The sequence below is a fragment of the Oryctolagus cuniculus genome, chromosome 14 (genome assembly GCF_051225735.1).
Source record: "Oryctolagus cuniculus isolate XC-2025 breed Fujian yellow rabbit chromosome 14, ASM5122573v1, whole genome shotgun sequence".
NCBI classification, from domain to species: Eukaryota; Metazoa; Chordata; class Mammalia; order Lagomorpha; family Leporidae; genus Oryctolagus; species Oryctolagus cuniculus.
Genome location: NC_142880.1, coordinates 55,056,096 through 55,128,184, shown reverse-complemented (window position 1 = coordinate 55,128,184; position 72,089 = coordinate 55,056,096). Strand labels below are relative to the sequence as shown.

General features: G+C 38.5%; 1 long non-coding RNA gene across 5 annotated transcripts; it reads left to right on the top strand.

Annotated features, from left to right (window-relative positions):
* Positions 1-40,435: 40,435 nt before the first annotated feature.
* On the top strand, positions 40,436-64,654 carry LOC149122329 (uncharacterized). Of its 5 annotated transcripts, none has more exons than XR_016220672.1 (5): positions 40,436-41,380; positions 42,574-42,637; positions 43,805-43,934; positions 60,866-60,922; positions 63,187-64,654. It is a non-coding gene; the product is annotated as an uncharacterized LOC149122329 (long non-coding RNA). The 5 variants fall into 5 exon arrangements; XR_016220675.1 differs by having other exon boundaries at positions 40,442-41,380; positions 42,593-42,637; positions 43,899-43,934; XR_016220671.1 differs by having other exon boundaries at positions 40,451-41,380; positions 43,899-43,934.
* The last annotated feature ends 7,435 nt before the right edge of the window (positions 64,655-72,089 follow it).

The following is a 72,089-nucleotide window of genomic DNA, read 5'->3' as shown; positions in this document are numbered from 1 at the left end:
ATGGCCCAGGTGCTTGGGCCCTGCACCCCATGGGAGACCAGGAAAAGCACCTGGATCCTGGCTCCTGCCATCGGATCAGCGCGGTGCGCCGGCTGCAGCGGCGGCCATTGGAGGGTGAACCAACGGCAAAGGAAGACCTTTCTCTCTCCGTCTCTCTCTCTCACTGTCCACTCTGCCTGTCAAAAAAAAAAAAAAAATGTGATTTTGGGCATCAGTGGCTAAGAGCAACATTGATAGTATTTAGAAAGTGTGAGTCTGGTCACTTGATTTTCACTCAGCAGCATGATATATTTCCCAAACCAACAAAGGAAAAACAATTCCTGCACCTCACACTGTCAGCAACTCTGGGGCAGAATGGACACATGGATCACAGCCCAAAGGCAGTGGCCATTTCTTGATCTGTGAAAAACAACCCTCTTCTTCCTTTTACACCTTTAGTCAAGCCATCATTCTTGCAACCAATTGTCAGCTATAAATTTCTCCATGCTTAAATATTTAACGGTTTCCCTTAGTGTTGAATCACACTAATGAAACCCGTGCTGAGCACCAAAGACAACTTTCTGACCTCTGCCTAGCTGGTGGAGGAAGAGCTCAGCAACCAAATCTTTGAATCCAAGCCTCAGAGAGCTCCGGTTACTAAGCTTTCAAAAACTTGATAAACATCGAAAATAATGCTAAGATGGATCATAATCATAAAGAAAATTATGTGACACATATGCATAAAATTTATTTCTCATAATTGGCAATAGGGAATATTTGAGGAAATAATAATTACAGAAATACAAAGGAAAATGAACAATATGTTTCCCTATTTTCTCACAGAATTTGTAGGTAAATTTTGTAAATAAAAACCGAATGGAACCAATTGACAAATAAGTACTCATTTAAGAGTTTACATAATGCGTAAAGAATATAAAAAAGGGTTGAAAACATTACAGCATGAAAGTCATTACAGGGAATAAATATCTTGCATTGGTGTAAAAAATAATGTACCCTTGTGCGTGTGAGAGTGATCAGAAGACAAGCGTGAGGCAGGACAAGAGAGAGAAACAGAATGTTATGATAGAAATATAATCTCTATCTAACATGCTTTACTGGTACTTTTAAGAGAAATTAAGTAAATGAAATGGTTAAAACATAGAGATTCAAAAGTATATTTTAAAAACCTTTCCAAAATAAAGAAACAGAGTGCATAGACTGAAGGAACTTATAGAATTCCAAGAAATAATGATACTAGCATTTATGCTGAACATTCCAAATCAAAGCATATTCTGGTAAAAATGCTAAAATTCAAGTGCAAAAAAGAATCCCAGGATCAAGCAGAGGAGAAATCATGTTTCCTGCTAGTGTGAAATATGAAGTTGAATTTGACTTTCTCACAGTAATACTCAATGCAAGAAGACAGTTTGATCTGTACGTAAAAATACACTGAGAGGAAAAAACCTGTGATGCAAGAATTTCATACTCAGCAAAGTTGTGCTTTGATATAAAGAAAACTTTTGAGCATAAAGGTATGGAATGCACAAGGTTAGGCCATTTATGAGTAACAAGGTCTGAATCTTCTGAGAGAATGGTAGATGGTGACAGAATAAGAAAAGGCAGAGAATGGAATGGAAATAAACTGATTAGATAATGAGAACCAAATGGTAATCTGTGGACTGATGGAAATATGCATACATTCCCACCACCTAACTTCTGCCTATTTTTTATTAGACAATTTTTTGTTTAATGACAGTAAAAGAAATGGAAGTGGGATGACCAACAAACGTCAAAAGCAAAAGCAGCATATATTGATCCAAACTTTTCTGTACATGGGTCTCTGCCGACCCTGTGAGATATCAGGATGGAATTGGCTCCTGGTTTCAGCCTGGACCACACCTGGAGCCTATTGGCTCCTATATACTGTATAGAAACTAACTCATATTGTTTATTTTGCACATTTATGAAGATAGCTGATATTTGTTTTTTAATCTGCATTGCATTTTTAAGATTCAAATGCAACATTAAATATATAGTACCTTTTAGCATAAATTTGTGGTGTTCCCTTTAATGAATATGTGATGAATAGTATATTCACATTTCTGTAGATAGATATTTAGACTCCTATGAACTTTCTTGTTTGTATATCATTATAGGATAATGTTTTTTAAAGATAAGTAGAAGCCTATTCGTGTGTGCACATGCATGTGAATGGAATTTCAGGGCCTTGGATTTCGTAATCCATATGTTAAACATTGAATATGGTAAAATGTGTAGTATAGTTAGAAATATAACAACTGTATACTTATGGTATTTTTATTATTTTATTGTGCTTGAAAGGCAGAGAGAGACAGAGAGCCAGGGAGATCTTCACTTCAGTTCACTCCTGAAGTGCCTACAAGGGCGGGGCCAGGGCAAAGCCAAGAGTCTGGAAATCCACCTTGGTCTCCCACTTTGGTGGCAGGGATTTAAATACTTGAGACATCATCTGTTGCCTCTCATGGTGTGCATTACCTAGAAGCTGGATTGGTAGCAGGCCTGGGAATCTAAGGAGGCGCTCTGAAACAGAAGCAGAGGTCCCAAACCTCAGATTTACTGCCTTGCACAACACCACTCCCTGTTGGACTATTTTCTACTTCATTTATGGCCTTGGCATTTATGTATACTGATGTATACTGACCTTTTCTTTTCTTTTTTTTTTTTTATTTGACAGATAGAGTGAGAGAGAGAGAGAGAGAGAAAGATCTTCTTTCCGTTGGTTCTCCTTTCAAATGGCCGCTACAGCCGGAGCTATGCTGATCTGAAGCCAGGAGCCAGGTGCTTCTTCCTGGTCTTTCATGTGGGTGCAGGGCCCAAGCACTTTGGCCATCCTCCACTGCCCTCCCAGGCCACAGCAGAGAGCTAGACTGGAAGAGGAGCAACCGGGACTATGATCCAGCAATCCCAATACTGAGTTAGTACGCAAAAGACTTGAACACAATGAAATAAAGAGATACCTGCACCACAATTATTATAGCACCACTGTTCACAACAGCCAAAATTTGGAATCAACCAAGGTGTGCATCATCGATGGATGGATAAAAAAGTAGTACATATACACAATAGAATAGTATTCAGTGATAAAACAATAATGAAATTCTACCACTTGAAACAAAATGGATGCAACTAGAGGACATCATGTTAGGTGAAATAAGCAAGACCCAGAAAGACAAAAATAATATGTTCTTCCTAAAATTAAAATTAAAAATGTAAATCTTAAAAAAGCTAAAATTTTTTAAAAAGTAAAGAAAGAAATATCTGTGTCTACCAGCACTACTGCAAATACAGTTTTGCACAACTTCATTTTAGGGGCCAGGCTGTGGCATAACAAGTTAAGCACCAACTGCAGCTCTGACATCTACTTGGGTACCACTTCAAGTCCCAGTTGCTCCATTTCTGGTCCAGCTCCCTGCTGCAAGTATTTGGGCCCCTGACACCCACAAGGGAGTCACAGATGAAGCTCCTGGCTCCATCTTGGCCCAACTTTGACTGACAATTGTGGCCATTTTGGGAATGAATCAGTGGATGGAAGACCTCTCTCTCTGTTTCTCCCTCTGTCTGTAACTCTGCCTCCCAATTAAACAAGCAAATCTTATTTAAATAATTACTGGGGATATGAATTATTTTTTTTCTTTTTTTTAACTTTTATTTAATGAATAAATTTCCAAAGTACAGCTTATGGATTACAATGACTTCACCCCCCATAACTTCCCTCCCACCCACAACACTCCCCTTTCCCACTCCCTCTGCCCTTCCATTCACATCAAGATTCATTTTGAATTCTCTTTATATACAGAAGATCAGTTTAGCGTATATTAAGTAAAGATTTCAATAGTTTGCACCCACATAGAAACACAAAATGAAAAATACTGTTGGAGTACTAGTTATAGCATTAAATCACAATGTACAGCACATTGAAAACAGAGATCCTACATGAAGAGTAAGTGCACAGTGACTCCTGTTGTTGACTTAACAAATTGACTCTCTTGTTTATGGCTTCAGTAATCACCCTAGGCTCTTGTCATGAGCTGCCAAGGCTATGGAAGCCTTTTGAGTTCACCAACTCTGATCATATTTAGACAAGGTCATAGTCAGAGTGGAAGTTCCCTCCTCCCTTCAGAGAAAGGTAGCTCCTTCTTTGATAACCTGTTCTTTCCACTGGGATCTCACTTGCAGAGATCTTTCATTTAGGTTATTTTTTTTTCCCCAGAGTATCTTGGCTTTCCATGCCTGAAATACTCTCATGGGCTCTTCAGCCAGATCCGAATGCCTTAAGGGCTGATTCTGAGGCCAGAGTGCTGTTTAGGACATCTGCCATTCTATGAGTCTGCTGTATATCTCGCTTCCCATGTTGGACTATTCTCTCCCTTTTTTATTCTATCAGCTAGTATTTGCAGACACTAGTCTTGTTTTTTTTGTTTTTTTGTTTGTTTGTTTGTTTTTTTGTTTTGTTTTGTTTTGACAGGCAGAGTGGACAGTGAGAGAGAGAGACAGAGAGAAAGGTCTTCCTTTGCCGTTGGTTCACCCTCCAATGGCTGCCGCGGAAGGCGCGCTGTGGCCGGCGCACCGCGCTTATCCGATGGCAGGAGCCAGGTACTTATCCTGGTCTCCCATGGGGTGCAGGGCCCAAGCACCTGGGCCATCCTCCACTGCACCGGGATACAGCAGAGAGCTGGCCTGGAAGAGGGGCAACTGGGACAGAATCCGGCGCCCCGACCGGGACTAGAACCCGGTGTGCCGGCGCCGCTAGGCGTACGATTAGCCTAGTGTGCCGCGGCGCCGGCCGACACTAGTCTTGTTTATGTGATCCCTTTGGCTCTTAGTCCTGTCAGAATTAAAATTTTTTATTGTACTTACTTGTAATTTTTTTAGACCACTTAATCTATGTTAATTGACCTAAACTCAAATTTGGTGTTCTAGGAAGTTTGGGTAAATATAATTTTCCCTATTCCTCCCACAAATAAAGCTAAAAACTCTAGGCATTATCAAAATGGACACAAGGAATGACACAAGGGTGCATTCCTTTGTTTTGAGTTTCATTTTTATATATCTCAGACTTAGACTGAAGAAGCAGACAACTTAGAAATGCCAAAAGTCTTGGACGGTGCCATGGCTCACGAGGATAATCCTCCACCTGTTGCTCTGACACCTCCGGTTCTAGTCCCTGTTGGGGCACTGGATTCTGTCCCGGTTGCTCCTCTTCCAGTCCAGCTCTCTGCTGTGGCCCAGGAAGGCAGTGGAGGATGGCCCAAGTGCTTGGGCCCTCACCCGCATGGGAGATCTGGAGGAAGCACCTCATTCCTGGCTTCGGATTGGCGCAGCACGCCGGGCATTGCAGCCATTTGGGGGGTGAACCAGCAGAAAGAAGACCTTTCTCTCTCTCTCTCTCTCTCTCTCTCTCTCACTGTCTAACTCTGTCAAAAAAAAAAAAAAAAAAGAAAGAAAGAAAACAAAAAAAGAAATGCCAAGAGGTCTAGAGAGCAAAAATCTCAACAATAACAAAGACAAAAAATGTATTCTCTTTAGCCAATAGAACAAGAAAGGCCCAGACTTATAACAACATGTAGACAAAAATTCCTCTCTCCAGAAAAACATCATAGAAAACATAAAGAATGGTGCCCCCCTACCTATGCTGCCAAATGAAAGGAGAAATAAGAGTTCCCTAAAAAATTTGTTTTGGGGCTGGCGCCATGGCTCACTAGGCTAATCCTCTGACTGTGGCGCCGGCACACCGAGTTCTAGTCCCGGTCGGGGGGATGGATTCTGTCCGGTTGCCCCTCTTCCAGGCCAGCTCTCTGCTGTGGCCCGGGAGTGCAGTGGAGGATGGCCCAAGTGCTTGGGCCCTGCACCCGCATGGGAGACCAGGAGAAGCACCTGGCTCCTGGCTTGGGATCAGCGCAGTGCACTGACCGTTGCGGCATTTGGGGGGTGAACCAACAGCAAAGGAAGACCTTTCTCTCTGTTCTCTCTCTCACTATCCACTCTGCCTGTCAAAAAAAAAATTGTTTGGACAAGTAATAGCTGACAGTACCTCTCAAGTTTGACAAACATATAGGTATATACGTTCAAGAAAAAGTAAATCCCATACAGGAGAAATAAAAAAAAATTCAAGATACATTATGGTCAAATATCTGAAAACTGCAGGCGAAAATGGTCTTAGATGTATTGAAAAATAAGTGATAACTTGCATGTACAGGAAGAACAGTAGTAATGACTGCAGATTTCTCATAAACACGGAATTGTGACAAAAAGAAAGTGGTACAACAATACCTTGTAAAGCTGAGAAGAGAGCAGTCAATCTACAATCTACTTAGTGCAAGAAAAAAAATTTTTTTTTCAATAGTGAAAAAAAAAATGTCAAGATAAAATAAATTAAAAGTTTTTTTTGCCATCTCTAGCCTCCCTAAAATGAAAAGCTAAAAACAGTAATTAGACAATTAGTGATGAAAGAAAGCTTTGAACATGAAAAGAAACAAAAAACATAGCCAAAATATGAGCCAAAACTGAAGTGAATACAAAAACTTCTTCTCTTGGTTATACTAAATTACGATTAATGCTGGGGACAATAATTATGATACTACTTCATGTGACTTAAAGGTGTGGGGGTAACCATATTATAAATTTTTGGAGTGTAAAGTGATTTAATTAGACAAAATGTATCTATACCTTATACAGATTGATAAAAGAATGACACTACTGTATTATACCAAATTATGTTAATATAATATAATCCACAGAAAAAAGAACATGTGAATCTTTTAAGAAGCCTCTAGTGAGTTTTATAACACAGGAAAGCCTTGCTTAAGGCCTGAGACCCACTCCTTTGAAATGTAATCAACGAGGGGGCTGGCACTGAGGCCTAGCAGGTAAAGCCACCTCCTGAGGCACTGGCATCCCCTGTGGGCTCCCATACTAGTCCTGGTTGCTCCTCTTCCAATCCAGCTCTCTGCTGTGGCCTGGGGAGGCAGTGGAGGATGGCACAAGTGCTTGGGCCCCTGCACCTGCATGGGAGACCGGGAAGAAGCACCTGGCCCCTGGCTTCAGATTGGCACAGATCTGGCCATGGCGGCCATTTGGGGAGTGAGCCAACGGAAGGAAGACCTTTCTCTCTGTCTCTCACTCTCAGTGTCTGTAACTGTACTTCTCAAATAAATAAATAAATAAAATCTTAAAAAAAAAAGAAATGTAATCAAGGAAGCCAACACTCTTAACCTCAAGTTTGATGAGGTAGCAGGAGCCTCACTTCCTTAGTGTCTTTCTCTAAGTCATAAAATTACATCCTGTCAAAAAGGTAAGACACAGTGGACTTTCCCTCTGTGTAGTTCTATCAATAAACACCAATGGCACAGAGTTCCCCTATCTCAGCCCCTAAACAACACCCACACCTTTCTCTTCAGTGTGGTTCAGCACAGACCAAACCCTGGCTTCTCTCTACCATTGTAATACTCTTCATTAAGGTCCTCCTTGGCTGTCTACCTTTGTCCAGTACAAAATCAGCTTAGACTTATGAACAATCAGTGGTAAACGAGGCATTTTGTGGTAATCATTAGCATGAGAAGAAAAAAAAAATGGATAAAAAAATAGTAAAAGTCAAAATATAATTGCTAAATAAAAAGTGCTAACAAAAATTGACAAAAGAGTTGATATTATCTTTTAATGGAGAGATTGTAGAGAAATTGAGAAAGAGTGTTTGAAAATGGATTAAAATAAACTAAAAATGAGATTACCACGTGTTGTACATATGGAGTCATAGCAAACAAAAATCTGGAACTCCTTTGTTACCATTCACAACATTCGTGATAAAGGAGTTTGGGGGAACTCATTTAGTTTGGTGGTTAAGGAACTGATTAAGATGCCCATTTCGCATAATGGAGAACCTTGGTTCAATATCTACACCTGTACCCAGCTCAGGACTCCAACTTCCTGGTAATGCAGACACTGGAAGGCCACCGCGATGGCTCAAGTAATCTGGTTCCTGCTGATGTGGGGAGACATTGATTGATTTCCAGCTTCCAGTTTGAGCTGGCCGAGTCCGGGTGTGGTGGACATTAAGGAAATAAATCAGCATAAGGAAATAAATGTTACATGTTAGTATCATAACTTAGGAAGATCCATCGACATGAGCTAAAGGAAAGAAAAAGAACTAATATGTCAATTAAAAAAGAAATGGAAATAATGTAATTAAAAAGTAGTAATCCCATAGAAAACTAATGAAATCCCATTGAATGAATTTGAAAAATGTAAACTGGAAGTATTTTCTCAAACTACAATTATATTATAAACATTTGCAGTTTTTACATGTAAGAATATTATTTTTCCTTGTTGATAGTACTGTTTGCGAATATCACACCCAAAACTATTTGTTTCTTCCTAGAACTGCTAGCAGCTGCCTCTATTAGCAAGCATAGAACATGTGAAATACAAGTAAATAAAATAATTGGCCTTCAATTAGACTAAATTTCTACCAAGTGGATTGCACAGTGGATTGTGCCCTGATTACGCTTTCATAAGCTAAATAGCCACACTCTCAAGTGGAATGTGATCTTAATTTAATTAATTATGTTTTTTACTGAGGAAAATTTTGTTTTGTACAAAAATATGATTTCATAAAATAGCTATAATAAAAATAAAAATTGTATTTCACTGGGAACATATAATTAAGAATAAGACAACTAATATTAATATGCAAAGGATAATAATATGCATCTGTTTTAAGAATATTAAATCTGCCTAGTGTTATCTTTTAAGAAAATCACCAATATTTAAACATGTATGCTTATGTTATAAATTATCTAAATACTCTATTTTTATGTTTAAATCCAATAGTTCTTCTGGTTATAGACTATATGTCACTCTGGCTTTTTTCCCTGTGGAGTGCGGCTGATACTTCCAATCCTTCTTGTTTTTTTAAGATTTATTTTATTTATTTGAAAGTCAGAGTTACAGAGAGAGGTAGAGACAGAGAGAGGTCTTCCATCTGTTGGTTCACTCCCCAGATGGTCACAACTACCGGATCTGCGCGAATCCAAAGCCAGGATTCAGGAGCTTCTCCCAGGTCTCCTACACGGGTACAGGGGCCCAAGGACGTGGGCCATCTTCCACTGCTTTCCCAGGCTATAGCAAAAAACTGGATCAGAAGAGAAGCAGCCAGGACTAGGACAAGCACCCATATGGGATGCCAGCGCTTCAGGCCAGGGCTTTAACACACTACACCACAGCAACAGCCCCTGATTCTTCCAATCCTATCCCAGAAGACCTCACTTTAGTTATATCTTCTGAAATAAATACCCAGATTTGGGTTTTTTTAGTTTACTTTCTTTTTTTCACATAGTTACTTGGGATTTCATGTATTTGCACAGCAAACCAACATGTTGTACACCTTAACAAATAAATGTATTGCAAGCTAAAGTGTATAATTTTCATTCTTGAGGTTGCTAGTTTGCTACAATTTATTCTTTTAATAAACAATATAATCAAAGCTGATTATTGAGTATTTATTTTAATTTGTCAATAGAAATCTCCATTCTAAGATAAAGAATACCTTAATTTATGCTGATTTTTATTCCATTAAGTGCAAAATAAAGTGATCAAGAAAACAAAGCTCTTGCAATATTTTCTGAATTCAGAAGTGTATGCTATGAGAGGTTATAACTGTTTTTTGAAAACAGACTAGTGTATAACTAACTTTTAATTAGTTAACTTTGATCACAGATTGGAAGGCAAAAACCTAGTTATTTAGGCCATCATCGCTGCCTTCCAGGGTCTGTCTGCATTTACAAGAAGTTGGAGCCAGGAACCAGGGCTAGGTATCAAACCCAGGTCCTCCAATGTGAGACACAGACACCTGGTAACTGTGCTAAATGCCTGTTCCAAACTGTAGTTCTATATTGCATTTTTCTCATTATGATGTTTAAATATAATGGGAAAATAATGCTTTTTAAATATTTACTTGAAAGAGTTACAGAGAGACAGAGAAAGAGGTCTTCCATCCACTGGTTCACTCCCTAAATGGCTGCAATAGCCAGAACTGACCAGATCCAAAGCCAGGAGCCAGAGGCTTCTTCTGGGTCTCCCACATGGGTACAGGGGCCCGTAGACTTGAGCCATCCTCTGCTGCTTTCCCAAGCACATTAGCAGGGAGCTGGATCATAAGTGCCACTTGAACCGGCACCCAAGTGGGATGCAGGCCCGGCAGGCCGAGGCTTTAACCCACTGTACACAGCACCAGCCCTGAAAAATAATATTTTACAACAACCACTAACCCATTTTTTACATGATATCTTATACTTTGGATCTGAGTGAGTCAAATGCATATTCTTTGTTAATGACATAAACAGCTATTTTAATCAATTTGGATGATCTAAATCACTCATCTGCTGAACACATTGTATTTTAAAGAGGTTGCTAGGAGAAAGGAAAAAAAAATAAAAATAAGAGGGACAGGAATTTGACCTATGGGATAAGCAACGAATGCAGCTTCCTAACCGCACTAATATCAGAATGCCTGCATTTGTTAGTGGGATCCTCCCATGTTCAAGCTTCCTGCTAATATGTACATTGGAGTAGCTGGTGATGGAAGTAGCTGGTCCTGATGATAGAAATAGTTGGGTCCCCGCCATCTAGATGGGACACTGAGTTCCCAGATCCTGGATTCAGCCTGTCCCAGTGTTGCCCTTCCCCAGCTGCTGTGGGCATTGGGGAGCGCATCAGTGGGTAGAGCACTCTACCTTCTGCACCCATTCCCTCCCACCCCAACCTCTAACCTCTTCCTCCATGTCCTAATCCTCTTCCTCCTGTTCTTCTTCTCTGACTCTCTGCCTCGAAACTGAAAGAAAATAAATGTACATGTTTTTCTCAAATTCACATTACTCATAGATGTTGCTTGGAAATGAAACATTTAAAAGTTCTGCCAGATTTCAGCAGTAACCTTTACACACAGAGTCTCTGAGTTAGCTGCGTATCTCTTGTCCATCTAATGCTGGGCAGGCTAAAGACTAATATTTTATCCACTAATTTTATGATTTATAACAAAGCACCAGAAGGGACATCATACACGAAAGCAGTAAGAAATGTTAGCTATCTGATCAAACATGTTTCATGCATACTGCCTAGGAACATCAAATAATACTGAAAACTGACATTCAATCTAACATTCATATTCAAAGACTTGGATTCAGGTAAATTCAGAGACCAAATATTGTATTTTGATTTGTTTTGAATTGGCCATCTTGCCATATTAAAAGTCTGGCATGCAACTTAAAGAATTAAATAATTACTTCTTGCAGGTCAGGTTCACTTGCATTCCACTGTTACTTGGAATACACAAAAAGTAATGTTCACAGCATGTGCTGCTTTACCAAGTTGCCATCCAAAAGAGACTATAATTTCTCAATTGTCAAAAGCTGTAGCTTTCCTAAGACAGCTTTAAGGAAACTTTTAAATTTCTATCAAAGTTGAAATATCAATAACCAACAAACTAAAAAACAGAATAAAAATCTAATGAAGTTTTGATGAACATCACATTTTATAATAAATCTGATGTGTGCAGAATTTATGTCCTGAGAAATTTTAGGCACTCACTTTTGATTATTTATAAAAGAGTTTCAAAAAGTTTTTATGTGCTGGTCAACTGAATTATTTTTACTTGTTTAAAACAAATGCAATGTTATACAGATATTAGATGCAGCTTTGGGGAGTTCAAGTGGACCACTTTTATCTTCACCAATTTCTTACTTCCTCCATCCTGAATCTCTACAAATATCTTCACCTCCCTCTCAGGTAGAGGGCTGGGACTTGTGAGACAATGCAATTCCTCTTCCTGGCAGTTGCCATTGAGCTTCCTCCAGATCTCCCACCTGGGTGTAGCGACCAAAGTATTTGGCCCATTCTCTGCTGCTTTCCCAGGAGCAGTAGCAGGGAGCAGGATCTGAAGTGGAGCAGCTGGAACTCGAACTGGTGCCCATATTTGTGTCACCTTATTATTGAATATCATTTTCTTGAGAACTCTGGAGAAAAAACAAACTTGTTAAATTATGTTGAACCTCTGTTTCTCCCGCTGTTTCTCATGAACCTTTTTTAGAGAGATTTATTTTATTTGAAAGGCAGAGTTGCAGAGAGAGAGGTAGAGAGAGAGAGAGAGAGAGAGAGAGAGAGATTGAGATCTTCAATCTTCAGAGGTGGGGCAGGCCAAAGGCAGGAACCAAGAGCTTCTTCTAGGTCTCCCACATGGTTCCAGGGACCCAAGCAGCTTGGCCATATTTCACTTCTTTCCTGGGCTCATTAATAGGGAACTGGATCAGAAGTGGAGTAGCCAGAGCTCAAACTAGCACCCGTATGGAAAGCCAGTGCTGCAGCAAGGAGATTGTTTTTTTTTCCAAAGTAGCAAGATTTAAAGTTTAAGCTATAGAAGGAAAAATTAAACTGGAGGTTGATTTTCGAACGAAAATCACACTGACTATATGAATTCCAGAAGCACTGTGGGTTTGCCGCCTTCTCTCTGTGTAACAGTGGGATAAAGGCAATCTTTCCTTTTTCCTTTTTTAATTGTAGAAAAACCTACATAACACAAAATTTGCCATGTTGACAGTTTTAGGTATATTGGTCAGTGGTGTTAAGTACACTCATATTGTAGTGCAGCCACTTCTGTCCATCTGCAGAACTTTTTTATATTCTCAAATTGAATCTTTGTACTCATTAAATAATAATTCCTACCTCCTGTCCAGCTTCTGGCAACCGTCATTGACTTTCTGTGTCTATGCATCTGACTACGCTGTCTCTGTGCATTTGACTTACTCATGTAGGTGGACTCGTAAAATATTTATCATCTACAACTAGTTTATTTCACCTGCATAATGTCTTCACTACAAATCTGTGTTGTACCATATATCGTAGCTTTTTAGCTACTGTGAATAGTGCTTCTATGAACATGGATGTGCAGATATCTGTTCAAGTCCCAGCTTTCAGGTGTTTTAGGTGTATGCCCAGGTATGGAATTGTTGGATCATAAGATAATTGTTTACGTAATTCTTTGAGGAACTGCCATATTGTTTACTACAGCATCTACAGCGTTTTACATTCCCATTGGCAGTGTACAAAGATTCTGATTTCTCCATATCCTCACCAAAACTTTGTTTTGCTTTCATATATTTTCTAACAACCATCATCATAATGGTCTGTGAAACCACATCACATTGTGGTCTTTATCTGGGCTCATTTCTTTTTTAGCCAGTTTTTGTATCAGGCTATGCAGGGTTTTTTTAAGAATTATTTTTTATTTATTTGAAAGACAGAGTTACCATGAGAGGTAGAGTCAGAGAGAGAGAGAGAGAGGTCTTCCATTCCACTGGTTCATTCCCAACTGCAATGGCCAGAGTTGAACCGATCCAAAGCCAGGAGCCAGGAACTTCTTCAGGTTTCTTACATGGGTGCAGGGGCCCAAGCACTTGGGCCATCTTCTGCTGCTATTCCAGGCCATAGCAGAGAGCTGGATTGGAAGAGGAGCAGCCTGGACTCAAACTGGTACCCATAGGGATGCTGGCACTGCAGGCTGGGGCTTCACCTGCTGCACCACAGCGCCGGCCGCAGGGTTTGTTTTCCTAGTGAACCCTTGTTCTTCTTTTATTTAAAAAAGATTTATTTTATTTATTTGAAAGACAGAGTTACAGAGAGAGGTAGAGACAGAGAGAGAGGTCTTCCATCCACTGGTTCACTCCCCAGATGGCCGCAACAGCTGAGGCTGAGCCGATCCAAAGCCAGGAGCTTAACCTGCTGCACCACAGTGCTGGACCCCTTGTTCTTCTTTTTAAAATGATTTATTTATTTATTTATTTATTTGAAATGCAGAGTGACAGAGAGGAGAGACAGAAAAGAGAGAGCTCTTGCATCCACTGGTTCACTCCCCAGATGACCTCAGCAGCCAGGTATGGCCCAGGCCAAAGCCAAGAGGAAGTCCATCCTGGTCTCCCACTTGTGAGGCAGGAGCACTAGTACTTGAGCCATCAAATGCTGCCTTCCCAGTTACATTAGCAGGAAGCTGGGACAGAAGAGAAATAATTGACCCCAGTAAACCCTACTTTTTAACCTATGTTGCATAATGTCAAGTTTCAAAGCTAGTATAATCAAAGTGGAATGTGACCCAGATTTTGGGCTCTGCCACCCATGTGGGTGACCAGGATTAAGTTCCTGGCTCCTGGCATTAGCCTGGCCCAGATCTGGCTGTTGTAGCCATTTCAGCAGTGAACCAGAGGATGGAAGCTCACTCTCTCTCTTTCTCTGTCTTAGTCTGTCTCCTTTTCAATCGCTCTGCTCTCTTTCAGTCACTCTGCCTTTCAAATAAATAAATAAATCTTTAAAACATGTATTAATTTATACTATTTAAAATATTTTGCAGTATGTATTAAAAGAGACAGATAATTTTTTTTTTTTTGGTTGGTTGACTATCCAATTGCCTGTAACAGGTAGAGCTGGACCAAGCCAATTCCAGGAGCCTGGAACTCAGTCCAGGTCCCCCACATTGATGGCAAGGATTTAGCTTGTTGAGCAATCACCTGCTGCCCCTTAAGGTGTGCATTAGCAGAAAGCTGGGATTGGAAACAGAGTTGGACTCCAACCCAGAGACTCTGACTTGGGGTGCAGGTGTTCCAGTGACCTGGTTGTGCCAAACATCCACTCCTAAAATCAATTTTTATACAACTAAACTGATAGATAAATTCATTATTACTGAATCATGTGTGTGTAAAGTCTATTTGGAAAGAGAAGGGATATCTAATATTTTATTATTAAGTAGTAGCTGAGCCTTATTTTGATCTTTATTTTTTTTAAACTTTTTTTAACTTATTTAATGAATATAAATTTCCAAAGTACAGCTTATGGATTACAATGGCTTCTCCCCCATAATGTCCCTCCCACCCGCAACCCTCCCCTTTCTCACTCCCTCTCCCCTTCCATTCACATCAAGATTCATTTTTGATTCTCTTTATAAACAGAAGATCAGTTTAGCATACATTAAGTAAAGATTTCAACAGTTTGCTCCCACACAGAAACATAAAGCGAAAAATACTGTTTGAGTGTATATTTTTTAAAAACTTTTATTTAGTAAATACAATTTTCCAAAGTACAGTTTATGGACTACAATGGCTTTTCCCCCCCATAACTTCTTTATCTTGATCAATTAAATTTCTCATTAGATGGGAATCATTTAGTTTAATTAATCATCTAGTGTTTCTTATCCTAATATTACCATTTTAATTAGTTCATAGTACAGAAGTTTTCAAAAGCTATAAGAGAGAAATACAATCATTACTTTTATAAACCAAGCAATATTTATTCTCTAAAAATACTAAATATAAAAATATAAATGACATATTTGCCTGTTTCTACTGTTATTAAATCATCTTTTTGTCTCTGCAGTTCTCCTTTAAAATGATTCAGAGTATTCAGGAAAACTGGTAAACAGGCGTCAACATAGAGCTATTGCACTATTAGAGTACAGGCTTGCTCACAGAGAGTGCAGATACAATCAGGAAGACATGATCTGTCTTGAGTTAAAGCACCTTGGTATTGAGAACCATCCAAGTGACAATTCTTTTTTTAATCTTTGAAACATGGGTATCATAACATAGACATCTTAACACTTTTGTTGAAAGCTTAATTGTATTTGAAAAGGATGTAAAGTTATGAGTATTCTTTTGTCTGTATCTGCAGTTAGTTCTAAAAGAAAATTGTTTGCTTAATGCTGCTCTACTTTAAAGCAATACATCTCAGCTATTACCAACTAATAAGTCAAATGTTTTATGTCAACAGTTTACTTCAGCATCTTTATGTGTCTTCTTTATTTTGACCTTGAAATAGATTTTACAATAATAAATCATATTATTCTACAGCACTTGAAATAAAGAATCATGTACTGTTAAAGTATATGTGAAAAATAATACATTATTTTTATTTCATTTATGTTTTGTTCCTAGAGAGCCCTAAAACAATGTTATAAAATATCTTAGTTCCCTGCACCCCATGGGAGACCAGGAGAAGCACCTGGCTCCTGCCTTCTGATCAGCGCAGTGCGCCGGCTGCAGCGAGCCAGCCGTGGCGGCCATTGGAGGGTGAACCAACGGCAAAAGGAAGACCTTTCTCTCTGTCTCTCTGTCTCTCTCACTATCCACTCTTCCTGTCAAAAAAAAAAGTCTTAGTACAAGTACATTCAAAATCACTGATTATTGCCAAAATATAAACTTACTTATTGTGAATATAAATTAAAAGATAACAGATTAGTCCTGCTCACAATTAAGTAATATTCCTTTTAGCAGAAATGTAACATTATACTTGTTCATATATGGCTCATTTGGGAAATTCTAAAAGTGATTACCAAACATTTAATGATATTAGGAAGACTTGTTTTGTCAAATACAGAATACATTGATAATGAGTTAAATGTGGATTTTTTAGGTTTGAAGTTGGATTATCTGAAGAAATACAAGTTTAATTTTCAAAATATATGAGTTCAAATTTTAAAGCAAGTTAGCCAAAACACTCAAAAATTAAAAGAATTTTCAAGAATGGCAGGTTCTCTAAGTTTTGCTAACATTCTTTTTCTTATTATTATTAAAAAAAGGATTTATGTGTTTGAAAGGTAGAGAGGCAGAGAAAGAGAGAGAGGGAGAGTATGTTCCTATTTGCTAATTCACTCCCTAAATGCTCTTAATGGCTCAGATGAGGCAGGATGGGAGCCAATACTGCTGCCTCCCAGTGTCTGTGTTAGCAGAAAACTGGACTCAGGTGCCAGAGCTGGAAAGTAAACTCAGTATGCTAATATAAGAAACAAACATCTTAACCACTAGACTAACTGTATGTTCCCTAGTGAAGAAATTTAAGGATAACAATCTTTTTATAGAACACTTTGAAAAGACATATCACATCCTGGGACTATTTAGGTGGCAACCCAAACCCATTCCTTTTTACAAATCAGAATCAATTAGTGAATAAATTCATAATATTTATTGCAAATATGGTAAATAAAGGGATATAAAATTCAGAACAAGTATATTTAAAGCACATGTTGAAATATTAGAAAACGTATTGGAACTAGGGAAAAAAGAATTAAATGTTGAATCAAAAAGTATACTGGATTCTAAAAACAAAATCCAAATGCATATACAGTAGTTAAGTTAAACAACTGTTTTACTGGAAACTTCACAAAATGTTCAAAACTTAGAATTCTGTGTGTAATCACTAACATATTTAATTGTATGATAAAAGACTGAATAGAGGTTTCCATGCAGAATTTGTACCTTATTGTCAATTTAGAATAATTAAAATGGCCATGCTCATCACTTACTAAAGAGCAAAATGAAAAAAGGTTGTAAATTCTTTAATATTTTTTCTTTTTTTTTATAACTTTTATTTAATGAATATAAATTTCCAAAGTACAGAATGTTGATTACAATGGCTTCCCCCACTGTCGCTCCCCGTCTTCGTGGAGGAACGACACAGGACCCTGCGTTGTTCTTTCGTCTGCTCGGCCCTTCCCGGGTTTGCTGCTGGTTCTTCCCGGGTTGGCTACCGACCCTTCCACCTCCGTGGAAGGGCGGTTCCCCCTGCCACTTTCCCCACTTCTGCAGGGGAGCGGCACACCGCCGGCCGGCTCTCTCGGGGGCTGCACAGGTGTTCCTTCAGATAGATGTTCCCCTTAGATGCTCCTGGTGCATGTTGTCTCTCTCCTCCTTTATAGTCCTCTTCCACCAATCCCAACTCTGCTACCCACACGCCAAGTATGCTGCTCTCCTCCAATCAGGAGCAGGTCCTGCAGCTTGTTGGTTGAACTGGAGGCAGCTGTGTAGAAGCTGTTTCCTCCTCTCCCAGCGCCATATTGTGGGAGAGCAGATGCATAGAATAAGTCTTAATTCCAGTAACTTAGTCTAGCCCGAGTTGCTCCCAGTTGCTCCCCACACCCCCCATAACGTCCCTCCAACCCGCAACCCTCCCCTTATCCACTCCCTCTCCCCTTCCATTCATATCAAGATTCATTTTCGATTCTCTTTATATACAGAAGATCAGTTTAGCATACATTAAGATTTCAACAGTTTGCTCCCACACAGAAACATAAAGTGAAAAATACTGTTTGAGTACTAGTTATAGCATTAAATCTCAATGTACAGCACACTAAGGACAAAGATCCTACATGAGGAGTAAGTGCACAGTGACTCCTGTTGTTGACTTAACAAATTGACACTCTTGTTTATGGCCTCAGTAATCACCCTAGGCTCTTATCATGAGTTGCCAAGGCTATGGAAGCCCCCTGAGTTCACTGACTCTGATCATTTTTAGACAAGGCCATGGTCAAAGTGGAAGTTCTCTCCTCCCTTCAGAGAAAGGTACCTCCTTCTTTGATGACCCATTCTTTCCACTGGGATCTCACTCGTGGAGATCTTTCATTTAGGTTTTTTTTTCCCCCACAGTGTCTTGGCTTTCCATGCCTGAAATACTCTCATGGGCATTTCAGCCAGATCCGCATGCCTTAAGGGCTGATTATGAGGCCAGAGTGCTGTTTAGGACATCTGCCATTCTATGGGTCTGCTGTGTATCTCACTTCCCATGTTGGATCATTCTCTCCCTTTTTGATTCTATCAGCTAGTATTTGCAGACACTATTCTTGTTTATGTGATCCCTTTGGTTCTTAGTCCTATCATTATGATCAATTGTGAACAGAAATTGATCACTGGGACTAGTGAGATGGCATTGGTACATGCCACCTCGATGGGATTGAATTCGAATCCCCTGGTATGTTTCTAACTCTACTGTTTGAGGTAAGTCAGCTTGAGCATGTCCCGAATTGCACATCTCTTCCCTCTCTTATTCCCACTCTAACATTTAACAGCGATCACTTTTCAGTTAAGTTTCAGCACCTAAGAATAACTGTGTATTGATTACAGTATTCAACCAAAAGTATTAAGTAGAACAAACAAAAAAAAAATACTAAGAGGGATAACATATTAAGCTGCTCATCAACAGTCAGGGTGAGGGCTGATCAAGTCACCGTTTCTCATAGTGTTCATTAGACTTTAACAGGTTTCCTTTTTGGTGCTCAGTTAGTTGTCACCTATCAAGGAGAACAAGTGGTATTTGTCCCTTTGGGATTGGCTTATTACACTCAACATAATGTTTTCCAAATTCCTAACAGGGATCACTTTTCAGTTAAAATTTAAACACCTAAGAATAATTGTGTGTTAATTACAGATTAACAATAGTACTAGAACAAAAAAATACTAAAATGGATAAAGTATTACATTGTACATCAACCGTCAGGACAAGGGTTGATCAAGTCACTGTTTCTCATAGTGTCCATTTCACTTCAACAAGTTTCCCCTTTGGTGCTCAGTTAGTTGTCGCCAATCAGGGAGAACATATGATATTTGTCCCTTTGGACTGGCTTAATTCACAGAGCATGATCTTTTCCAAATTCCTCCATCTTGTTGCAAATAACTGGGTTTCATTGTTTTTGTCTGCTGTATAGTATTTATAGAATACATGTCCCATAATTTATTTATCCAGTCTACTGTTGATGGGCATTTGGGTTGATCCCAGGTCTTAGCTATTATTAATTGAGCTGCAATAAACATTAATGTGCAGACTGCTTTTTTGTTTGCCAATTTAATTTCCTTTGGGTAAATTGCAAGGAGTGGGATGGCTGGGTTGAATGGTAGGGTTATATTCAGGTTTCTGAGGAATCTCCAGACTGACTTCCATAGTGCCTTAACCAGTTTGCATTCCCACCAACAGTGGGTTAGTGTTCCTTTTTTCCCACATCCTCTCCAGCATCTATTGTTGGTAGATTTCTGAATGTGAGCCATTCTAACTGGGGTGAGTTGGAACCTCATTGTGGTTTTGATTTGCATTTCCCTGATTGCTAGTGATCGTGAACATTTTTTCATGTGTCTGTTGGCCATTTGGATTTCTTCTTTTGAAAAATGTCTATTGAGGTCCTTGGCCCATCTCTTAAGTGGGTTGTTTGTTTTGATCTTGTGGAGTTTCTTGATCACTTTGTAGATTCTGGTGATCAACCCTTTATATGTTGCATAGTTTGCAAATATATTTTCCCATTCTGTCGGTTGTCTCTTCACTTTCCTGACTGTTTCTTTTGCAGTACAGAAACTTCTCAATTTGATGCAACCCCAATAGTTGATTTTAGCTTTGACTGCCTGTGCTTCTGGGGTGTTTTCCAAGAAGTCATTGCCGGTACCTATATCTTTCAGGGTTTTTCCAATGCTCTCTAATAATTTGATGGTGTCAGGTCGTAGATTTAAGTCTTTAATCCATGTTGAGTGGATTTTTGTGTAAGGTGAAAGATAGGAGTCTTGCTTCATGATTCTGCACGTGGAAATCCAATTTTCCCACCACCATTTATTGAATAGACTGTCCTTACTCCAGGGATTGGTTTTGGACCCTTGATCAAATATGAGTTGGCTGTAGATGTTTGGATTGATTTCTGGTGTTTCAATTCTGTTCCATTGGTCTATCCATCTGTTTCTGTACCAGTACCATGCTGTTTTGATTACAACTGCCCTGTAGTATGTCCTGAAATCTGGTATTGTGATGCCTCCAGCTTTGTTTTTGTTGTACAAGATTGCTTTAGCTATTCGAGGTCTCCTGTGTCTCCATATAAATTTCAGCACCATTTTTTTCCAGATCTGAGAAGAAGGTCTTCGATATCTTGATTGGGATTGCATTGAATCTATAAATTGCTTTTGGGAGAATGGACATTTTGATGATATTGATTCTTCCAATCCATGAGCATGGAAGATTTTTCCATTTTTTGGTATCCTCTTCTATTTCTTTCTTTAAGGTTTTGTAATTTTCATCGTAGAGATCTTTAACTTCCTTGGTTAAGTTTATTCCAAGGTATTTGATTGTTTTTGTAGCTATTGTGAATGGGATTGATCTTAGCAGTTCTTCCTCAGCCGTGGCATTGCCTGTGTATACACAGGCTGTTGATTTTTGTGCATTGATTTTATATCCTGCTACTTTGCCAAACTCTTCTATGAGTTCCAATAGTCTCTTAGTAGAATTCTTTGGGTCCCCTAAATAAAGAATCATATCATCTGCAAAGAGGGATAGTTTGAGTTCTTCCTTCCCAATTTGTATCCCTTTAATTTTTTTTTTCTTGCCTAATAGCTCTGGCTAAACCTTCCAGAACTACATTGAATAACAGTGGTGAGAGTGGGCATCCCTGTTTGGTACCAGATCTCAGTGGAAATGCTTCCAACTTTCCCCATTTAATAGGATGTTGGCCATGGGTTTTTCATAAATTGCTTTGATTGTATTGAGGAATGTTCCTTCCATACCCAGTTTGCTTAGAATTTTCATCATGAACGGGTGTTGTATTTTATCAAATGCTTTCTCGGCGTGTATTGAGATAATCATATGGTTTTTCTTCTGCAGTCTGTTAATGTGGTGTATCACATTGATTGTCTTGCGCACATTAAACCATCCCTGCATACCAGGGATAAATCCCACTTGGTGTGGGTGGATGATCTTTCTGATGTGTTGTTGCATTCTATTGGCGAGAATTTTATTGAGGATTTTTGCATCTATGTTCATCAGGGATATTGGTCTGTAATTCTCTTTCAGTGCTGCATCTTTTTCCAGCTTAGGAATTAAGGTGATGCTGCGCCACTGCTCACTAGGCTAATCCTCCGCCTTGCGGTGCCGGCACACCGGGTTCTAGTCCCGGTTGGGGCACCGGATTCTGTCCCGGTTGCCCCTCTTCCAGGCCAGCTCTCTGCTGTGGCCCGGGAATGCAGTGGAGGATGGCCCAAGTATTTGGGTTCTGCACCCCATGGGAGACCAGGATAAGTACCTGGCTCCTGCCATCGGATCAGTGCGGTGCGCCAGCTGCAGCGCGCCGGCCGCGGCGGCCATTGGAGGGTGAACCAACGGCAAAAGGAAGACCTTTCTCTCTGTCTCTCTCTCTCACTGTCCACTCTGCTGTCAAAAAAAAAATAATTCTTTAATATTTTTAAGCATTTGTTTTATTTGAGAAGGACAAAGAGAAGAGATAGTGAGAGTGACAACCTGTAATCAAGTGACAACGTTGATTAGAATCAGTATTCATTTATTTATTAGTGCAAGGATTTGGTGAAACATCCGCCATTAGAAAGGGGATAGATAGTTTACAGTGTACAAAGTGTTAGCAATGATACTATTTAAAAAGTATTTTCATCCATGGAGGGCATGGAACTATAAAGTAAACAAGATTTTCTCCTTAGGTTAGCTTATTTTGTGAAAGTACTTAAAATATTTACGCAGTGGGCATTTAGCTCAGTGGCTAAGACACAGGTTAGGGTGCCCACATTCCACATCAAAATGCTTGGTTTCCAGACCAGGCTATGGTTTTGATTGCTGCTTTCTTCTAATGCAGACCCTAGAATATAGCAGTGATGGCACAAGCAGATGGATTCTTGCCACCCTCATAGAAGACCCAGTTCCTGACTTTGGCCCTGGCCATTTTCGGTGTTTGCACAGTCTGCCAGTGAATGGTTAGTCGTTCTTCTCTCTCTCTTAACTGTCACTCTCACTCTCGCTCTCACTATCTCCCTCTCTTTCTCCTTCTCAAATAAAACAAATGCTTAAAATATTAAAGAAGTTGCAAACTTTTTACAGTTTGCTCTTTAAATGATGAGCATGGCCGTTTTAATTATTCTAAATTGACAATTAGGTACAAATTCTGCATGGAAACCTCTATTCGGTCTTTTTTCATACAATTAAATGTGTCAGTGATTACACACAGAATTTTAAGTTTTGAACGTTTTGTGAAGTTTCCAGTAAAACAGTTGTTTAACTTAAATACTGTATGTGCATTTGGATTTTGTTTTATTGTGTTAAAACTGTCCTTTGGACATCCATATTCTAAATAATGTGGAATATTAAATACAATAGCAAGTTTTTAAGTTTCTGTCAAATTCTATTTTACTGTCAAAATACTGCACATCAAGAAATATTTATTTTACTCATGACTGGAGCATAGGGAGATTACTGATGCCATAGACAGGAGTGTCAATTGGTAAAGTCAACAACAGGAGTCACTGTGCACTTATTCCTCATGTAGGATCTCTATCCTTAATGTGCTGTACATTGAGATTTAATGCTATAACGAGTACTCAAACAATATATTTCACTTTGTGTTTCTATGGGGGTGCAAACTGTTGAAATCCTTACTTAATGCATACTAAACTGATCCTCTGTAAAAAAAAAAAAAAAAGAAATTATCAATTCCCAACTTGACTCTCACTGGGATTAAACATGACAATAGGTCTGCTCTGATTTCATCATCATTTAAAAAAATCATCTATTATTTTTCACTTTATGTTTCTGTGTGGGAGCAAACTGTTGAAATCCATACTTAATGTATACTAAGCTGATCTTCTGTATATTAAGATAATCGAAAATGAATCATGATGTGAATGGAAGGGGAGAGGGAGTGGGAAAGGGGAGGGTTGTGGGTGGGAGGGATGGTATGGGGGGGAAGCCATTGTAATCCATAAGTCGTACTTTGGAAAATTATATGCATTAAATAAAAGTTTAAAAAAAATAAAATAAAAATAAAATATAAACATAGTAAAAAAAAAGAAATATTTATTTTGCAAAAAAATTGAACAAATTTCTTTTGTACAACATACAAAACTTTGGGGTTTAAGTTAGATTACACAAAGGAATACACACTTTCCTTTTCAAAGGAGGATGATTTAAAAGCTAATAATGATTTAGCAAAGGTTTCTGAAGACCAAATACTACTTTCATGCTCTTCCTGTAAGTAGTAACTTCTAATTTAATTGGAAGAATGCAAAGTAGTTCTAAGTCAATAATTAAAATGAACCTGAAATTATTTTTTACTGGATCTTTATGTTTTGGTTTAATAAATTGCATGCCATGATATACCTTAAAATCTGATGAATTATCTAGATTAATTTCATGTAAAGCAGAGAGAATTCATTTTTACACTAATTTGTGGTAACTTGAGCAAGACTACATTAGACAGTAAAAAAAGATGCTTTGACAGTATTAAGATACAAACACATGTGAAAGTAACATTTTGTCAATGATGTGCAGATTTATTTTTAGATGAGCCCTAATGTAAGGCTTCCGTACAGATTATTTATTTTGTCTGGAAATTATTTCTGCAAAAGAATCGCCAGCACACTTTTTCAAGTTCAGTTTCTCATGGAGGGCTTGCTTCACCATGTCACATCCAACTCCCCCAATGTGCTCTTGAAAATTCCTTGATTTAATCCATTTTCCTATAAGTCATTCATTTGAAGCTACTGTACAATTTGTTCATTAATTTTCTGTATTGTTTACTGATTATCTCCTTTGCCCTAGACAGAATTTAAGCTCCTTAGGTGCAGAGATCAGTTTGTCTCAACAGTGAATGTATCCTTTAACTCTAGAAGTTTTTAGAGCGTAGTGACTGCTAAGTGAATACTCATCAGATGAAACAATCAATAATCAGAGGAAATTTCAGAGAATCCATTGCTGTCCACAGTGTCATGAAAATATTGTAGGACCCCAAAAGCGGTGTCCTCTTGTGACGACCCCAGAAACACAGACTCCAGACCAGACGATGCAATAGAGCAGGAGGTAATTTTTATTTCATTTGCGCAAATGGGCCCCCTACTGCTGCAAGCAGCAAGCTAGTTAGAGGAGCCCCGAGCAGCTATCTTCTACAGCTTTTAAAAGGCAAAACCACAGAATTAACATATTATAGACTGGCATAAGTTCATTGGATAATTTTCAGTAGCGGGCCTTGTATGGCAGTCTGAAGTGGTAATGTCGGTGGAAAAGTACTAGGTCAAAGGGATACATTAGGGGAGGGGGTTTCTAGGAGAGAGGAGTAGGTTGCTACGTGCCTTGTAACTTTCTTAGTTAACCTTGAGCAAGCGTAGGGAAGGGGCTTATCTACAAGGCAGGTGTTCTGTGTATCTCTGGTCAGTAGCTGACTGCTTTCTCTGTGAACCGGTTTACTCCCCATTTTCCAAGGCCGTCTCTGGAACAGTTTGTCTCAGGAGTTTTATTATTTTATTTTTAAGAGGCTATTTTTATGGTGGCTCACAGCCGCCTCTTTCAATATGTAACATCTAGGAAACAGGAAAAAAATCACATGGAGAAGACAGGATGAAATGGAAAGAAAATAATAAAAGTCTTAAAAAAATGGTCTCAGGACTTGTGTTCCGGTGTAGATGTTTAACTCTCTGCCTGTAGTGCCAGCATCAATTTGGGCATAGGTGCAAGTCCAGATTGTTCCATTTCCAATCTAGCTTCTTGCCAGTGCGCCTGGGAAGGCTGCAGCAGATGACCCAAGTACGTGGGCTTTTGCATCCACTTGGGAGCCCCAGAAGAAGCTCCTTTGCTCCTGGCTTTGGATAGGCTCAGCCCAGGCCATTGTGGTCATTTGGGGAGTGAACCAGAGATAGAACATCTCTCTCTCTCTATCTATCTATCTCCCTCTGTCTCTGTCTCTCTCTCTCTCCTTGTCTCCATATATCTCTGACTTCCAAATAAATAAATAAATTTTTAAAAAATAATGGTCTTGTTGAGATTTTCAAAAAGGTGAAACTACTGAGAAAGTAAAACGACAATACAAAACTAAAATCATAATAGGGATCATAAGACAAAAGGGAGCATTAATATCATTATAAATATTACAAGAATAATATTTCTTTTGGATACATTATTGAATCAAATGGCAAGGAATATTATTTTATATTAAAAGACCATACACTTACCAATATAGAGATCACTAAAACCAAATTATCTAAATATTGAAAAAATACAAAGAGTAGATTTTTAAGAAATATAATTGGGAATAAATGATAAATATCAATAGTTATTAACAAATGCTTCAGTCTAAAATAGAAATGATTAGCATACAACTATTAAATTAATATAACAATGCTTGTCATTGAAAAAACGGAGCACATTGGATGTCCAGGAAATGGGAATGTAACAATAATGAAAAGAAAAGTAAACTTCAACAATATAAAAAGATAGGAGTTAAAGGAAAGGAAGTAATGGAGTTGTTAAGGGGTAGACTGAACTTTCCATGTATCTATTATTTCCATCAATATATCCTATCCAGGTACTTCCTTCTCACCATACTTTGGACTTTCGAAAATAATAAAAGTCACATTTTCTCATTATAATGTCATAATTAGTAGCAAATTTTAAATTAACTCTATAAAACGTTAAAAACTTGAAACAAATGTTTCCAAACATTTAAATGAGAAAATAAAAGCTAAATGTTTAGCTTTTAGTATATATAAAAAATTATGTAACTCAAATTTTAAGGAGAATCCTGATTCAGAAAGCTTCTTGCAGCATCAGTGAAAGTTGAACATATACATTCCCCAAGATCAGCAGTTTGAGTCTTACACCTATACCTAAACCCAGTAGCTGTTTACCCGTATGTTCACTATGAATCTAACATATTCACAGTCACATTATTTGCAAGACAAAAAGGAAAATTATGTCTATGTCCACACAAGGAAGACACAAATACATTAAGAAACATTACACAATGAAAATTAATGTGCTACAATATATATAAAACATCCTTTAGTTTCTATTAAGTACAAAAGGAGACAACACTAATCTTTCATTTTGGAAGTCAGGAAAGTGATTAACTGGAGTCCTTGCTGAAATGAGAATTTTCTGAGGGCCGGCGCCGCAGCTCACTAGGCTAATCCTCCGCCTTGCGGCGCTGGCACACCGGGTTCTAGTCCCGATCGGGGCGCCGGATTCTGTCCTGGTTGCCCCTCTTCCAGGCCAGCTCTCTGCTGTGGCCAGGGAGTGCAGTGGAGGATGGCCCAAGTGCTTGGGCCCTCTACCCCATGGGAGACCAGGATAAGTACCTGGCTCCTACCATTGGATCAGCGCAGTGCGCCGCACCGGCCACAGCAGCCATTGGAGAGTGAACCAACGGCAAAGGAAGACCTTTCTCTCTGTCTGTCTCTCTCTCACTGTCCACTCTGCCTGTCAAAAAAAAAAAAAAAAAAAAAGAATTTCCTGAGATGATGGCATTGTTCTGCACTGGTATGATATGACTCTGACAAACAAGTGCCTTCTGATTGTGAAATCCCCTGAGCTAAATCATGAAGATTTGGCCATTATTCTGTACACAATTATGTTTTCATAAAAAACTTAAAAGTACACATAGATGTAAAATGTGATTAATAGGTATAGCCCTTTGTAAATAACTCATTAAAAGTTAACACTAAAAATGCAATTATTGCATGCTTTGCAAAGCAAAACACCTAACTTGTCAAGATGCCTCAGATCACCTAGGGGGGAAAAATGTGTAGTCTATATCATAAGATCTAAAACACCATGATTTTCCTGCTATCTCCTTCCTCAATGTGTCAAAGTAAAATAACAAATGTGATTTTTTAAAATTAGATTTGTTTACATTTTTTAAAAATTTTGTTATGCAAGTTTCATGTATTTTATATATACAGATTATATATAATGATACCCTACCCACTCTACCCTCCCTCCTGCCCATACTCCAATCCTTCTTCCTCCTCTGTCTCCTATTCCCACTCTAATTTTCACAAAGAACCGTTTTCACTTTACTTAATATTCATAAGATTAACCCTTACAAGTAGTATGAAGAAAAAAACATAGTTCCTCAATAGAAGAGACAAGGGCTATAAACAATCATCAAATCTCAAAATGTCTCCAATGTGTTACATTTTAGGTGATTTTGAGATTGCACAAGTTTGAGAAAGCATAAGCTTACTCATTACATTGTTGTCAACATATAGAACAAAGTTGAATATGTATGTGTGTGTGTAGTTAGCCTAACAACACAGACTAAGGAGCTATAGCCATACATAACTCATCAGTCTGAAATTGAATATACTTCCAGTTATTTATTAGAAAAAGGAGGAAAGTAAATCTGTGATAAAATAATCAAACGGATAAAGTGTTACACAGTTTTCTACATGAACAGTTATATTTAACATGTGTTTGCAATAGGGAGATTTTGTGCTTTGAATGGGTACTACAACATATTTTCTCGTTCAGCAAATGAAAGCTATGATAGACACAAGGTATTCAACTTACTAACTTCCTGTAATTATTCATAGACATGTTATTGTGATTATCTTTTAATTAGCCTAAAGAGTACATAAACTTATCTAAATCATCTTGAACTATGGAAAGCATTTTCAAGTATCTTTCTGGTAGATTATGAAAGTAAACTTTAAAAACATACTTAGAATATCTTTAATTAAATGACAAAACACAGTGTGTTTTTCTGTACGTGATTTATGTGGGGGGAAATGTATTTACTGTTCAATTTATACACAGAGGGATTAGGTTAGCCTCAGTGTCAAATACCATATGCCAAAAATCTGGAAAAATTGACTTCTTACTCACATTAGTTATGAATTATATGTTGACTTTTTTGTATTTTGTAAGATACTTTTCAAGTGATTTTTAATCTTACCTTTTAGTTTTTAACAGTCAGTGTTATTTGTAGATATAATTCTTTTTTCAATTTTAATATATTTTATTTAATCCAACATATCCAAAATACAATTACAGCACAAAAATAAACATAAAAATAATTTAATGAGATCATTTACTTTTTTTAAACTTTTATTTAGTAGATATAAATTTCCAAAGTACAGTTTATGAATTACAATGGCTTCCTCCCCCATAACTTCCCCCCCACCCGCACCCCTCCCATCTCCTGCTCCCTCTCCCATTCCATTCACATCAAGATTCATTTTCGATTATATACAGAAGATCAATTTAGTATATATTAAGTAAAGATTTCATCAGTTTGCCTCCACACAGAACACAAATTGCCAAATACTGTTTGAGCACTAGTCATATCATTAATTCACATTGAACTACACATCAAGTACAGAGATCCTACATGGGGAGTAAGTGCACAGTGACTCCTGTTGTTGACTTAACAAATTGACAGTCTTGTTTAAGGTGTCAGCAATCTCCCCAGGCTCTAGTCATGAGTTGCGAAGGCCATGGAAGCTGCCTGAGCTTGCCGACTTTGATGTAGATATAATTCTAAGAACATATTATATTATCGCTTCTCTCACTCCCTACCTCTTCCCTCTCCCTCCCACCTTCTTTCTTTCTCTTTCTTTCTTTCTTGTTTTGTTATTTTTCGAGGAAATATAATTTAAAATTATGTTATAGTAAAAAAGACTTTATTGTTTACCAAATAAGAAGTTTAACAGGTAAAAAACAAAAAGATTCAGGTTTAGTGGGAATATAGACAAAAGCTATAAACAATAATTGAGTAGGTTAATGTTAATTAAATACCAATTATTTACTCATTAATTTTATCTTATTTTAAAGGCAGAAATACCAAGAGGAAGAGATAGAGCCAGACAGAGATGATCCATTGCTGATTCACTCACTGGATGATGACAAGACTGGGCTATGCTGAAGTCAGGAGCCCAGCATTCAATTCAGATCCCTATGTGGGTGGAAAGGACCCAACCACTTGATCCACCACCTGATGCCTCTCATGATGCACACCAACAGGAAGTTAAAATAAAAAATACAGCCTGGACTTGAACCTGGACACTGCCTATGGAGGCAGGCATCCCAAGAGGCATCTTAACCATTGGGCTAACCACCTGCCATTATTGTTAATTTTAATGTAAGTAAATTCATTTCATAATCCCAACTTGCCAATATGTCATCTGATGTATTGTGAAAACTATTCCTCTGAAAGGAAGGAAAGAATTTAAATACACTTCATTCAAAAATATCTTTAGGGGGCTGGCACTGTTGAATAGTGGGCTAAGCCTCTGCCTGTGGCGCCAGCCTTCCATATGAGTTCCAGTTTGTGTCCCAGTTGCTCCTCTTCAAGCCAGCTCTCTGCTATGATCTGGGAAAGCAGTAGAAGCTGGCCCAAGTGCTTGGGCCCTTGCATCTGAATGGGAGACCCGAAATAATCTTCTGGCTCCTGGCTTTGGATTGCCCAGCTCTGGCCATTGTGGTCATTTGGGGAGTGAACCAGCAAATGGAAGACCTTTCTCTCTCTCTCTCTCTCTCTCTCTCTGTAACTCTAACTCTCAAATAAATAAATAAATCTTACAAAAAATATCTTTGGTCCTGTTTCTATTTATTGTCCTTTAATGTACATAGAATTCTTTAAAGAAAGGCAATTTTTGTTATATTTTGTAAACAAATCTTAATCTGATACTTAGCAGTACAGTCAGCTCACATCCTCAGCATACCATGTAGACTGTTTCCCTTTATTGACAACATTGTCCTGTGAATCCTATTTCCTGCATACTGTAAATCAGTTCTTTTTATCAATGTTTCTAGAGACATTTGCTTCTGTTCATTTTCTGTCACAAGATCATCCTGTGTATAGATTGATCAGGCCCTTGGTTATTTCATATCTAAAAGACACAGTTTATTGATTGCAACTCCAGAATCCTAGATCCATGCCCTAATCTCTTGTCCCTGCTAGAGCGCTTCTCTGTGTTCTGTTCTTCCCAAAGGTGCAACACTTTCCTATGGCTTTCCCTACTATTTTCTGAAATCATCTTTGAGGTTGAAACTTGGAGTTGAATTCATTGCTCCTTTTGCCTTGTTCCAACCGTATCCCTAGAAGGGACTATATAATTTTTTACACTTACAAAATTATTTCAAATACTAAACATTTGAAATACCAGTCCTGTCCATAGGCTATGCCCTCCTTACAGGGCACACCACACAGTCATGGCTGTTTTCTTAACACTCAAACTGGGAGGGAGTCTCCCCTTCCTTCTTTGTTAGGAGATAAAATCAAATATTTGTGATATAGCTTGTCAAATTTCTCTTCATTTAAAACAATATTTTTCTTTGTTATTTATTTTGAAGAGAGATAGAGACACAGCAACAAACAGTCAGTATCTTCCATCCTCTGGTTCACTCCTGAATTACCTGCAACAGAGGCTCTCCTAGATCACAGCCAGGAGACTGCAACTCAATTTCGGTTTCTCAAGTAAGTGACAGAGACCCACATATTTGAGACATCACTTGCTGCTTCCCAGGGCAGCTTCAGCGGCAGGAAGCTGAAGTTAGAAATTGAACTGGGATTCAGAATCAGGTACTCCAGAGTGGGATTCAGATATCAAACTCTGTTTTAACTACTGTGCCAAATATCTCCCCCTAAATCTCTCCTTTTAAATTGGCTCACTCTAAGTGTAGGAAGGTTATTTTGATTATGCTATAATTCTGAATTTCAGTTGTGAGCATGTCTAACTTACTGTGGCCCAGATTGTTAAGAACCCAAAGATAAGCCATGACTCTTCTGCTCCCAGAACAAATGGGAATTTTCTCCAGTGGAAGATTGTTTTTCCTGAATCTCTTCAACTTTTCTGAAAAGGTACAATTACAATGTCGACTACAAACATCATTATTCACATGATAATGCATAGTGTCAGAAAACAAAAACAGAAAAATACAACTAAAACTTCCTTCAGAATTACACATTTCACTAAAAAGCACTATAAAATGTCTTTGTAAAAGAAGACAATAGGTCTGTTGCAGGTTTCCAAAGAATTCTTGGAGGGGAAGTGTCATGAACTGTCACCATATGTGGCATTCATCTTATCTATTAACAGTCTAGGGAAGATCCTTTTTAGAATGCAAACGTTTAAAGCTGAAATTCTCTTCTTGGGGTGAGCGTTTTTTAATGGACTGGCTGTCACTGATAAGGAAATGATGGAAAGCACACTACTCCTGCAATCTCATTAGACAGAGGCATTGTGGAGTTTGAAGTTCTCAGCCCCAAGAATCCCAACATGTACAGAAATTGAGGAAAATGGAACAAGCAAACAAAGTTCTATATACAACAAATGTTCTCTTGAATACAGCATCAAAATAATTCCCACAATATTGTATTTTCTTTACTGCTTTATTAAGCAATGAACTTAAATCTCGGATTGTTTTAGCATAAAATCACCTTCAAAATGAAATCTATCTTAAGTGGTCAGCGAGCTTCCTTTAATTCCAATAAGGCTGGCAAGCATGGTTACTTCTTCACTCAAAAGAGGTAAAACAATATATTCAATCAACAGTGTCACAAGGGCACTTCTCATAAGTGTTTGCCTAAAATGCTTAATACTGTGCAAATGTGACATTTAAGAAATATGTATTTAGAGAAAAGTAAACTAAATCTATTGACCTTTATTCACGCTGTCCATGAAATATAATTTTCTGTTGATCATTGAGATTAACTGTCAATGTGTGAAATACCTTATCAAAATGCAGAAACATCTGGATATGAATGCCAACTATGCCAGTAAGGTAGAGTGGGTTAACAGGCACCCAGATGTTTGACATGCCAAAGCTGACCTGACAACTTTTTTCCTCTCTGTGAATGTAGAACCTTTCTCTAAATTTGTCCTTTTTTTTCCAATATGACAGAACAATTCTATTAATGAAGGCATTAAAAGTTTTTAATGTCTATATTTTCAATTGAAATGATTGAAATATATTCACTTATACACATATAATGAACACAGAAAAGAAAACGTTAGATTTTTGCCCTAGGTCTGTAACTTCTTGTCTTTAAACTTTGATTCTAGACAAATCACTCAGTATCTCAGAGTTCTGTGTATACATTCGATTCTAATAATTAGGTAATTGCCAATGCCATCTGTAACTGTATAATTTTTAAAAAAATTTAAAAGAGTAATTGCAACAACATACATTAAATGTGTATAACAGTTAATAAAATTACTTTTTTTAAAAAAAGGTTTATTTTATTTATTTGAAAGACAGAGTTACAGAGAGAGGTAGAGACAGAGAGAGAGGTCTTCCATCCACTGGTTCACTCCACAGATGGCCACAACGGCAGAAGCTGTGTCAATCCGAAGCCAGGAGCCAGGAGCTTCTTCCGGGTCTCCTACGTGGGTGGAGAGGCCCAAGGACTTGGGCCATCTTCTGCTTCTATCTCAGGCCTTAGCAGAGAGCTGGATTGGAAGAGGAACAGCCAGAACTAGAGCCGGCGCCCATATGGGATGCTGGAGCTTTAGGCCAGGGCTTTAACCTGCTGCACCACAGCGCCGGCCCCCAAATCACTATTTTTTAAGAATTTATTTTATTTATTTGAAAGAGTTAGAGAGAGAATGGGGAAAGGCAGAGAGACAGAGATCTTTCATTGGCAGGTTCACTCTCCACATAGACACAATAGCCAGGCCTAAGCCAGACCTAAACCAGGAGCCAGGAGGTTCTTCTTGGTCTCCCATGTGAGTGCAGGGGCCCAAATACTTGGGTCATTCTCCTTTGCATTCCCAGGCACATTACCAGGGAGCTGGATTGGAAGTGGAGCAGCTGGGACTTGAACCAGCACCCATATGGAATGCTGGCATTGAAAGAGGTGGCTTTACTCACTATGCCACAACACTGCTCCCAAAATCATTATTTTAACCAAGAAGGTGATTACTATAGATGTGTGAAGTTTTAGCTGTGAGAAAAATCTTTCTGCCACTAACAGCAGTATTTCTACATAAACCAGAAAAAGAGTGAGTTCAAAGGACATCATAATAACGAGATGTATGGACTCCATTCTATTTACCAGAAGTAATGCTGATGGCTTTAAACATTGCTATAGAAGAAGGAGTTCGGTGCAGTGTAGTCTTTGCTTGGAGATCCCACATTCCATATCTGAGTGCCTGATTCCAGTTCTGGTTCTTCTGCTTCAGATCCAGAATCCTGTGGATTTGCAACTTGGGAGGCAGCAGGTTACGACTCATGTACTTGGGCCCCTGACACTCACATGGAAGACCTAGATGGAGTTCCAGGATCTGAGCCTCAGCTTAGCACATCCCTGGTTATTTCAGACATTTGAGCAGTGAACCAGTTAATGGAAAATCTCTCTCTCTGTTTCTCTCTTTCAAATAAATATAATTAAATAAAAAAATTACAACGATGTTTTAAAGATTTTCTTACAAATTCTCAGTAAATATGGGAGCTGGATACCACAATGATCATTCGTTTATTAAACTAACAATGGTGGAATAACCTGGGATTCTGGAAGTTTGGTCGACACGTGTACAAAAGATGATACAGCTGGTAAATTGCAGAACATGGATTCAGGATCAAAGAATCTGGCTATGCCGGCGCCGTAACTCACTAGGCTAATCCTCCGCTTTGCGGTGCCGGCACACCGGGTTCTAGTCCCGGTCGGGGCGCAGGATTCTGTCCGGGTTGCCCTTCTTCCAGGCCAGCTCTCTGCTGTGGCCAGGGAGTGCAGTGGAGGATGGCCCAAGTACTTGGGCCCTGCACCCCATGGGAGACCACGATAAGTACCTGGCTCCTGCCATCGGATCAGCATAGCGCGCTGGCCGCGGCGGCCATTGGAGGGTGAACCAACGGCAAAGGAAGACCTTCCTCTCTGTCTTTCTCTCTCACTGTCCACTCTGCCTGTCAAAAAAAAAAAAAAAAAAAAAAAAAATCTGGCTGTGCAACCAGTGTTTTAATACTGTGTCAAGCTATGTTTTGGGCAGAAAATATGGTCATTGTTTTATAGATATTGGATGAGATATGGATAGGAACTTGTATTTTAGACCAACCTTGCTTTAATGGGCATCCTCTCTTTGTTTCGGACAACATCTGAGGTACAGTGACTTTTTAAACAATCTTTTAAGTATTCTTCTTCCTTTTCAAATGGAAAACAATTAAGATCGTTATGAAATGTATTCGTCATCTTACATTAACTATGTGATTAAAGTTGCTTGCCCCTCTACCAATGCAATCTGAGGATCCCCGAGGAAACACTGGTGTGAAAAGCAAGTATTTTAAACATGCTTGTAAGGATTTTGTTTGGCATAGCTGAAGATGGTACAGCTCTATGATGAAGTAATGCTTTTTTCCCCAATGCTATTTTCTGCTCACTTGAAAAGAGGTACTTACCAACTTTTTCCTTTTTTTTTTTTTTGGCTTACAAAGGAATTTTTTTAAATATTCGCATTTAAAAAATTGAGAGTGCATATAAAATATTATTTTTTCTTCTTTTCTGAAAACATAGGAATACCTGCCAAACATGATTCTGAATTCCACTGTGGCAAGGACCCATGGTTGCTGGGTGGCAGCTGCCATCCTTAGGCAGCTTTACAATGTATCTCAGCCACCTGGGGCCCACTTCATTGGTTTGTGTTGTCAATCTAGTCTAAAAAAAAAAAAAAAAAATTGAGTAGTTGGAAATCTCCTTAATGCCATCATTTAGTACTTTTTTCTTCTTCCCAATTCTCATTAGGGTCTTAAGAAATGCCCTGAGTCAAAAGCTGTTTAAAAAAAAAAAAAAGTCATTGCTAATACAGAAGAGGATGGATTAATTTGATTAATTTCCTTGGATGGTTTGAAGTTAAGCATCAAAGAGTGAATGTTTACCTCTTGAAATCCTCAGATTTGATGCCTGAATAAAGAAAATCTGATTCAACATTCATTCAAAGGACGATTGTAGAGTATTAGAACTTTGTGCTTAAACAAAGACATATCTCAGTTCATTTTATTCTTTACTTGAAAGACATTTATTTAGCATTAATATTATTTACCCTCTGGCTTGTATCAGTAAAAATAGTTTCCCTTTACTGTGATTTTTTAAATGTAGATTTCTAATTAAATACATTTGCACATAAAAGAAGCTTTCATCCAAAGAACAGACAATTTGAAACTATTTTAATGTAAGAAAATTTGTACTTTCAGAAAGAAATTCCTGTATTATTGCATTACAGTGAATTACTACAAAAATGTCCTACTCCATGCAGTTTTGAAAAGAATCCCTCAAGTCAGTATTTTGTCTGAGGTAACTTAAAATAGCAAACATAAGAGAAACATTAAATATAGATTTTAACATGCAGAATTTAGGCCATCAAGATTTTTCAATTATTAGTATGATTATTTACATAACTAAAAGCAAACATAAAATCTTGTTCTATCTTTATAATTTTAGTATCTCTTTCTTGCTTTCTCCTGCTCAAACATACAAAACCATACACACAGAAACTGCAATATTATTTCCCCTCAAATTCTGAAGACTACTACTTAAATGATATTTTTGATCTAAAACTATAAAGAAAGGGAGATCATCTTAATGCTGTTATGTCTTCTCCTAGAAGTACCCTCAGGCACCTCACCTATGCTGATGGTTAGAATGGACGAAATTTTAACGTTATATAGAAGACAAAAAATGTGCCCTTTTCTAAATCTGAAAATCCCTGTGTTGCAAAGTGGTAGTATTGGGAGGAGGTGAGACCCTGAGGTGATTCTGTTGGGAAGGGCCCCTCTCATGGTTAAGGCCTTTCTAAAAGAGGCTTTCAGACAGCTTTGAGCTAGTTTGCCCCCTGCCTTCTGCCAGGTGAGAACACAGCAGTCACTCCCACAGGGCAGCCCTCTCAAGACAGAAAACTAGACGTGCTGTTGCCTTAATAATGGTCTTTCCAGCCAAAAGGACTGTGAGAAAATAAATTGCAGTTCTTTATACAGAACCCATTTGAGAAGTGAACCAGTAGATGAAAGATTTCTCTGTGTCTACCTTTTCTTTTTCTCCTTTTCCGCCTTTCGAGGAGATGAAAATAAATAAGTACTATAAATTACTCAGTCTAGGATGTTTTGTTATAGCAGCACAATGTATAAACTTTATAGACACTATATTGAAAATCCTCAAATGCAATTTTCAGCATCATAATTCCTATTACTGAAAGCCTGGGAAACAGAATTCCAAATACTAAGGAATAGCATTTTTTCTTACATCACAAAATGCATTATTCTGATGCTATCAAAATGATAAATACATAGCCTATAAAAACAAAGGGCAACAAATATATTTACTTTAATATTATAGGATCAAAATTCTGCCAGGAATCTAAAATCCGGGTCTTTGAATATGTATGCTTTTGAAAACTGACAACTTGGGACTAAAATACATATGAAAATCAGGGAGCCAAATGTAGCTAGGAAAGTTTTATTCAAAAGATAATTAGATTTATTTTACTGAAATGCATATCGTTTTATAATCCTTTAAAATACATTTTGTTATAATCTAGACTGTATAGAATATAATATGCTATATATAACTTTATAGTTATTTTTGTATGCTTTTAATATAATTATTTATTTCTCTGAAGGGTAGAAAGAGATTGAGATCATGTACCTACTGGTTCACTCCATAAATGCAACTTATTAGCCAGGCATAAGTCAGAAACCAGGAACTCAATCCTGATTAGACTCTCACATGCGTGGAAGGGGCCGAAGTACTTGAGCCATCATCTGCTGCCTCCCAGAGGGAGAATTAACATAATTCTGAATTTAGGAGTAGAGCCAGGACTAGAACCCAGGCATTCAGATATGAGATGGGGACATCCCAAATGGCATCTTAACTGTAGGCCTAATGGCCACTCCTGTATGCTTTTTTTTTTTTTTTAAGATTTATTTATTTTATTTGAAAGTCACAGTTGCACAGAAAGAGGAGAGGCAGAGAGAGAGAGAGAGAGAGAGAGAGAGAGTCTTTCATCCGATGGTTCACTCCCTAATTGGCTGCAACAGCGGGAGTTTTGCTGATCTGAAGCCAAGAGCCAGGAGCTTCTTCCAGGTCTCCCATACTGGTGTAAGGACTTGGGCCATCTTCTACTGCTTTCCCAAGCCATAGCAGAGAGCTGGATCGGAAGTAGAGCCAGCTGGGTCTAGAACTGGTGCTCGTATGGGATCCAGTGCTTCAGGCCAGGGGCATTAACCTGCTGCACCACAGCATCAGCCCCAACTCTCCTGTATGTTTTTACAAGTTGTGTTGTTGTTGTTGTTTTTCTTGTTGTTCTTATTTATTTTATCCTATTTTGTTTTCATATTTTTTAATACTGACCTCATGTTGCATTGTGAAATAAAATATCACAATTTTGAAAAAAAAATTCAAAAAGTAAATGGCCCAAATAAATGATTAACTCCTCATCTTGGAACAAAGACCATAATTCCACCAGAGTATCTTCCAAACATAATAACTTCTTTAGAAATGTTTTGTCTATTTAACTTCATTTATAAGGCAGAGAGGTAGATAAAGAGAGAGAGGCAGAAAGAAAGAGATCTCCCATCTGCCTGTTTATTTCCTGAATGTCCCCAGCAGCCAGAGTAGAGCCAGGCTGAAGCCAGGAGCCAGGAACTAATTCCAAGTTTCTCATGTGGGTGGCAGGGATCCAAATACTTCTGCCGTCACCTACTGCCCCCCAGGGAGTGTTATTACCAGGATGCTGGATCAGAGGCAAAGCAGTCAAGACTAGAACCATGCACCCTGATACGGGATGTCGTTTCTATCTTCTAGTAGCTTCTGATTGGGGTTTAGGGTTTCAATATCTGCATTTTGGAGGGATGTGAACATATGATTATTTGGATATCCAAATGAATTCACCGTTACAGGAGCTGCAGAAGATGAATCTGATTTTCCCCATGATCCTAGATAGTCAAGTACAGGTGCTACTCACTGTACCTTCCATTCCTCCTTCATTTTTTTTTAAGATTTATCTGTTTGAAAGGTAGAGTTACAGAGAGAGAGTTTTATTTGGCTACTAGCACCATAGATTTGCTTATTCTGGTTTTGATTTATATAAATGATTGTATTGTTTGAATTGATTTCCTTTTTACCCAATTTTGTTCAATATTTTTGATGTTCATCATGTACTCTATAGCTATATGTTCCTTTTTATTATATATTTTTCTATTTTATTGCATAAATACTGTTATGTTTATCAGTTCTAATTTAAATGGGATTTGAGATAACTCCATGTTCTGTCCTCCATGAACACTTTGTGTTTTATGCATAAATGTATACAAATCTGATTGATGTGAACTCAGCAATGGAATGGCTGCTTCATAATAAATTCATCATCTCAGCAGTTAGGTGGTTTTTCAAAATGTTGGCCAAGAAATCCAGTTGTTCCACATCCTATCCAATATTTAATACAATTAGTCAGTTTCGTGTTTAATAGCATTTCATTATGGGCTTGTTCTGCATTTCTTTGACAAGTTATGTTGAAATTATGTCCATATTGTATTGACCTTTTGGATATACTTTGTGGTATTTCTGAGCAAGTTTTTCTTGTTTTATATAGAATGTAAACATGAACACAAACATATATGCAAATAAATACATAAAAAGTTCAACAAATGAGACCATTCTGAGTTATATGTACCATACACATCTAACTGTCTTCCATCTGTGACTTGCCTGTTAGATTCCTAAGTAGTATAATAGATATTCAAACAGTCCATGGAAAATACATATTCTGAAAGTTCAATGTGTGGATTTTGCATAAAATAAATATATTTTATATCCATTATTCTCTGACCTCTTTAAAGTTCCCTATCATAACAAAATTTGTTTATTGAATGTGGTTTAACTTATCAATATTTCTATTTTTTGCTTTATACTTTACATGCCCTTTTTAATGCAATATTCCATAAACTTGTTTCAGGAAATTATTTCCTAGAATTATCTTCAAGAAGCTCCCTTTGGAATCAAACAGTGGTTTCTCTAGTTACTACTTGTTAAATTCTTCATTTAATGGAGGGTTAAGCTTGTGATTAATTGAAGCTATGCCATTACAAAAATTAAAAGAAAAACAAGAAAGGCAGGAGGAAGGAAGGTGGGATTGAGGGTACAGTGTGAAGTATAATTATGTTCTTAACACTGTATATATGAAATCTGATCCTTTGACATAAAAAACTTAAATTATTTTAAAAAATTATAATTTTGAATATGATGTGAGACCAGGATATTTTTTAAAATTTTTATGTGTATAGAACAAAGAGGAATTTTTCCTCTGAAGGTTCGCTGAAATGAGCTGACAGTAGACAGATTAAAAGGAGAAATACATACAAATAATTTATGTCTACAGGAGCATCACAGGGAAATGATTACCCAATAGCTCAGTGTCACGAGTGCCTGCTGTCACTCAGCTCGAAAGGGCTTGAGGGCGATGTGTCAGAGCATGGGGAAACAGGAACACACGGACACAAGACTGTCTTTCCAATGAAAGGTTTTTATTGCTTACACACTAGGAGTTTCTATCACACTACTTATCAATATGCTCATTAAGGTCAACACACTTATCAGTATCAATATACTTGTCAATATACTTATTATAGACTTATCAGTCCAATCTATGGCTTAATTAATTCTTAACTTACTTACTACAATAACACTTAATAACTATTATAACACCATTTCCCTAAAGACAATACTAAAGGACTACTGGAATCAAATATTAACAATAATACTATTTTCTTACTACTCATCAATTATATTCATTAAACCACAGAACACAATATACAGCATTAAAGTAACCTCAAGGGCTATCCAATTATAATAATATATGTACAGCAAGGTGTCGCTCCCCATCTTCGTGGAGGAACGACACAGGACCCTGCGCTGTTCTTTTGTCTGCTCGGCCCTTCCCGGGTTTGCTGCTGGTTCTTCCCAGGTTGGCTACCGACCCTTCCACCTCCGTGGAATTCCAAGGTTCCACAGCAACCACCAGGATCCATGTCTACATTGGAGTAGGAATCTCTGCTGGGGTGGCTGTCATTCTTGTTGTTGGTGCTTGCATTCTTAAATGGCATTCTCATAGCAAAAAGAAGTTACAGAATTCAAGCTCTGATTGCCTATTAGGATCACCTGGGCACTTAAGCGTACCTGTGCAGGATCAACCCTAGAACTACTCAGTCAGCATCTCTGGGCATGAGGCCTGAGTTTCCTGGCTCCAGCTTCCTGCTAATGCAGACCTTGGGAAATACCAATGATGGCTCAAGTTCTGGGGTTACTTCCACCCACTTGGGAGTGCTGGGTTGCATTCTGAGATATCCTGGCTTTGGCCCCTGGCCCTGAGGACAGTGCAGGCATTTGGGGAGTGAACCAGGGGAGTGCGCTTGCTTGCTCGCTCGCTCTCTCTCTTGTCTCTTCCCCTTACTCCCCCTGTCTCTGCATTCCCTGTAACTAAATAAATGGCAACTCAAAGTATTAAAAAAAAAAAAAGGGGGAGCGGCACACCGCCGGCCGGCTCTCTCGGGGGCAGCACAGGTGTTCCCTCAGATGTTCCCCTTAGATGTTCCTTGTGCATGTTGTCTCTCTCCTCCTTTATAGTCCTCTTCCGCCAATCCCAACTCTGCTACCCACACGCCGAGTACGCTGCTCTCCTCCAATCAGGAGCAGGTCCTACAGTTTATTGGTTGAACTGGAGGCAGCTGCGTAGAAGCTGTTTCTCCCTTCTCAGCGCCATATTGTGGGAGAGCAGATGCATAGAATAAGTCCTAATTCCAGTAACTTAGTCTAGTCCGGGTTGCTCCCCACAGCAAGGTACGTATCATTACTCTTTTATTTATTTATTTATTTATTTATTTATTTTTGACAGGCAGAGTGGACAGTGAGAGAGAGCCAGAGAGAAAGGTCTTCCTTTACCGTTGGTTCACCCTCCAATGGCCGCTGCGGCCGGCGCACCTTGCTGATCCGAAGCCAGGAGCCAGGTGCTTCTCCTGGTCTCCCATGCAGGTGCAGGGCCCAAGGATTTGGGCCATCCTCCACCGCACTCCTGGGCCATAGCAGAGAGCTGGACTGGAAGAGGGGCAACCGGGACAGAATTGATGCCCCGACTGGGACTAGAACCCTGTGTGCTGGCACTGCAGGCAGAGGATTAGCCTATTGAACCAAGGCACTGGCCTCGTATCATTACTCTTAATCATAGGGTCAAAGCCTATTCATATTTCATTACATATGGCTAATGTCATTTATAAAGGCTGCATTCTCAGGGTTCGTATCGTGGTCACGAAAAAGAGTCAGTGTTCAAAGTCTGGAGCTCAATGTCTCAGCAGAGACAGATCTAGGATCAGTCACTTACAGGCAGGAAGGCGTGGGATGGCTATCATTCTGGGCAGTGAGCTTGGAGTTCCCAGGAGGACAGCAAGGCGAGGATTTGGAGAGGTCCCCAGCTGAGAGGCCTGGGCCGGCTCTGTGGTCGGGTCTGACAGCAGGCTGATAAGGGGTCCAGGTGAGGCAGCGAGGCTATGGCTCCGCTGGAGTTTTGATCCCATAGTCACCTTGTGTTGCTTAGCAAGAGGGCTAGTGAGCTGGCTCTTCAGCTCCAAATGTGTGGAGATCCAGAGGTTCATACACACCCGGCCATGATACTCAAGAGGATGGAGGGCAGTGGACAAGGCTCTCCTTTCATCCTTGCCACTCTGAAGGGGAAGTCTCCAGTAGGTGTCCGGGTGTCAATAATCGGTTGTGCTCCCTCTTGGAGTTTCCCGGGTGCCATCAATCCAATACCTAGGACAGGGTGTTTCCAGCTCATTCTCAGGGTGCGTCCAATCATTGTGCATGTAGGAAGGTAACTTGGGGTTATTGTCCACAGCGCACATGTTATCAGACTGTCCAGAGGGGTCTGTTCCGTCTGATGAGGAGCATCCTTCTTGGCATGCAGCAGCTTAGCCTAAGTGATGTCATCAGTCTCTGGCTTGACACAAGTGACTCCATTTTTCTTTACTTTCACTCAGTGGTAGTTTTTGACTCTAGGCTTCCCTGTGGAGTTTCTACAGTTCACCTCCTTCTGCTGGTCAGGTAAGTGGTGATCTGTGACTCTATTTTTGGGACTCCTGTGGGATTGCCCCTCTTTTTAGGGGAGAGAGAAATGCAGATATAGGCAACTCAGAGTACTCAGTGGCTTTAGGGGAAATGTCTAGGCCAGAAGAACAGACAATGCCTTCTTCTCAGCTTGGGGAGATGCCGCAGTAAGGGGCAGGAAGGTGAAGGGTGGAGCTACACTGGGAACAAGGCTGTCATGTGATGCAAGAAGTCTCCCAGAGAAAAGACAAGTCTCAGTGAGCATGGAGATGACTTTTAGTCTCTCCTCTGGTGTTACCTTTCTTGCCTCTTTCAGGAAATCCCCAGGGAAGGGGTTTAAGACAATTGTGTTTCTTGGGGAAGAAGTTTCCTCAGCCAGATCAGGAAATTTCAGGGAAAGCCCCTCAGTGTACCTGGACGAGGAGAAGCAGAAAGGGAAAGTTAGAAAGTCCTTAGGTGTGAGGCAGTCTGAGGTCTTTCCTTTAACTGAAAAGTGCTCAGTCTGCCAAGGCACCATCCTTTGGAGTTTCATTTTCTGAGCCACACAAATGGATATGTCATTTGTGAGATTATATTTATTTTAGATACCATTCCTCTTTGTAGTGTTATATTAAAAAAGGCTCTTATTGATTTTTTAATAGTATGTTTGCTTTCTGTTTCATTAATTTTGCTTCTTATATTTTTACTCTCTTAGACTTTGATCTGCTGGTATTATCGTGATTCTTTTCTGAAACTGATATTTTGACCACAGATTTTTGAGCCTTTCTATGTGTTCAAGATCATGAGTTTCTCCCCATTGGCCTCCTGATTAATATACACACTTTAAAGCCCGCTTAGAATGGTGCATTAAGTCCTTAGTGATTTTTTTTTGTTCTAGTGTTTATCTGTGATGTCTTTCATCTCTGATTCAGTCCCCAAATGCCCACAGCAGGCAATGGCAGGCCAGGTATTGAGTGGCATGAATTCAAGCATTTGGAGCCATCCTCTGCTGCCTCCCAGGGTGCAGTAGCAGGAAGGTGACTGGGAAGCAGAACAACGTCAAGCCTGGGTTTAACATCCCAAGCAGCAATTTTATCAGCTATGTCACACGGCTCGGCCCTGCAATTATCTTTCAATAGTACATCCTGAGTGATTATTTTCTGTAAACATGTGTTTTCTCACCAGCTGGCATGACATTACATTTTGCTAGTAAAGGGTTACCAATGCATGACAATGAGGCTTCTTGATTCCTTCATGCCTTCTTGTTGTCTTCCAACAGTGGTGCTCACTTGGTGTTCAGGACAGTGGAGCTGAGGTAAGTGTCATTACCCCTCTGAAGGCAACTTCCCAGCAAATGCAGCACAGTTCCACTTCAACCCTATGCAGCCAACTTTCCAACAACACCCCTGCCCGCCCCCTGAATGTAGCTTGCCCGAGTTTCTTTTACATCCCTAGAGAAAATTTCTATCTTTACCCTGTGAAACTTCAGTGAGCTTCTCTGCCATCTGGGGAACTGCAGCCACCCCCTCTCCAGCAGCCCAGGAGTCTCAGTTTGTATAGAGTGCGTGGCATAGAAGAGGGATGAGGGTTGGGAAGAAACTATTATAAAGTTGTGTCTTCCTTTTGTACTACCTGTCAGCCTAGGAGAAGTCACTGCTTCATTAGTGTGTTCTTTAGCATTCTACTTTTCTTTTATAGTCATTTTCTATGTATTCCATGCATTTATCTATTTTCTCTTATAAATAATACACAGAGTGAGTACATTGCAACAGAGAGTTTTATTTTGCCTCATAGTTGCGTCTGAAAGGCAGAGGGCCACACTAGGTGATGGCCTTCTTGCTGGCAGCATCCAACATCACATAGGAAGAGACAGGTGCATATGTTTGTCTTTCTCCCTCTTATAAAATCATCAGTATTAAATCATAATGACTCTACTCTAAAGACATCATCTGATATCAATCACCTCCCAAAGTCTTTACATCTAAAGCCCACAGTTCCCACTCCACACCGCTGCAGGAGGCTATGGTTCTAATCACTAGGGTTCATATCTCATGACCTTGAATGAGGAGCATGTGCAAGGGAGGGTAAGTGCAGAAGCAAAGTGTGTTGAAGCAAGAGACAGCTCCTGTAGGAGGGAAGGTAACCGAAGGAGGGTTGCTGCTAGGGAAGTTGCCTAGGGGCCTACATCCTTTGGGTTCTCAGGAAGTTTGTTTGCAAACATGTCATGTAGTACCAATGCCCCTTTCCTTGCCAGGGAGTCAGTCTCTGGAGCTGGATGGGTCCTGCTGCATCCTGTTTTGATTTCAGTTCCTCTGTCTTGTTTTTGAATAGAGGAGTCATTTTGTTCTAGACATATGCCTTTGTACACTAGGCTTAAGTTGCCCTCTGCACATCACGTTGGAGTCTCTTGGACTCCTTTGTCCCTGGCTGTCCCAAGTGAACCTAAGACCTCAGGGTTCACTCATATGCTTGATAACTTTGGCTATGTGACCACACTGAAATTGACAGCTTGTGAAATCTTCCCAGAGCATCCTATGTCAGGGTTCTCTCATCAGTGTTGTTTCCCCTCTTTACCACCATCAATCCCTAAGACTGCTGATTGACCATGTGCTGCCCTACATAGGTTCAAAATCTGCCACATTGAGCTAGCATTGTAGCACAGTGGTTAAGGCAGCGTGTGTGATGCCTGCATCCTGTACAGATGCTGGTTCAAGTCTAAGGTGCTCCACTACAGACCCAGGTCCCTGCCCAGATCTCTGCTGATGAGCCAAGGGCAGCAGAGAAAAAGAGCCTAAGTCCTTGGGCTTAGGGAAACCCGGATGGAGTTCCAGACTCCTGGCTTCAGCCTGGCCCAATCCCTGCCATTGTAGCCATTTAGGGAGTAAACCAGCAGATGGAATACCTCTTCCCACCCAAAGCCCCCATCCCCATCCTATCTCTCTCTGTAACTGCATTTCCAATAAAAATTTAATAAAAAGAAAGTATTTGAATTTAACAGGTCCCAAATGCAATCAAAGAAAAGCAGAAGGGACAATGATTTCAAAAAAGAAACAATTTTACTTGTAATTCAAACTTCCAAAAACCATACGCATGTACTTGTTGGCAAGTAAAATAAGCAAACTGAATGTCAATTATGTTTCAGATGTGAAAGTTTTTCCTCAGAATACTGAAATAAAAGATTAAGTAATCACATCTTCATGGAAATTTCAAGGTTTTCTTGGTAAATTGGTTAAAGAAGATCTTAAATATAAAAATTTTAGTGAACTAAGTCAAAACATCTTTAGAGCTACATTGTTGAACTACACACTTTGTCAACTCCTTCCTAAACAGCATCACAAAAAAAACTTTGAAATTGATTGTGATGTCCATATTTACCTTGTGTTATTTTATCTTTCCTGTTTCACTTTTTTCCTTGAATTGTTATTGAATTCCCAAAGTAATATAAATTTTATGAAAGTTTTTTTAAAGTAATTTAGAACTAATCTATTAATGCCTCTCCCATTCCAAATTGTATGAAGATGTTTCTCCTTCTTCATTTGATTTCTAAAACTGAATAATAATGTTTAAATTCACTTCTTGTGCAAATTAGAGCCCATATATATTTCCAAAATGAATCATACTGTAAGCAAACTCTGAATTTTCCAAACAGATATTATTTTCTGCATACATTTAGAATTAGTGCTCATGAACATTTATAACTCCTCATTCTTAGCCAAGAAAATGTTCATATAAAAACCTGCCACTCAAGTAGCTGGCAGTTTTATAAGTCACTTCTTTCTTCTTTTGACAGCCTATTTATCCTACTATATAAAAACCTCGAAGGGAGGCTTGTGGTAAATGATTGTGTATTTCACAGGTCATGTAATTTGCAATTTGTCATTCTTCATTTTGCAAGAAATGGTACATGGTGTCAACAGCACATGAGCAATATATTAACATTTTTTGCCACCTTTCAGTGTGAATAGATTTTTCTTTGTATTTTTCATGACAGTCAAGGCAAACTAAAATGCTATGGTCAATCATAGATTATTTTTAAAAAAACACATGTATTAAGCTATTCTTCTGTGGTATCTTTAACTAGTGTACCTTATTTGGTGGGTGTGTTCTATATACTTCTTTCATTCATTCATTTAAATATTCAACAATTCTGTAAGCATGCTAACATCACATGTCTAATGAATTTTTAAAAATCACTTACGTAACAAAGGTGACTATAGAATAGTTTATGCCATTATGAGTATCATGGAATTGCAAGAGAAATCAGTGACCAAATATTATTAAACATGAACTCTTTTTTGTGTGCTTGTGGGAAAGTCTGCTTGCAAAGCATTCCTCTCTGCCATGTGTGCAATATTGACATGAGGACAGTCCAATGCCAATTATGTATTCACTTAATGCCTGCTATAGAATTGCAAATGGCAGTGGATTCATGGGTCCTTATGCTCAGACATGTACCCAGGTTTCACCAATAGCACAATCATCCTTTCAGTATGGCCTCTCACTGTGAGATAATTGACTAGAGCATGTAAGCAAGTTTTTCACTGTTGACTCATCACAGTAGCGGCAGCTTAAAAGGTGTGGTAGTTATAGCTGGGGCAGTTCATTTGTACTGACAGAGATACTACTGGTATCTTAAACAGTTTCAAGTTCTCTGTGTCATTAGATGTGATTCCTGCTTTCTGACATTCACTGACATGTATGAGGGTTCTTCAAAATTTTCGTGGAAAGTGTGTATTATGAAAAAGCTATGCATGGGTTACATATTTTATTTTTTGTATAAAAAACTTATCTTTTAATTATATTTATTCACTAGTTTTTGAAGTACCATTGTACCTCATTACAATTCTGAAATTTCTGTCTCACCTTGATTCCACAAGGTTCTTAATTTGCATATCCTTCAAATGTGCACATCTGTCTAAAATACAGTGATGTTCAAAACGATCACCTAAAATGATCTTGCCATGCAAGATAATGAAAATTTTCCTTAGAATTCATGCCCCCCTTGCAATTTCTCTTTCTATTTCTGTAATGAGGCTTAAGTTCCAGTGGGACCTTGAAAGCAAAGTGTAACTTATGAGGAGATACACTAAACTCCAAAAGATTTACCATCAATGGATTTCCAGAAGGCCTGATCCAAAATTATAATTCATCCCATCACAGTTCCTGATTAATGGACTCACTTCTCAGCCTCAGAAGTGTGGCAATGAGTTCTAACCTCATGGAATTAATCTTACCATGTTCCCTAACATCCTGAAGAGTTTGGCTTGATAAAATGGTAGAATAGTCTTTTGTAAGACTCTAATGCAGTACCAACTAGATGGCAATACCTTGCAGGATGAGGTAAAGATCTCCAGACAGTTAGTTGTATATGCTCTGATTCAAGTCTGATATATGTTCTATTTCTTTCATAGCCAAGATTCATGGCCCTAGGAATGAAGGGTTGGAAATAGGAGTAGTATCCTCACTATTAACTATATTGACTCATTTGCAATTTTTTGTGTGCTGTTCATGTACAAAATTATGATTTGCTGAACTTGAGTTTTAGTTGCTGCAGGGAGAATTGTTATATTAGGAGACATAACAACAGTTCCAATCTATTGCAAGCTAAGATTGTACCTAGCCACTGTGGGCTATTTTTCTTCTGCCTCTAAACTCGTCTTTTGACAAAGACAGGAGTCACTTTGTTGGTTGAGGTGATTGGTTCTTACTATTAGGGGGACATAACATTACTACAGTCCACTGGAGATAAGAAATATGGTGTCTAGAATACAAGAGATTCTTGAGGGCATCTCTTATCATTCATTTGTCTTGTGATTATGGTCAATGGAGAACTGTCGCTCCCCCTCTTCGTGGAGGAACGACACTAAACCCTGCCTAGGCTTCATATCCGAGTCACGGCACCATTATGTCACTCCCCCTCTTCATGGAGGAACGACACAGGACCCTGCGTTGTTCTTTCGTCTGCTCGGCCCTCCCCGGGTTTGCTGCTGGTTCTTCCCGGGTTGGCTACCGTCCCTTCCACCTCCGTGGAAGGGCGGTTCCCCCTAGCCACTTTCCCCACTTCCGCGGGGGAGCGGCACCCCACCGGCCGGCTCTCTCGGGGGCTGCACAGGTGTTCCTCTTAGATGTTCCTTCAGATAGATGTTCCTGGTGCATGTTGTCTCTCTCCTCCTTTATAGTCCTCTTCCACCAATCCCAACTCTGCTACCCACACGCCGAGTACGCTGCTCTCCTCCAATCAGGAGCAGGTCCTACAGTTTATTGGTTGAACTGGAGGCAGCTGTGTAGAAGCTGTTTCTCCCTTCTCAGCGCCATATTGTGGGAGAGCAGATGCATAGAATAAGTCTTAATTCCAGTAACTTAGTCTAGTCCGAGTTGCTCCCCACAGAGAACTATTACAACTCAACCCGGGAAGAACACTAGTGACTCAGACCCTTCAATAATGAAGGTTTGGTCACCCCACTAGGTGAGGCAATATGGCAGCTAGCAAGTTGCAAAAGGCAAAGGGAATATATAATAAATAGTGAAACTCTGTAGTTACAAATTCCAAGTACAATCATAGGACCAGTTATCAAAAAGAGAGCTATAGATATCTTAAACATTTTCTTTTTTTATGCTTGTGTGTATGTATGTGTACATTAAGAAAATACTTTTGCTTTCTTTCCTCTGTTGTTCTCCTATGATCTGACATAAGATGAATTGGTTTCATATAATAGGTTTTATGTATCATTAATTTGGCAAGTTATATATGTATAGATATCAAGAACAAGAATAATCATCACTAAAGAAGTTACCTCTTTTTTAAGAGGAGGCTAAGGGTCCAGACTGTCATGCAGCAGGTTAAAGCCCCAGCCTGTAGGGCTGGGCACCAGTTAGTGTCCCAGCTGCTCCACTCTGATCCAGTTCCCTGTTAATGTACCTAGAACACCAGCAGAGAATGGGCTGAGTGCTTGGGGCCCTGAACCTATGTGGGTAGACCCGGAAGAAGCTCCTGGCTTTGGCCTTGCCCAGCCCAGGTGTTGTCAGGTTGTTGCAGCCATTTGGGGAGAGAACCAGTGAATGGAAGACCTCTGTCTCTCCCCTTCTCTCTGTAATTCTGCCTTTCAAATAAATAAAAATAAATCTTTAAAAAATAAGAGGCTAGTACATATTTGATTCTAAGTAAAATGTTTTTTTATGTTACACCAAATTACAACAGCTATTTCTTTTATTTTATGATTAAGTATGTTTTAAGGAGATATATATGAGTATCAAGTTGAGAAGGCTGGATCTGTGATGGTCAGTTTTATGTGCCAGTTTACACAGAGTCCTCAGTATTTAGTTATAAACTGTTTCTGGCTATGTTTGTGAGGATGTTCCTGAAAGAATGTATCATATCCAAGTCTAGACATGGTAAAGCAGAGTGTGGGTGCACACCATCCAATCCACTGAGGGCCTGAATAGAGCAAACTCACAGAAAAATGAATACTCTGTCAGTAAGTACATGAGCTTGTCTTTCTTATACCATCAGCACTCCATGTTCTCAGGCTTTGGGACTGAGACTGGAAATTGTATCAGTATCTTCACAGCATCTCCAGCTAGCATATGGTATATTATGGAATTTCTTACCTTCAAACCACAGAAGTCAAGTCCTCATAATAAATCTGCTTATATTCAAATATGAATATACATATCTGCTTTTGCTCTATCATTTCTGTTTCTCTGGGAAATCATGACTGGTACAACAGCGTTGGCATGTACTAAGCACACATTGAATATTATCCATTTCTAGTTTAATTTATTTTTTCCCACTTTTCCAATAAATAAATTGAAATTTAATGATTCCATGGCATGTATTCAATCTCTTGTTATTAATACTGAGAGCATTTACAGCTTTTCAAGTTCACTTAGTTTTAAGTGTATATTATGCACTTTACTATGTTGTATTCTATGAATATTTAATTTCTAAATAATTATAATTTTCATTTCCTCCTAAGAACAATTAAAGCTATTTAAATGAGTTTTACATTAAAATTTCTTATTGTGGAATTAAGATTATTAATTTCTTATGTTACTGAGACCAGGGACTGTAGTCTCTTTCTAGTTTTATTAATTGTTTCTAGTGTTTTTATTGTCCTGAGTATAACAATTTTGAACATTTTCTGGGCATCTGAGAGCTCTTTATATGTCTATTTGGTCTACTTTATCAATTTCCACATAAATGTACTAACTCAAGCTTATTAATTATGTTCTTCAAAATCTATATCATTTACTTTTTTTTCTGAGGATTTACTTCAAATAATTAACATGAGTTAAAGAACTCCACTTATACCGCAAAAACTAATTAACCATATTCTCATGATATTCAAGTTGCTTAGTGATCACACTATTATATATTCATTGTGGATAGCAATTTTTCATAAAAAATAATTCTCTTTGTACTCAATGTAGTTTCTGCTAGAATTTTCCTTGGTTAGTATTTATGTTAATCCTCCTATTTTTTATTTGTTGCCTTTCATCAATTTGGAAGGGTTTCTTCACTACTGTGCCAATGAAAATATACTCAGCAAAGCGAGGCTGTATTAGAAAGGAATGAAACAGGTTATGGGCTTATTCAGAGCTATAGAGAACAGCCCTGTTCTTGCCAACTATTCCTGAAGTGAATGGCTCATTTAACTTTCATGGTCAGCAGCAAAGCCCAATCAATATTTCCCTGACCTAGGCGTGACAGCTCTCCTCACTCGTGTCACTACACAGTTAAACACAATCTATGGCTATATATACACAGCACTGGGTAGAGAATCTATGGAGCCCTGTAGCCAGCATGAAGCCTCTGCTTTCAGTGCCAGTATCCCTTATGGGTACCAGTTTGAGTCTCGGCTGCACCACTTCTAATCCAGCTCCTTGCTAATGTGCCTGGAAAAGCAGCAGAAGATGCCTCAGGTGTTTGGGCCACTGTAACCGTGTACAAGATCTAGAAGAAGCTCTTGGCTCCTGGCTTTGATTGGCCCAGCTCCAGCCATGGTGGTCATATAGGTAATGAACAACCAGCAGATGGAAGATCTCTCTCTGTCTCTCCTTCTCTCTGTGTGACTTTGTCTTTCAAATACATACATGCATACAAACGTAAGTAAATTTTGCAAAAAAAAGATTTTGTGGAGCAGGGTGCAAAATGAAAATGCAGGATCATTTTCCTGAAAATTCTTAAGAATTTCAAGGTGGTAAGCATTGAAAGAAATGCAGGATCCTCTAAGTGTGTGGTACCGTGTGGCTGCAATGAGTACATGCCCATTGAGGCTGGTACTCCTTTTGCCTCCTGGTTTTCATTAGAAATACTCCCATTTCCTAGCTCAGTATATTCAGAGAGACCATATGGTTAAGAGGAAAGCCCAGAAATTTCATTCCTAGTCATGGATTTTCGACTTTAACATACAGTAGAGTAAAATCTATGAAGCCTAAGTCATAACTGAAGTATTACAGTTGTAATAACCCATGGGAGTCTTAAACAATTTAATTTTTAGGGTAAAAATGATTTTCTTTTGTTACACATATCCAGATAATGGAATTCAAGCAAGTTAACAGTTACAAAATTTTGTTTGGTTGGTTATATGAGACTGTGTTTTAAAAATGCTTGAAATTTTCCTACCTTATAAAATTTATTTATTTATTTGAAAAGCTAAGAGATAAGGAGAGATGTGTGGAAGGGAGTCAGAGCAAGTGAGAAACGTAGACAGAGAGACAGATAAATCTATCATCTGATGTTTTACTCCTCAAATGCTTGCATGGTCCAGGCCAAAGCAAGGAACCAGAAGCTGAGAACTCCATCAGGTGGCCCAAACATGTGGCAGGAACCCCAGTACTTGAACCATGTTGCTTCCCATGCTCATTAGCAGGAAACTCAATCAGAAGCAGGGCTGGAACTTGATCCCAAGCCCTCTGATATGACATTCAGGCATCCCAAGTAGTGACTTACTTTGCTATGCCACAACGCCTGCCCCTCCCTTTCCGCTTTTATCTGTAAAATATTACTCTGCTTTCATTCTCAATACTATCATAAAAGGGATATTTTTGTTGCTGCTGTTCTTGTGGATGTGTGACACAGTGCTATTCTGCAGTGTTATTGACTTGAATTTTATTCTGAATTCTGGTTTCATATATGATGACAATGATGATGAGAATGATAAAGATGATGACTGGAATTAAGTGCACATTATGCATTAATTATTTGAGCTCAGGTTATCTAAGGAAGAATCATTGAACTGTAAGTTACAGTTGTAAAGTTTGTAAATGAATCTCTTTAATTTACTCATTCTTTGATTTTTATTGATATAATTTTATTTTAAATAACCCATTGATAAATGAGTCTTTTGCAGTGTCAGGACTAGAAACAATTTATCACCACTTCTTCTCAATTACAGTATATTACTTAATTTTAAAATCTAAATACATCATAATTCAAAGTTAATTGCAAAGACTTTATGTTAAATCATTTCAACTTATCTTACTTTTTATACTTATAAGCTCTTTAACCTTGCATGTATTCAAGATATCAAAGTAGCCTTAAAAGCTTATTACAAATGATGGCTTTTTCACTTAGATTAATCTGCTGCTATGATACAAAGGGTGTTTTATTAAAAATTCATTTTATTCTATCAGCACTTATATTAGTAATTTAAGTTTGGCCATAAAGTAATCAATTAAAGTAAAGCATGCTGCGTGAACACTAAACCTAACACATTAATTTAATCTATTTTGGCTACTCCTGCTGTCTCACAAATCATTTCTATGGTTACAAGGCATTTATTAAAGTTTCTATTAGAAAAACATCCGATGATGGCAAGGGCTTTACTAAATATAAATAAGATCTATAGATGATAAAAATATTTGTATCTAATTTTTATAAATTAAGTGACATTTTTCTAATATCACAGAACACATACAATAAAAATAATGCAAATATTAAATTTTGTTTCAAGTTACTGAAGAAGGTGAATCATAGAAGTACAGAAATGATTATATAAGAAAGTCACAAAATTTAAATAACTTTCTGGTAAGCTAAATAAACAGGAAAGCCACATCTTAGGAGTTGGTATATAAACAAAGCTATATCTACATATCACACTTTTCCATTAGGGTTGAATCTTTTTCCATATTCTGGTAAGCATTTTTTTTAAACTTTTATTTAATGAATATAAATTTCCAAAGTACAACATATGGATTACAATGGCTTCCCCCCCATACCGTCCCTCCCACCCACAACCCTCCCCTTTCCCACTCCCTCTCCTCTTCCATTCACATCAAGATTCATTTTCGATTATCTTAATATACAGAAGATCAGCTTAGTATACATTAAGTATGGATTTCAACAGTTTGCGCCCACGCAGAAACATAAAGTGAAAAATAATAGATGATTTTTTTAAATGATGATGAAATCAGAGCAGACCTATTGTCATGTTTAATCCCAGTGAGAGTCAAGTTGGGAATTGATAATTTCTTTTTTTTTTTTTTTTTTTTTTTTTACAGAGGATCAGTTTAGTATGCATTAAGTAAAGATTTCAACAGTTTGCACCCCCATAGAAACACAAAGTGAAATATATTGTTTGAGTACTCGTTATAGCATTAAATCTCAATGCACAGCACATTAAGGACAGAGATCCTACATGAGGAGTAAGTGCACAGTGACTCCTGTTGTTGACTTTACCAATTGACACTCCTGTCTATGGCATCAGTAATCTCCCTATGCTCTAGTCATGAGTTTCCAAGGCTATGGAAGCCCTCTGATCAGCATAGCCCTGACTGGTAAGCATTTTTTAACAGCAGAAAAAAATGGAACAAGCAACTTTACTAGCAGTATTTAAAGCAACCTTAGAAATCTTTGTGGCACGGCTGGCGCTGCGGCTCACTAGGCTAATCCTCCGTCTGCTGCTCCAACACTCTGGGTACTAGACCCAGTTGAGGTGTTGGTTCTGTCCTGGTTGCTTCTCTTCCAGTGCAGCTCTCTGCTGTGGCCCGGGGAAAACAGTGGAGGATGGCCCAAGTGCTTGGGCCTGGGAGACCAGGAGGAAGCACCTGGCTCCTGGCGGCCATTTAGGGGGTGAACCAACGGAAGTAAGACCTTTCTCTCTGTCTCTCTCTCTCACTGTCTAACTCTGCCTGTCAAAAAAAAAAAAAATCTTTGTGGCAAATCTTTAAAATTATAATCTTAAAGAAAACTTTAATGAATGTATTTACGGTATAAGGAATTTAACCTTGCCAAAAAAAGATCTTTATCCTTGACTTCTAGAAAATAGCTCCCCCTGTAACTTCATGCCTGGCAGGAGCAGCTTTGTGTGAAGTGGTTACTGACCACATTAGATCTGGGTGATAGTTAACTAGGACTGAAAGACTAGTCATGTAGTTCAGATCAGAACTTTGATTTAAAGCATATCATTTGGACTACAGACTGACATCGGCTCCATAGACAACTGGAGACCCAGGAAGTCCTGAGTGCTGAAGGTGGGGTGGGCTTTTCTAGGTGGCAGATACTGTCCCACACTGATTTTAGGAAAGTTCCATCATCTGACTCCGCAGACAGAAGACAGCAGAAGCTCTGTGTTTGCCTCTTCCCAGATTCTGCTCTCTGAATCTCTTTCCTCAGCTGATCTTAATCTATATTTGTTCCTACCCGTAATCCAAAAGTATTTGAATAATAGCCAACAGTGAGTTCTGTGGGATCTTCTAGCAATCCCCTGACCTGTAGTTGGTGTGAGAAGGGAGGGTATTGTTGGTGTTGTTAACAGCTGTGTTACCTTTAAATCTGTAGTTGTATTAAACTCTTGCCACATTTGTTATAAAATATAGAAAATGTTCTTTTGTTGGCCCTTGGTAAATAAGGTATTTTTAATACATTAATGGAAAATGTCCATAAAAATTAAATAGATAATTATATGCATAATGACATGCATACATTAAAGTAAATGTAATAAATATTTTCAATGATATTGGTCATGTTCTGCAAACCACTTAACGTGTGTATACATGTCTGGTAAACAAAGGAATTGGGTTGTAAATTCCTGTTGTCTCATTGGAGATTTTAACGTTTCTGTACATGAGAAATGAAATGTTCTGGAAGCAGAATTCTTGACTACCTTTACACCTATTTTGTTAAATTTTAATGAACATTAACTGAACTCTTCATGATCAACTTGTGAACCTTCTCCAGAATTACTATTAATATCTCACATTTGACTGTAGACACAAATCTTAGCTACACTGTACTCTCACTGTTTGAAATCAAGTGATTGAGCAGCTCACAGCTTTTTTTTTTTTTGCTTTTTCCATATTCTTCAGACACGTAAAATAATTTAATTAACTTTTTCACTAGCATTCTCAATTATCTTCTTCATCCTTTGCCTGAGCATAAAAATCTCTAATAATCAAATGTATATTCCTGGAAATATATTTATGCTGTCTTCATTTAAGTGTATCATTGCTATTTAAACTGGAAGCTATAATTGTTCTTTGTTTTGAGTACTGTGCACTGAAGATAGATATGATTCATAAATAACATGATCCCTGTCCTCAGCATAAGTTGTCTGGGGACAAGGAGCAAGCAAGAAATTATAGAGGCCTGTAAGAAGTTCCATGATGGGTTAAGTAGAGAGAATATATCAGGGTGATCTAGTCAAGTCAAGGACAATTGAAAGGTCACTGACTACTTGCCAATGAAAGTGCTGTCTAAGGAAGATTCATGGGCAGCCAGCAACACCAAGTAATAAGACATAGCCCTTGTCTACTAGCTAAGCTTCGAGGAACATTTGATTTTACAGTTTTCCCTAAAGTTCATTCATTTCCTATTTCTGTTTTGAAAACACCCACAATAATCTGAACCCATTTCTTTAGCATTATGAATATATAATTAAAACAGAATTATTTATATTTAAGTTGTATAACTTGATGTTTTCACAAATATAGTATGTTGAAATAATCACCATGATCATGTTAGCAGATTCATTCTTCACATGGCTATTTTTTATTGGTATGTGATGAGAACACAAGTTTTCTTCTAAGTAAAACTTAAGTATACAGTACCATACTTTTTAGATTTTTTTTTTTTTAATTTTTTTGACAGGCAGATTCAGACAGTGAGAAAGAGAGACAAAGAGGAAGGTCTTCCTTTTCTGTTGGTTCACCCCTCATATGGCCGCCATGGTTGTTGTGCTGCACCAATCTGAAGCCAGGAGCCAGGTGCTTCCTCCTGGTCTCCCATGTGGGTGCAGGCCCAAGGACTTGGGGCATCCTCCACTGCCTTCCCAGGCCACAGCAGAGAGCTGGCCTGGAAGAGGGGCAACCAGGACAGAATCCGGTGCCCCAACCAGGACTAGAACCCCAGGTGCTGGCGCCGCAGGTGGAGGATTAGCCAAGTGAGTCGAGGCACTGGCCACAGTACCATACTTTTACTATAGTCATCACACTGTACGTTAGACTCCCAGAACACATCTGTCTTAGATAACTAAATCTTTATGCACTTTTAATAATACCATCCAATTCTTCAACTTCCTACAGTTGAGCCCATGTTTAAGCTTCTGTTGTTTTCTCAAATAACTGAAAATTTGGGGCCATTTCTAATACACTACTGACACCATTTTGACAAAGATAATGGCATTTTTTCAGTCTTCTGAGAATATAATTTTTTTTTTGACAGGCAGAGTGGACAGTGAGAAAGAGACAGAGAGAAAGGTCCTCCTTTGCAGTTGGTTCACCCTCCAATGGCCGCCACAGCTGGCATGCTGCAGCCTGCGCAGTGCGCCTATCCGAAGGCAGGAGCCAGGTGCTTATCCTGGTCTCCCATGGAGTGCAGGGCCCAAGTACTTGGGCCATCCTCCACTGCACTCCCTGGCCACAGCAGAGAGCTGGCCTGGAAGAGGGTCAACCAGGACAGAATCCGGTGCCCCGATCAGGACTAGAACCCATTGTGCTAGCGCTGCAAGGTGGAGGATTAGCCTACTGAGCCGCGACGCCGGCCGAGAATATAAATTCTTGAAGGTATCGTAGGCATGCCCTTATTCATTCACAGATGAGTTATCTAGAGATAGATATAGAAACTGTTAATAAAAATTATTTAACTTGACTTACGAGTCTCATTATTTCCAAAAACCTATTTAATGTTGACTTCTTGAAAATGTATTTTGTTTATTTCTACAATATTTTTCCTCATTTTTGTAATTCACTTATTATCCATATCCTATCCCCTCAACATCCTTGCTTTCCTACTCTTCTTAAACATTGCTGTACCCCACTTCTGACTTCAGGCTTTCTCTATTCTTATTTTAACAATCATTTCATTCAATTGATTCCTATTGCATACATATTACATAGCATTATTTTATCATTATTGATGTTTTATTCAATATATCAAATGTAACGTTGCTCCAACCCTTAATTGGAGTTGACTGATATATCTCTCCACTTTGACATCTACTAAAAATCAAGCATTTATAAATCATAATGAAAACAAAAATATATATTTGTGCATGTTTCCCATATAATGGATAATTTTATATATACTATAAACATGCTTATATATTTATCTGGCACATTGGTTTATGATCTATGTTTGCTGTCACTGCAATCAAGTTAAATAAGTTTGTTTTCAGTTACTGATATATACTTTTGTAAAGTAGTGAATAATTTCTAATGTACAAGTGTGGGCAATATTCAAGACTTCTGTTTCCAGTGTAATGCATATTAGAGAGAATAGTATTCACCCTGGTTAGAATGGCTTTTATACAGAAATCAAGAGCCTCGTGTGATTACTGATGTAATAAATAAGAGTGTCAATTGTTAAATCAACAACAGGAGTCAATGTGCACTTGCTCCCCATGTAGGACCTCTGTCCTTAATGTGTTGTACTATGAGAATTAATGGTAAAACTAGTCTTCAAACAGTACTTTATACTTTGTGTGCTAGTCCCAAGCCATGAGCCATGGCTTAACCCACTTGTTCCCCAATGAGGATCCGAAAACTTTGTTTTAAACCATCCTAACAAATAACTACTCAGATATACAAGATGCCAATTTGCACAATGAAAATCTCTCCCTAGTTGCAAGAATGACACATTCATCCCTAAATGAGGCATCATGAATTCTCAGCTCTTCACGTGAAAGGGATGCAAGGAAACCTGGGGGTGCTAGAAGGAAAGAGTGACAAGATATTGTCAAATGTGCCCAGTGTGATGGGAGGGACAAGGTATCACTCCCAGCTGAGACCAATGATGTAAAGATAAATATGCTGGGGCTGATGCTGTGGCACAGAGGGCTACACCCTGGCCTGAAGCGCCAGCATTACATACGGGCGCTGGTTCTAGTCCCGGCTGCTCTTCTTTGAATCCAACTCTCTGCTATGTCCTGGGAAAGCAGTAGATGATGGCCCAAATCCTTGGGCCCTTGAACCAATGTGGGAGACCTGGAAGAAGCTCCTGGCTCCTGGCTTCAGATCAGCACAGCTCTGGCTATTGCGGCCAAATGGGGAGTGAACCATCTGATGGAAGACCTCTCTCTCTCTCTCTCTTGGCCTCTCCTCTCTCTGTGTAACTCTGACTTTCAAATAAATAAATAAATATTTTTAAAAAAGGAATAAAAGATAAATATGTAAAACTGAGTCACTTTACATATATATATACACACACACACCTATGGAAATATGTAATATTTTTATACTCTATGCTTCAACAGAATATTGAAATCAATTCCTCACTGAGCAACAATTTCTTTTCTGACATGTTTTTGTTCAATTTCTCTTCCCAAAATATAAGTATGGCTGAGGGTCCGGCATTGTGGAGCAACGGGTTAATGCCCTGGGCTGAAGCTCCGGGATCCCATATGGGCACCGGTTTGAGTCCTGGCTGCTCCACTTCCCATCCAGCTCTCTGCTATGGCCTGGGAAAGCAGAAGATGGCCCAAGTCCTTGGGCCCCTGCACCTGCATGGGAGACTGGAAGAAGCTCCTAGCTCCTGGCTTTGGATTGTAAGAGCTCCAGCTGTTGCAGCCAATTGGGGAGAGAACCGTCGGATGGAAGACCTCTCTTTCTTCACTTCTCTCTCTGTGTAACTCTGACTTTCAAATAAAATAAAATAAATAAATATTTTTTTTAAATGTATGGCTGAAATTATAAAAAAATGAAAAAATAAAAGTTAAAAGGAAAAAAAAATCTGAGTGTCAATGTGGCTGCAAATACAGCTTTCTCAAACTTTGTTTTATATCTATGTCAAGCCAATGGTTAAGAAAGATATGCTATTACAGTTTTTTTTTTAAAGATCATATTTATTTAGAGTTACAAAGAGAGGGAGAGACAGAGATAAAGGTTTCTATCTACTGGTTCACTCCCCAGGAGGCTACAGTGGTGCAAATGAGCTGATCAGATCCAAAGCCAGGAGCCAGGAGCTTCTTCTGCCCCATACATGGGTGTGGCAGACCAAGCACTTGAGACATCTTCAACTGTTTTCCCAGGCTGTAGCAGAGAGCCGGATGGGAAGAGGAGCAGCCAGGACTTCAACTGGTGCCCATATGGGATTTCAGCACCACAGGGGAGTCTTAGCCCACTATGCTACAGCACCGGCCCCAGCTATTACAGTTTTAATGATATGTGATTCATTTAAAATTTACTGTGTATGAGTGAAATGGTCACCTTTTCATTTGATGATTGTTTCCCTTGCCTATATTTGCAATGAATTGTGATATTTTTATTTGTTGAACTTTTCACTTAATGGAGCATTAAGTGTTTGAGTATAATGTAAATTAAAAATTGTATCTCAAAAATTAAAGAAAAAGAAAGGACGGAAGGGAGGAAAGAAGGAAGACGGAAATAAGGAGAGAAGGGAAATATTATACTCTTAGAATTATATCTATTCAACTATATTGAATGTGTTATCTGTGACTATCACATTAGCTTGATAATTTAAAAACAAGAAAAGCCAACACACACACAAAATAAACAACTAGGTACCACTCTCTTATCCGAGGATAAAGTGTTTCTCTTTTTAAAAAAATCAATCCATTTGTCATCAGTTGTTTTTTAATAGTACTAAAAATCATTCTAGAAACAAGTGTCTGCTCTAAATATATATTACAGGTTATGTAATGTTTATGAAAACCCTGTATTATTATGCAACTTCACGGTCTTGTGATTATACATGATCTTTTGCTAGCTCAAACTTCCAGTATAAATATTGAAACAGATCCTCAATCTAGGGCTTCTTTTAAATGCACATGCATTTCTCTTTTTTTACAGCTACTGAATGGATTCACTGAATGTTCGAATCAATTTTCTACTCATGCAAATGAAAGTGTAAGTGTGCAGTGAGACCGGCTCATTTTCAATACAAAATGTATATTTTATATCTGAATATCTAAATGTGTATGTGTGTTCCTTTTCATTAAATGACACTTTAAATTAGAGGGGTTAAGTACTCAGCAAAAAAATTGAAGTCACTGGATTACTCTTTAGCAGATTCTACAACGTATTCCTAAGAATTTAATAAAATAATTTTATTAGTGCTCTGCTACTTTGTATTGTTGGACCACAGCCAGATATACTTGTACTTCAGAGTTACTTGAAAATTTCCACAAATTGCCTAGAGGGGTTTTTTATGGTTTGGAGGAATCTATAATCTATTTAAGCATAACTGAAATCTTTGTAAAATTGAGCTTATAATTATATGAGCATGGTACATTCTCAACATTGATTCATTTGTCTTGAATTTATCCAATAATAGTTTCTAGTTATCTCTTAAAGATTTAAATATTTTTTATTTTAGATTTTTCCCCAAATTTTTGAATTGTTTGAATGTTATTTTAATTATATAATTTAAGTTTAATTTTCTAAATATGGTTGACCTACAAAAATATAATTGATTTTTCTATAAGAACAATTTAAATACAATGACTTTCCTCAATTCATGTTACCAGGTTATACTGGATCAACTTTGTTTGAAAACTATTGAATTCTCAAGCTGTAAGATATCTGTCCAAAATTCTACACCATGAGACTTTTTTTTTTCCAAGTTCCATTTTCTTTTCATTTTTAGTTGAGAGTCAGAGTTTCACAGAGAGAGGAGGGGCAGAGAGAGAGAGAGAGAGAGGCCATAGCAAATAGCTGGATCGGAAGTGGAGCAGCCAGGACTAGAACCAGCACCCATATGGGTTGCTGGCACTTCTGGCCAGGGTGTTAACCCACTGCGCCACAGCGCCAGCCCTCTACACCATGAAACTTTACTAAACTCTAGCATGGCTTCCAGGATCATACAACTGTGTCCCCAGGATGATTCTAGCTGCTCACTGCAACGTCTGCCTGAAAAATTTCAATTGCCATAGGAATCAACCATTTGCTGTTGATAACACCCAACATCAGACCCTACCACCTTTTCCTGGAGTGTTAAGAGAGGCACATTGTGGCAACTCAGAATTATGTCTGTAAAGGACTTGAGAGTCATTCATCTGGGAGGTACTATCTCAGATGAAGATCTTTTATCTCCCAGTTCCTGGGAAGATGGGATCCTGCCTTTGATATCTGCCAGCCAGCAGACATAGCCTGTCTAATTACATCTACCAGTGTGCTTTTATATTCCAACCCTGTGTCCATTTGCATTCCTCTGCCGAGTAGTGAGCACTTGGCACCACTCAGTCCTTCATGAACCTTTTAAAATGTACAATTACCTCTGCAAAAATTGCAGTGGGGTTCGGCTCTTTCCCCTTCTGTCTGTGTTTATTGAATAAAATCCATTCTCTCCACTTTTACTATTGTCCCAATAATATTGTCCAGAATCTTTTATATGTTAAACTAGAATATAATCAGATTCCTGTCTTTGAATTAAAATTGGTGGAAGAGACAACTTCTGTGACATATGGAAAACAGAATTAAAGAAGCAGTCATTACTCCCTAAGTTATGATCACTTGCTTTGGTTATGCACAGGAAACTCTCAAGCTACCTCTGCTCTCTTCCTCTTCACAAAGAGTTCTTCCTCCTACTGCCAGCCTGCTCACTACAGCAGCTCCATGTCTGCCACTGGACACTTGACTGTGGTCCTAGAAATGTTCACAGACAACATACTCTATAGACTATTCCACAGCTCAACCCTAGTATCCCCATCCCATTAGTAGTATGTACCCGATTTCCCAAATTTGCCATCAATTTCTGATTTTCCACCAATACCAGTGTTTCAGGAGTCTTGATGATTTTTTTCTAATTCTTCAGTTTTTGTGTTTTATATATTCCCAGATTTAGATAGAGTTGTATGAAGACTTATATAATAGATGACTTATTCTATAATAGTGATATTCTGTTTCTCTGAATGAACTCTATCTAATACAGTTATTAATATGAGTTAAAAGTGTTATTGTGCAAAAATCCATTATAGCTTACATTGTATATGCTGTGAATAAAATGTAAATGGGTTCTGGGAAGAAAGAGTATTGTCATCAAAGGCTTAAAATAAGGTAGGTGTATTATGGATACTGGGATGTTTTGTAGTTCTGTATTTTGGAAGATGGGAAATAATATCTAACTCACTACTTTTGTGAGGCTTAACAACAAAAATATTTCCAATTCTCAGTTTCAGCTAACAAGTGAAAGAGAAGAGTTCTTAAAGCAACGAAGACCTCAGAAGAAACAAAGATCAAATATTGGGCACTGCCAGAAAAATATCAAGGTGAATTCGAGAACCCTATAGGAAGCATTTTATTTAAAACTAACAAACAAAAAGAAGAAGAAGGAAAAAAAATCACAACTAAAGTGTTGCATTATAAAGTCGCAGAGCTTTTCAAAAAACTCCAAGTCTCATAAATGGCGTATAACACAGCACTCTCAGCCCTAATTAGACAGCGGCTTGTCTCAGAAACGTTTGATGGTTACTGCTTCTCTGGAATAAAGGACAGAATGCCAATAAGATTCAAGTATCAGAAATCCATAGAGCTTTCAGGAGAATTATTCAAGAGACGACTCACCCTGCAGACTAAATCACCAGTGTGGACTAAAAGGGACACAGACACTTTAAAATTAAAAGGAGCTTCCATAGGCTCGGAAGGAGACCCAGAAAAAACTACTCCGCTAAAGCACAGGCTTTTTTTCTTTGTAACAAGCAAAAACAGAATGAAACCTTAAGACACAACCAAGAGCCCAGAAGTTGGAGCAAAGTACTCAAAAGAAGTGTTCCTAAGGACCAGAGGTTAGCCCAATCAAAGTTCATTACCATCTCCAAAGCAGGAGAAATTGGCAATATGTGTCAGGCTCAATTTCAATTGCTGTGAAACAATGCCTGCAATGTGCTTTCTGATCCTGTTTTGAATTTTAGCTTTTCAATGAGTGTCTACTAGAAACTGCTGGATCCTATCTCTCCTGGCCTGAATGGTGGCTTCCCAAAGTATGCTTACCTCCTAATCCCTAGATACTCTGAATGTTATCTCATAATGCAAAGGTGCTATGTTCCTCTTAAATTACATGTTATGAGTAAAGGATCTTGAGAAGAGATGCTTGTCCTGGATTATCCGTGTGGTTGTAAATGCCATTTATGTATTCCTATAAACAAGAGGCAGATGCAGATGACAAAGACACACCTGCAAGGAAAAGAGATGCAAAGTCCGGCAGACAGAGTTGCAGAAGCCAATGCATGTCAATGGCCAACATAAGCTAGAAAAGATGAACAAATTCTTCCTCCAAAGCTCCCAGAAGGGAGGTAATTTAGATTTTACCTTTCCACTGTAAAAGAGTAAAAGTATACGGTTTCAAGCCATCAACTGTGTGGAATTTGTTCTAGCAGCCACAGGAAGTTATTGCCCTATGTATGGCATATATATGGGGTTTAGGATTGTTTCAGATCAGAAGACTTATCTTTTTAAGAGGCAGATCTCTGTCCCTGGGGTCCTGAATCCAAAGATCTACACACAAAGATGATTTAGATTTTCAGATTTTTCGTTTACAAACTGAGCATGGTCATGGTCAAGTGTAAGTTGCAAGGTCTAGGGAATATGTTGTAAATCAAAGTGAAATAAATCATTTTTAAATGCAAGGCATTCTGTAGTGACTTAGGCTGTTCCAAATACTTTGTCTTCTCTCTCATATAATATAGGAGTATATTTCTCCTTCTCTTTTTTTAAAGATTTATTTTTATTTATTTGAGAGGTAGAGTTACAGAGAGAGGTAGAGACAGAGAGAGAGGTCTTCCATCTGCTGGTTCACTCCCCAATTGGCCGCAGCGAGCAGAGCTGTGCGGATCCGAAGCAGGAGCCAGGTGCTTCTTCCAGGTCTCCCATGTGGGTGCAGGGACCCAAGGATTTGGGCCATCTTTACCAGGCCACAACAGAGAGTTGGATTGGAAGAGGAGCAGCCAGGAATAGAACCAGCGCCCATATGGGATGCCAGCACCTCAAGCCAGGACTTTAACCTGCTGCGCCAGAGCCAGCCCCTCTCCTTCTCTTAAACTATGAAGTTGTTATTAGAATTCCAGCATTGTGGCATAACAGGTTAAACCGCTACCTGCAATGCTGGCTGGCATGCCAGTAAATCCTGCCTGCTCCACTTCCTACCCAGCTCCCTGCTAATGCACCTGAGAAAGTAGCTGAAGTTTGCCTAAGCGCCTCGGCCTCTGCACCCACGTGGGGGACCCAGATGGAGCTCCTGGCATCTGGCTTCAGCCTAGCTAGCTCTGGCTGTTGTGACCATTTAGGGAGTGAACCAGGAGATGGAAGATCTCTTTCTCTGTTTTTCCTTCTCTCTCTGTAACTCTGCCTATCAAAGAAACAAAATCAATCTTTTTGTTTGTTTGTTTTAAGATTGCTTTGTTTATTACTAGTTTTCCTCTTGAAACTCTGTTGAGTAAACAGAAGTTACTATAAATCAGAGAAGTGGCTACATGAAAATATAGGTGCATGATCTCACATATGCATGCAGATAGGTGCCATATGAAATAAATGAGAGCTATGGGGAGGGACCTGATGTTCTAGAACTACCCAATAAGGAAATTGAATCATATTTTGGAGATCAGGAAGCTTTATTTTAACTGCTTTTTTTTTTTTTTTTTTTTTTTTTTTTTTTACAGGCTGAGTGGACAGTGAGAGAAAGAGTGAGACAGAGAGGAAGGTCTGAAGGTCTGGTTCACCCTCCAATGGCCGCCACGGCCAGTGCACCGTGCTGATCCGAAGCCAGGAGCCAGGTGCTTCTCCTGGTCTCCCATGCCGGTGCAGGGCCCAAGGACTTGGGCCATCCTCCACTGCACTCCCGGGCCATAGCAGAGAGCTGGACTGGAAGAGGGGCAACCGGGACAGAATCCAGCACCCCGACTGGGACTAGAACCTGGTGTTCAGGAGCCGCAGGCGGAGGATTAGCCTATTGAGCCGCGGCGCCGGCCTTTATTTTAACTTATAATGTGATTTTTGTGATAACTCATTCAAATTTATCTTGGTTCAGACAAGAAAAAAGGGCTGTTTAAAGGTGAAGCAGCAAGTACAAAATTTACTGAATGTACAATCTGGCGGAACTTGAACTTGGAAGACCAGGGATAGATAGCATATGACAATAGATTAACATGTCAAACTCAGAGGTTTTTGGAGGATATGCTAAGAAACATTTTTGAATGTTTCTTAATGTTTCTAGAAGCAATAAGAAACTAAAATTATTCAAAGTAAAATAGAAACAAGGAATGAGAATGTTCTCTGTAGTATTTATTTTGATGAAAATAATATTTAAAACTGACCAAAAATACCTGAGTTTGGAAAGGTCCTTGAATTGCATTAGGTAAAAGCTGATGGTAGTTTACATAAATGGGCTGAAGACAGTGAGAAGTCTAGGTCTTAGAAACATTTAAATGTGAAGATATAAAACATTCAGATAACTTCAGGAAAGTTTGAAGGCATTTCAGATCCTAGGAACATTTCCTACAGTGAGTTCATTAACATCTTGACATAATCAACCCTCTTTAGTTGAAAAGTCAGAATGTTTTGCTGCAGTTTTTAAGCTGAATTTATCCTTTTTCTTAATCTAAATCTAAAATGTTTATTTCCTAAATATATAAGAAAAAAACTGAAATTTTACTAAAAATATAAACAATCTAATAATTTAAAATATAGAAAAAGATAACTTTACTGTAGGGATAAATAGAAAATATCTTATTAAACTGAAAATACTATTGAGTTGGACCAATGCAGTATTATTTCACAAAAAAAAAAATAGAATAAATTTTCAACACAGTCTCTAAGATTTGGGAATTTTTTTTCTGCCTATCTTAACATGAGTGTTAGAAAAAAATGAATACATTCATGATTACACTATAAATTCTAGTGATATTTTAAGCATATTTATGATAATAAGTGATTCAGTCTCAATTTTCTTACTTCAGAGGATATAAATTTAGTTTTCTAGGTCTTCTAAGGACAAAATTATTAGACACTGTTTATAACTTGGTGTTTACAAATGTAAAGCTTGTAAATTGTGAATATAAATGACCTTTTTGTCTAACTGTTAGGGCACCGAGTTTAAATATTACACACTTAAAAATTATGAAATTCCAAAAATAACTGAGTGTTGATGTCCATATGAACTAGTCATGTAAAACACATGTTCTTAGGAATTTAGTTTTGCTACAATTTTTTTTGTTTCAGACTATCTTCATAAATAAACAACATAAAGCAACAAAGAATTGATACTCAGATTATATCAACATCTCAAAAAATTCAACCACCACCACAACAACTAACCAACCCATAGTTTTGGCCCTATGCCTGTTTTTTTGACGTGAAGAATAAAGTCAAAATTACCCAAGGTTCATTTGCTGCTTCATTTGTATTAAAAATAAATATATGTTTATGCTAAAACTAATGAGGCTATTTTTTTTCTCAAGGACATCACAACACCTACACACATATATAAGCAAAGCCTACATTTGGGTAAAAGATTTGCTTTTTATATTAAAAAAATTAAAATACATTGAGCTCCTTACCTATAAGAAAACAGATAACTATGAATTGAGACATGGAAGTCATTAAACATGTTATAACTTAAAGGATCATGAATATATATGTGGTATAAATAAGAGTGTTCTCAAAGTTTCATGGAATATTGAATTAAAAGATAACTTTATTATAGTGTAAAATTTTTGAAATCTGTAAATATGAGTGGTCATTAACAAATTAATAAATAGATATATATTATGTAAAAAATTTAATGCATGATCTGTTTGAAGATCCTTCATACATAACTCCACTTGACTAAAGAAAATTAATTAGTACATATTGTGGCACAGGTGTTTGGTTTAATGGTTAAACCATCAGTTGTGATGGCTGCATCCTTAGCAGAATATCAGAGTGCTTGGGTTTGAGTCCTGGATTTTCTCTCTCTCTTTCTCAGATTTATTTAATCATTTGAAAGAGTTATAGAAAGAGAGAGACAAAGAGACAGATGGGGAGGAGGGCTTCCATCTGAGGGTTCACTCTCAAGATGGCTGCATTGGAAAGGGTGGGTTCAGACCAAAGCCAAGAGCCTGGAGCTCATTCCAGGTCTCCAGCATGGGTGCAAGTGGCCTAGACACTTGAGCCATCTGCTGCTGCTTTTCCCAGGCCATTAGCAAGGAGCTTGGTCAAACGTGGAGCAGCCTGGCCATCAGCCAGTGCCCATATAGAATGCCAGTGTGGCACTCAATGGCTTTATTCCCTACGCCACAACACCAGCCCCTCTCTCGATACCGGATTCCTACTAACGTGCACATTGGGAGGCAGCAGTTGCACAGATGGTTCCGATGGCTGGTTTCCTGCCACTCACGTGAAAAACATGGTTTAACTTTTTGGCTCCTAGTTTTGGCCCCATCTAAGGATTATGGTAAGCAAATGAGGAATGAAGGAGATAAGAGCCCTGTCTGTCATCTGTCTCTCCCTTTGATTCTCAAAATATTTAAAAATAATTAATTAAAATATTGAAATGCAATTGGGATTAATATAACAGCAGAAATAAATAATTTTCTTTCCTATTATGTTGTATAGTAAGGATGTGAAGTGTTGGATTGCTAAATTATATTAATGGATAGTGAATAAAATGTCTGAGACATACAAACAACATTTTAGTTTGGGCAATGTTAAAAAAATCATAAAAAAAAAAAAAACCTGCAATCTAACATGCCATAATTAAAAACCGAGACTTCTGTGAAATAATTTTTTTTTCTGTCATTGTGATGTCTAGCGATTAATAGTTTTTGAAAGTGAGAAGTTGGGGCCGGTGCTATGGCTGGGTAAAGCCGCCACTTGCAGTGCTAGCATCCTATATGGGAGCCAGTTCGAGTCCTGGCTGCTCCTCTTCCCATCCAGCTCTCTGCTATGGCCTGGGAAAGCAGAAGATGGCCCAAGTCCTTGGGCCCCTGCACCTGCATGGGAGACCCGGAAGAAGCTCCTGGCTCCTGGCTTTGGACTGGCACAGCTCCAGCCATTGTGGCCAACTGGGGAGTGAACCAGCAGATGGGAGACCTCTCTCTCTCTCTCTCTCTCTCTCTCTCTCCCCTTCCCTCTCTGTTTAACTCTAACTTTCAAGTAAATAAATAAATAAGTCTTTAAAAAGTGGCCCATTTAATCATTGTCATTAGAAAAGATTCAAATAAAATCCTAAACTTCCCCCCCCCAAAAAAGAAATGCAAATTTATCTGAAGAGGCCAGCTCTGTGGCACGGTAGGCTAAGCTTCTGCCTGCAGCACTGGCATACTTTATTGATGCCCATTCCTGTCCTGGCTGCTCCACTTCTAATGCAGCTCTCCTAATATGGCCTGGAGAAACAGTGGAAGATGCCCCAAGTGTTTGGGCCTCTGCACCCATATGGGAGACCTGAAGAATCTCCTGGCTACTGGCTGCAGATCCGATCAGCACCACCCATTGCAGTCATTTGTTGGAGGGAACCAACAGATGGAGGACCTTTCTCTGTCTCTCCCTTTCTCTGTCAGTAACTCTGCATCTCAAATAAATAAATAAATCTTTAAAAAATTAATCTTAAATAAAATGGGAAATTTCTACAATTGTGTTATATATCTGTAGCACATTTATGAAAAAATAAACAGTAATTATTAAAATATTTTACATAAATATATATTAGTTTATAACTGTAGGAAATGGTAAATAGTTTGCTTTTGGTTTCATAAGATATTGAACTATTTTCTCATAGGGGAAATATACCTCCCTTGACACCCCCTGATTTGGGAATATTAATGTCAGCATAAGCCAGGATCATCCGAAGCAACCCAGTTTATACGCAAGAGCAGGTTTCCTGTGGTAATTGTATCTTCACTAGAAACCCAGACAGTTGTATGGATTGGGTGACCCATGCTTGCTTCCAGCATATCTTCCACCTTATTTATTAAACCATTCAGAAATATGAGAGAAAAAAAAAATCCTTGATCATGTCTTCATTTTGCTAGGAAAAAAACATATTTTATTTATTCTTCATTAATGCCCTGTCCCTCTTGTTGAAATTATAAGGCAGTTCTAATAGAGAACAAAGTGAAAGTACTCTCTGAAAGAATTTTAATTATTTCTAAATGCCTCTCTAGCATATAAATGCTAAACTGTGTGACTTTTCCATTTATGGGCTGTGAGAAATAAACAGCTGGGATAAACAGCAGGCATTTCAAGATATTTTATTTATTTCTCAGCAGAAGTTTAAGCATATGTCATAATGATGGCATTTACATCATAATATATGTTGCTTCTTACAGCTCTGCAAACCCATCAGAATCTGCACAAATGACTGTGGGATGGTAGAATAAGAAGAGTCTTCAAACAGACTTCCATCTGCTTCAATTCCAGAAGTTCAACTTTTATTATAAACTAAGCAACTGAAAATCAAAGTTCTGAAAATGTAATTGCTTTCCTGAAATCTTAGTTTCGGTTTAACTTTCAGAGTGATCTAATATGCTGTGAACAGGCATTTACATTTTCTGTTATTTTTTTTTTCCTTTCTTCAAAATTCTGTCATTTTTGGCTTCCTTAAATGTAATCAGTGACATTTACCGTTATAGAGAGATTACATAGCACCTAACATCACACAGCCAATATCCTGTTGCATCCATAATGAGAACACCCTTTTGAAAATTTGGTTTAGTAAGAGAAGGAAAAAGAGAAATTTTTGAATAGTAATGGCTTTTCGCATACTCAGGACAGGTCTAGAAAAATCTATCATATAATAATGTCGTATTAAATCATAGGGCAGAGAGAATATAGTATATGATGTAACTGTCAAAAAGAGAAAGTAGAAATTCTGCCCTTTCCAGTTCAGATAATTATAAGAAAGGAACTGATTTTTAATAGATACTTTATCATTGCCATATTCCATTTGGACCCAGAAGACTACCACAAGTGATGGTCTTGAGGCATTGAGTAGTAAAAGGTGATGTGACAAGATTAGAAGACAGGGGCCGGCACTGTGGCACACTGGGGAGTGTGCAGGTTAATCCTCCACCTGCAGTGTTGGCATCCCATATGGGCGCTGGTTCTAGTCCCGGCTGCTCCTCTTCCAATCCAGCTCTCTTCTGTGGCCTGGGAAAGCAGCAGAAGATGGCCCAGGTCCTTGGACCCCTGCACTGGCATGGGAGATTGGGAGGAAGCACCGGGCTCCTGGCTTCAGATCAGCATAACTCTGACCGTTGCGACCATTTAGGCAGTGAACCAATGGAAGAAAGACCTTTCTCTCTGTCTCTTCCTCTCACTGTCTGTAACTCTACCTCTCAAGTAAATAAATAAAAATATTTTTAAAAAATATTAGAACACAAAATTAACTGTAAAATTTGTTCTCAAATAGTTTTTTTTTTGTGTGTGTGTGTGTGTGTGCAAATTGTTGACATGTTTAGTATAGAGTTGGTCTTCTGTGTATAAAGTTATTTGGAAAGGAATCTTAATGGAGAGTGGGATTGGGAATGGGAAAAGGAGGAGGATATGAGTTGGAACTGGGGTTTGGAGGGTGAGTATGGTGAGAAGAATCATTAAAGTTGTACTTATGACATTTGTACCTATTAAATAAAAGGTTTCTTTAGAAAAAAGAAATTTAAAAATAAATTTAAAAAAAAAAGAAGACAAATGTAGAAAGACTTAGGCTTCTCCATGGACCATGCAAAGAGTGGAAGAAACCCAACTTTAACATGTTTTGAGATTGCAGAATGCAAAGACAAGCTAAACATCTGCTTAGGAATTTTCCAAATGTTGTCACTGCAGTGGTAAGTGTCTATGATAAACAAGAAATGCAGATTTTGTTGGGACAAGAATCAAAGGATAGTAAGATTTAGAAGCTTAGCTTGGACATGTAGCTATATAAAAGCCAAGGTGGGAGCAAGCCATTGAGTATGGTGTGGACAATTCAGACATTGTCACAAGTGAAGAACACAACTTTGCTGTCAATGCATTCATCAGTAGATGACAAAAGAAGGCAAAACAAACTCAATGGCAGATATTAATGGCTATTTCCAAGCAGACTTGCTGCTAGGGAACCAAAATGACCAAG